Consider the following 72089-nt stretch of genomic DNA (forward strand, 5'->3'; position numbering starts at 1 on the left):
TTAAATGTCCTCAGATCCTGAACAGCCATATCATTGTCTAAAGGGGTGTGGCTGTAACGGGAGCGGGATTATGGTGAAGAAAATGCTGGAATGAGTTGAGTAATTGTTAGGAGGTGGAGGTCGCGGGCTGCGGATGCCGAAGAGTCTGTTCCCGTGCTGTGTCTATCTCGGGCTATAAAACAGTTTATTTCTCACCTCTGCCTCGTTCTCCGGTGACCGTCAGTTCCATAGTAACAAGATGAAAACACTGCGACGGCCTCTGAGAAGACCTTAGATATTCCGTTCATTAATTAGTTGAATAATTGACGTGAGCGGATATTTCGCTGCGCTGAGGAACTGCTCTCTGAACTTGGACTGAGTCACCCCATAAATAAACGTGTTTGTGCAGCAACTTAATATCATCAGCATGAATCCAGAATGTTGAAGTATGTATTCCGAATCGTTGTAATTATTTGGATCCAACCCGGCAATGATGTAATAAAGGAATTCAGCAACACTCACCGACCACAGGATGATGAAGCTTCCGGAGATGGAGAGAAGTAAGATCACAGACCTCCTTCTGCTCTCCAACTCCGGGTCACTGCGTTTCTCCGCCTTCTTCTGACCGCTCAGTCCCTTACGGACGCGACTCGTCACTAAAATGTGTCTGACTGTCAGAGCGTTGAGCGGTAGTATTAATAGGAAAGGCAGTAATGGCGTTAGAACGGTAGAAAGCCACTCATATCCCACCCACCCTGGATCCGTACAGTAGCTCGGCTTCACAATACAGTCCCAGGGTATATTGTCAATCACGTTCACAGGATGAAATGTAAAGAAGATGGGCACATTCTTAAAACAGAACAGAAGACCGGTTGTCGTCAGAAGCACAGCCGCAGTTTTCCCGGTGCAATACTTCGCTTTCCGCTTCTGACAACAGATGGCGACAAACCGATCAAATGTAAACATGACGGTGAACCAGACAGAACAGTCAGTAGCTGCCTGTGCCAGTGCAGCGATCACACTGCACACGGGGGTGATGTCCACGAAAGTCCCGGGGAAGTAATAATAACTGACACGCCACAATATGACCTGAAAGATGATGGTTAGTAGATCCGCCGTTGCCATGGACACCAGGTAGCGAGTGGTGCAGGTGGAGAGACCGCACTTTCCCCGGGACAGGATCGCAATCGCCACTAAATTCACTGGGGGAACAGCAAACAGAATGAGTGAATTACTGTCTCACCTATCAGTGGGTCTCAGGGCAGAGACAAGCTGGAAATTGAGAACAATCAAACTGTGCAGACAACTCATTTCTGGGGGTTTAAAAGGAGTAATGCGGGAATCTCAGATCCCTCTCACGAATGCATGCGGGGTGAACGGAGAAGGTACTCGATACTGGAAAAGGAACAGGGTTTGGGAAGGAGGCGGTATCAACGGATCGCCGAGAGCGCTTGAGAGAAATCAATATAAATCTCCCCCCGTCAGGTTTTGGACTGATGTGTAAAACCTGGGTACCTCGGCAACTTTCTCAGCGATGCTGATTACCGCGTTCCTGTCACCTATGTCCTGGCACTCTCACTGTGCAGCGAAGTCCCGCTCCCTCCACCTCTGACCATCTACAAAGTTCAAAGCAAATTCCTTTAATGCTTATATCATCAAAGACAGTGTTGGTACTCCAAAAGATCAGCCTCGTTTGGGGCCGCTCCGAATTACTTCAGCATAATTCTAAATGTTTCAAAGCATATTGTACAAGCACGGAATATCGCGTGCACCTTACCCCATCTGACCCCTAACGGACACCGCTGAGCTTGCTCTTAACTCCTGCTTCACTTCACGGATAACAGGGCGTGGAAATAAACCCTGGTACAAAACACGCACACAGGCCCTTACTTGACTTATATTCAGAGTCTGACTTACAAATGCAATCGACCACTCTCCCCTGAATCTCAAAGTCCATTCGCTTCCCGCGTTCCCTTCAAATTTGCAGGTATTTCTCTAATCAGAGCGCAATACCTTGAATTTTGAATTTAAAGCACGTTGCTCTAATGAAACGGTATAAAAGCAAATAGCCGTAAAGGTGGCCAGCGCGCTGGATTATCGGGGTTTACTTGACAGCGGCTTTGCATTGATAAATCACAACTGCCTGCTATGAATCTACAACATGAATCCATCTACCCGATCTTCCTCTCTACGGCCGCTTCAGCTGCCGGTTTACTTCCAGCAGAAGCCATGAATTAAAAAGCAAGGAAACTTCTGAACGAACACAGAGATTGGTCGCAATGTGAACACCGCACTCTCTGACACTCCGACATCACAGCGCTGTCGGTCACTGAACGAGTCCACGGACCGCGCACACAAAACTTAAAATGTTAATTTGCTTGTGCTCTTACCAGGAACACCGATCACGGCAATGACCAAGTACCATATCTTCCTCACACGGTAAAAGGTTGCAAGCATGCTGTCTGAGATTCACCCTGTCTTCCAGCTGTCCGCGATCTCGTTGGAGAAACTCTGAGCTGACGGATCTCCACGGTCATTCATTTATACTCGCTCCATCACGCGAACTATTTAATATCACACAAGACTGACGTGTTTTCGAACAGCTGAGGTTAAAATAAACATGATGTCATTCAAGTAAACTCCCAGTTGTGATGAGGTATGAATAGCTTGACACGAAATTGCAAAATCTGGAAGATGAAGAAATGTCGATTGGAGAAGTCAGTGAATGTTGTTGTGAGACAATCTCAGGCTCATCTCTCGATTTCATGATTGTTATTGTTGATCTTGTCCATTCCGAGGATCCATGGACTTTGTCACCATAGACCAATATTATCCTGTCAATGGGCTGTTCTGTTTCACTCTGGTAATTGTCTCGGTTATAGATCTTGCAATAGAAATATAAAATAAAGAATAACATGTTTGTACGTTCCTGTAACGTAGTGAAGAGCCTTAAACTAATATCATATTCAGGCTCACGGAGATATTGAATGCATGTAAACGTTTAATCAGATTTACTGCAACACGCACAAAATGCTGGAGGAACTCAACAGGTTAGGCAGCATCTTTGGAAATGATTAATCTGTCGATATTTCTGGCCAAGACCTTTCTTCAAATTAAATAACACTTCGTCGCACCTCACCTCCATCAACAGAAGCAGGATTTCCCTGTGGCAAACCATTTTCTTTCCGATCCCCGTTCACGGTCCGATATGTCGACCCGTGGCTTCCTCTCGTGCCACAATGAGGCTACTCTCAGGCCGGATGTGCTACACCTCAAATTCCGTCCAGGTAGCCTGCAATCCCATGACGAGAACATCGACTTCCGTTGAGTTCCGGTATTTTCCACTCCTTCCTTTCCCCACTTCGGCCTCGTATCTCTCCGCCTGATCTGCCTATCACCTTCCCATGACGCCCCTCTTCCTTCCCTTTTCCTTGGATCCACTCTCTTCTCCTATCAGTTTCCTTCTTCTGCAGCCCTTTGCCATGTTCACCTGTCATCACACAGACTGTTATTTCGCCAACCTGGCAACATCCATTCCCTTCTAGCTTGTCCTTCCCTCTCCCCAAGAGGTTCTTATTTTGCCATCTTCCTCCTTCCTTTCTACCCCCTGATGAACAGTCTTGGCCCGAAACGTCGTCTGTTCGTTCATTTCCATAGATGCTGCCTGACCTGCGGAGATACCCCCAGCGTTTTATATGTGAATACAATTGATATGCATGCAGTCTTTCGTGTAGTAAACCAACGGCCACCAATGCTCGCACCGGTATGAAGCAAAGTAATTCAACCGCCGTACACATGACCCTCGAATTTGGTGTATATGTTTAAACCGACATAGCATCTGCATTCATTGCATTTGTAACAAGAATTGTTTGGCAGATGCGCTAAATTGCTAGCGTTGTTGATAGTGTTGTAGACAGTGGTATTTGCCTATTTGACACTTCCGTTTTAAAAACAACATTGTATTTATGTTCCAAATATGCCATTTCGATTTACTTATGTATTGAATGGTCTGAACAGAATGGCTCATGAGAACAGCCCTTCGCTCAATGGGTCGTCGGTTGTGGGATTAAATTGTTTATTTTGTCAGCTAGTCAGCGAAGGGCAGACAGGTGTCAATATTGAGGTACGAGTTTACCTTCCATGGGTGAGTATGGCGGGGATATTCACAAAGAGTGACGGGGTTCTCGGGAGTGCTGATGTGGACACGAAGAAAGAAATAGAAGTCCAAACATCAATGAAGGTATGGAAGCAAATTTACAATGGGGCATCCAATATGTTCTGAACAGATGCCGTCACGGACGGGAAAAGTCATGATGCAATAATATATAATAGTAGTCTGATTTTCTGCTCCCCGTGAGCGATGGACGTGATTGCTGTGGAGCCGCTGCACAAGTGTTTCACCAGGAAATTGCCGAACATGGAACATTTCCGATATCAGCGGAGAATCTGTCATTCTCTCCTTGAAGCGGAAGACCAGGGGGTGTTACACACAGAAGCTAAAGCATTATTAGCGACGTACAGTGGCTTGCAAAAGTCTGGGGCACCACTGGTCCAAATTTATGTTACTGTGAATAGTTAAGTGAAGTAACTTTTTTTCATCATTTTAAGCAAGATTAGTATATTATTTTTGTTTTGTTCAATTTTACAGTGAAAAATAGGAAAGGAGCACCATTCAAAAGTTTGGGCACCGCAAGAGATTTGAGCTCTGAGATAACTTTGACCAAGGTCTCAGACCTTAATTAGCTTGTTAGGGCTGTGCCCTGCCGACCGAGCCTACTGCACTTTCAGGGTTCACAATGATGTCTCCACTACATTGGAACATAAAACACAACCTGGATTTGCTCGGACTGCGAGCATGGTTGTTCCTGAGCTCATCACAATTTAATGCTTATTCCACTGATATTCAGACTTCTTTCCTCTGTCTGGGGCCTTTTCCACTGCCATCGTAGGCATAACATAAATGAGGAGAACGGCATCTCATCTTCCGACTAGACACCTCACAACGATAGGGAACACAGTGCTGTTTTTTTCTTATTCCGGCTGAATTACCTTTTGTTGTTACTCCGATGAAGCCCATGACTCCTTCCTGCCCGGTACCATATAATCCTAAATAACGGCCAGTATTTCCCTTAAAGTTCCCTGGTCTAATTGATCTTTCACCGCCCTGTCATCTCCATGTTGAAAATTGGCACACTTGCACCCCTGACTCAAGCCCGTGAGTTAGGGTTAACGGGGATACACTTTCTACAGACTCTGCTACTTTGGAGGTGTTCTAACAATTTTTGCTCTTTCACTCCTTGGAATGATATCGTAGCGATACAGTTTTGGGAAAAATAATGTGGTCTACATTGTCAGATGCCTGAGTCCAAACCAGACCGATCTATGGAAGTGGGTAAAGTGGAGGCATTGGTTGTCGTGCAAACACGAGGAAATCTGTAGATGCTGGAAAGTCAAACAACCACACATACAAAATGCTGGAGGAACACAGCAGGCCAGGCAGCATCTATAGTGAAAAGGGCAGTCGACGTTTCGGGCCGAGACCCTGGCTGACGTGGTGTAATGACAGGTGAATCACATCCAAAAAATCGCGAGAGTTCCTCGAGAATGAAATGCACGTTGTGGAAAGCAACTGTGTTATAAAAGAAGAGTAAATACCTGCGTGTGCGCCGAGTAAGTTTGTACCCACCACAAAGAGTCAACGCATAGGAAAGGTAATACTGGGGGAAAGTAATCCACGCTGGCCGGGCGCTCCTCGTCATCCTGATATAACCTTCAAGATCCTAACTTTGGGTCATTCACTTCCGCGATGGCTGGTCCACAGAGTTGTCGCTGCATGTACTCCTGAAAACCTCTATTCCTCTCTTTCCCTTATCACATTAATCTAATGGCTTTCAGTTTCGTTGACGCAAACTTTATGGCCCTTTCCCCGACATGTGATCGTGGTAACTGATTTTGTCCTTCCCAACTCAGACTGGTTCAAGCCAAACACTCGGCGCAGAGCAACAGGTCACAGGCTGTTCCTTCTCATCTGAAAATGGTTTGCTTTCGACAATCAAAAACAAAACAACTCACTGTGTCCACCTGTAGTTGCTTTGATGAAGCCATCCCTGAGAATGGACCTCCATTCCTGCGATCACATGGCAAGAACAAAAGTATCTTCTTTGTCTATTTCCATTGCCTTTGCCTCGTTTCCGTTAACTGATTTGCAGATATAGTTTTCTGGACAACATATATGTTCGTCTGTCGATATGCGTGTCTGCACATCCACCTATCTATCCATGTATCTCTCTAACTATCTGGCCGTCTGCCGGTGTGCCTGTCCTCTGCCTGCCTGTTTCTCTGTCTCTTTGTCTGTGTAACTATATATCGTTCATCTACTTCTTCCCAGATATTGTGACTTTGATCAAGCGCAATCACAAGAGTGCGGACAATGAGAAGCCGTTTTGAATATTAAATACTTCTTTTCTCAATCTTACCGGATTGATATCCATAAGGTAGATACGCTGTGACATGGCAGTGATGTCATTTCATAATTCAATTGTCACTTCAAGGGTATTTACAAAGGCCGACTGAATTCCATGATCCAGTGGACAGCGAGTCGGCAGAGTGTAATCCCTCACTTGCTGTCCCAGTTTTAACTGTATTGATGATATATGGTTTGTTGGACATGGAGTACAACAATGAAGTGAAGGTTCACGTGAACTGGCTGAGAAAATGAAACACAGTGAGTGGACAATCAGCTCAAATAAAATACAATTTCTCAGCCCTAATGTGGTGTCTGGACATACAACGTAATAATGTAAAAGAATGAATGCCGTTCTCCCTTATCAGACTGCCAATTATTGCTGTCATGTTTATTCATGGAAAGTCCCTGCATGAAGTCCTCGTACTGAGCGCTCAGGGCTCAATCGGAAGAGTTGCATTTTTCGTATTACTGTTTGAGATTTCACCAATGGATTGTGTTTGTATCGTTTTGTTAATTTTGAGTCTGAGTCTGAGCTAATTCCAGACTTTACTTTGCATTTGAGTTCATCCTGATCCAAACCTCTCTCGTTACATTCACAAGATCATACGGCTCCTGTGTCATCCAATCTCAAGATCGCTGTGTCGTTAGTCCCACAACTGATATAAAATTTGACCAGGAAGTGGAGGACTTTTAAGTGGAACCTAATCAACAAACTACTAGTGGCCGCGAACGAAGCAACCTTGAATGGCTCCCCGAAAGTCTTTTGAATTTTGGAGGAAAATAAAATGCCCGTGAGAAACACAGACTACTGCAAGTCGAATACGCTGCACAGTAAAATTCTGAGGTCAAGAAATAATGTGACAGCTGAAACTATATGGTCGTAATTTTGCACGTTGCGACATCCCGTCTCCACTAGCAATGTTTATCCTTGTTAATACACACACACACACACACACACACACACACACACACACACACACACACACACACACACACACACACACGCTGTAGTAGATATTTAATGCATTTTTAGCTTTTTTAATTGTTGGACTTGAATTATTTTTACACATTCACCAACAATAATATGCTAATATTGCCATCAAATGCACGTTTTTGTTTAATCGAATCCATAATCACGAAGACTAAACGCACAGACACGCTAAGATTCACTTTTAATCGGATATAAGATATACAGATTTGTTGCGCTACCCCGATGCAGCTTCATGGGAGTAAATAAATATCCCCGAGTCCAAAAATACGTTAGTCACCTTGTCCAACTGAAATGTAATATTTACATTATTAGCACCATGTTTCAATTTTAAATTTCTTTATTTTTTTACGACGTGCTTTATGGTAGAGTCTATTGGAAGACAGGGCGACGTTTTGCAATCGTCTTCCCTAAATATTATTTAGGGATATTTATAATCTATTATATTTATATTTATTTTGTTTATTATAATATCTTACAATTATAGTATTTATAGTCCCTTAGCTGATTTATTTAAATTACTAACGCTATTTTCTTCATCTCTGAGACTAGTGAATCCCATAAAATCTGCAGGTGGTTGTGAATGACAGTATTATGGACACTTGGTTATGGAAATGTGTTTGACGTATGAGTACGATTGGCATCTCAGGCTTACCGGGTCCGAATGCGCTGCTAAAGAGGAAATTAAGTGAGGGAGAGAGTTGTACCACCGACTGCGGCGAACATGACAGTAGTTGACAGGGAGGATTTCACTTTGAAGGCGACGAACAGCTGGTCCTCTCGGATCAATTTAAAAAGGGATGACCATATTCAGAGTTCAAAGTAAATTTATTACGAAAGTAGCCAGATGTCACCATATAGGTGGAAACGACTGGCCACATTTTCGCGGGCATACTCAAATAAACCCAGTAACCATAACCGAATCAATGAATGTCCGCACCAACAACGCTAAACGAACGAGTGCAAAATACAACAAAATGTGCAAATACAAACATAGTAAATAATAAGAATAATATAGGCCCTCCTTGAGAGCATTGCAATCCTGATAAGAAGTGTACGCTACTAAATTAAAGAGAGAGCACTTCCTAGAAAAGTAAAAAGTTTCAAAGGTTTGAAAAGCAGAGTCTACTTAATGTCGGAGGAATGTGTACAATATACATCCTGAAATTGTTTCTCTTCAGAACCATCCACGAAAACAGTAGAGTGTCCCAAAGAGTGAATGGCAGTTAAATGTTCCAACATTCCCCGCAGCTCCTCCCTCCCACGCGTAAGCAGCAGAAAAGCAAAGATCCCACCCTACACCACCAGCAAAAAAAAAAGATCCCCCCCCCCCCCAGCTAGCATTCAAACGTGCAGCAAAACATCAGTAAAGACACAGACTTGCAGTACCCCAAAGACTATTTGTTCACCCGGTGATTCGACATACCACAGGCTCTCTCTCTCCCTAATAAGGGAAAAAGAGTTGGCCCCGAGACTCAAACACTCGCTGATTTATGGTGTTAATAATCTGTTGCTTCACTTTTTCTGCCCAAAGAACTCGGGTCTCCAGGCAGACAGCCAACAGCCAGATTGCTGCTTTCGATCTGCTGCCTATCAGAGACACCGATTTCCTGTAGAAGCACCAATCTCGAGTGCGCCCGCTTCCAGGGCCACGAACTCCGGAAGCTCCGAAGGCGCCCTAATCTTCTAGGCCGAGTGGAAGAACGGCCAGTCGTGAGACCCCGATGGCGGGTCACATTCCCGCAAATAATCGAAGTCAGCGAGTAACGCCAGGCCAGGATCTTCAAAATAAACCTAAAAGCGAACAAGAGAGATATTAAAGACAGAAATAGAGCTGCTTCCGAAGATGCAAACAAATGAGTCGCGGTAAGACGCCATTTTATCCTAAGCTACAGCCCCGTAATTACCACTATTAAAGAAAAAGTGAACCAATGGAAGAGCATGGTTCTTCATGGAAGACATCCCCACGATCTAAGCAAGCTCGATAAATTTAAAAATTGCCAAGAAAAAAAAACATAGACATTCGAAAGCATTACAGGACCCTGTAACCGCTCAACACAATCTGAATAGTTACACAGCCACAATCAAATGCAAACATCATTCATCTAAATCTGGCTTTAAAATGCAAACCTGGAAATGAAGACACACCTTACATGCATACAATTTGATCCATTTTTAGTCAAAATACCACAAATTATATTACGTCAGATCAACTTATTGCAGATTGGACAATCCATAATAACAGGTCGGTGCAGTAGTACAGGATAAACAAGCAAGGGCAACCTATTTAATAGATCTAGCCATTCCAAACACACATAAAATACAGAAATCAATAAGTGACAAATCCCAAAGAAGAGACCTCGGGGACGCGGATCTCAGTCTAATTTCACAAACAGGCGAGTTTTAACAGTCTCCGAATACCCAGCCTGACACGTGTTATATGTTCCACACACCGGTTAGAAAAGAGCAAACTGTCATCGAGATACCCTCACTATATAGCATGTCATTGCACCGATGGGGCAGCAGTGTGGTTGCCATCTATTTACTAAACACCTCAAGGAAGTCGGAACACTCGGGGGTAGGGACGTATTTGACATCATCAAACGTCACAGACTCGGTAATTTAATGGAAAGTATTCTTAGAGATGGTATATATAATTATCTGGATAGACAGGGTCTGATTAGGAACAGTCAACATAGATTTGTGCGTGGAAGGTCATGTTTGACAAATCTTATTGAGTTTTTGCCACATTTCTTCATAGGCTTTCTATATATTGTGTCAAGAATCCTTCCTGAACACACCTAACGTGGAAGCATGGAAAGGGTAGAGAGGAGATTTACCAGAATGCTGCATAGTTTCAAGAGTATGGATTATGATCAGAGATTAAGGGAGCTAGGGTTTTTCTCTTTGGAGAGAAGGAGGATGAGAGGAGACATGATAGAGGTGTACAGGATATTAAGAGGAATAGACAGAGTGAACAGCCAGCGCCTCTTCCCCAGGGCACCACTGCTCAGTACAAGAGGACATGGCTTTAAGTTAATGGGAGGGAAGTTTAAGGGGGATATTAGAGGAAGGCTTATCACTCAGAGAGTGGTTGGTGCGTGGAATGCACTGCCTGAGTCAGTGGTGGAGGCAGATACACCAGTGAAGTTTAAGAGACTACTAAACAGGTATATGTAGGAATTTAAGGTGAGGGGTTATATGGGAGGCAGGGTTTGAGGGTCGGCACAAAATTGTGGGACGAAGGGCCTGTAATGTCCTGTACGATTCTATGTATGTTCTAACAAACTCCACTCCATCTAAACCCCTAGCTCTAAGGAGATGCCAATCGATATTTGGGATATTAAAATCTGCCTTCACGACAACTGTGTTCTTCTTACACCTTTCCAGGATCGGTTTCCCTATCTGCTCCTCGATATCCCTGTTACTATTGGGCCGCCTATAAAAAAACACCCGGTAAAGTTATTGACCCGGTTCAGTATCTACAGAATGGAGTAACTAGCGGCGTCACGGGGAATGACAAGCTTCATGAAGATTTTCCACATTTCCTTGCACACGCAATCTGGACTGAATCTGTCACTTTAACGTTTATACAGCCTGACGGTGTTGGCACGTTACGTTTTCCGATATTACAGTTACCCGTCTCAGAGTCGGCATATAGTTAATGAACACATCAGTAGCCTTCAAATAGAACACAACGCAGAGGTGTTGCTGTTTATATTGGATGGTTTTGATGAATTCAATGACAAAATTGATTTTGCTGACAGCCGAAGAGACAGAAAACCCAAATACACATGCACAGATCCTGAATTCCGGTGCAAGATGTCTGATATTGTGTACAGTTTAATCCAGGGCAAGCTGCTCCCAGGGTGTTCAGTGCTGGTGACCACTCGTCCCACTGATTTACTGACGACGCTGAACCTGATTGAAAAGAAACTGGGAGATTCTGGATTGAAACTGGTGTCTGCGTCTCTGAGGAACCCGGAGTGTAAAATACAGAAACTGTGGTAAGTACCAGACTTTGGGAGATCGCGTTTACAGTCACTGGGTGTCTGACACTGAATATTAATGTGATCAGTAATTGTGTTACTGATAAACACTGGGGATTTGTACCGTCTCCTCTCTTTCTGTGTCCTTCACCCTCACACTCTCTCATCTCCAGTCTGAACAATGTCGGCTTCACAGATTCTGGTGCCGAGGATCTCGTCTCCGCTCTCAGTACAAAACCATCGCTGACGGTGCTGGATCTGGTATCAAACTGGCTGACAGATCTATCTGTCCCCGCTCTCCACCGCCTCATACTGACCCTCCCAATCGGATGAGTGTTTGTGTTAATAATGTGATAACATTTCAGCTGATCCGTGGGTTTTCCGGCAATATTTGTCAATGAGTGTTATTGAACCATTAACCCACTGTCCTGTTACTGACACTGTTGTGTATTCTGTTTATTTCATCTGTATCCTTCCATCTGTTTCAGTCTGCAGTACAATCAGTTCAGTCAGAAATGGAAGAAGGAACTGAGATCTCTGCAGGAACGCAGACCCGGCTGAGAGTGAGATTGTGAACATCTGACTGTGTGAACCGTGGCTTGGGATTGGGACATTTTGGCCGCTTCCCCGCCGTCCCCTTTAAAGCCATCCTCCCCTTTAACTGCAGCGCTCCGGGTTTCATTCCCAACTGTTCCATCGGACCCGGCTCCAGCCGAACGCTGTGATATTGAGGCAGCCCCGCAGTGAGGCTCATTCCTCATCCTCTTATCACTCATGTGGTCAGACACACAGTGAAGCTCATTCGACCTCGTCTCCTCAGACACTGAGTGAAACTCCCTGCACGTTCCATTCAGCATTCCGGGGATCACAAACACAATGAAAGTTGGTCCGCATCATCCCGTCAAACACGCCTGGGGCTTGACAGAGAGTGAAGCTCCCTCCGCATCATCCCATCCCACACTCCTTCTGTCCGAAACAGAGAGCAGCTCCATCCGCATCATCCATCACACATTCCTCGGGTTCAGACGCAGAGTGAAATTCCGTATACACCGTCTTATCACACAAACCCGGGGTCAAACACGAAGTGACGCTCTTTCCGCATCCTCGCATCACACACTTCCGGTGTCAGACACAGATTGAGGCTCCCTCCCCACAGTCCCACCACACACACCCATGTCAGACACAGAGTTCATCTCACTCCACACTGTCCCATCACACACTCCACATCTCTGAAACAGTGAAGCTACTTCCACAGCGTCGGCATGGATGAAATGACTAACCAATGGATGAACATGATCTTCTATCGACATCACCTAAATCGGAGCAGAGTAGATGTCGACAGGAAGCGTCCAACGCCTGTTTCAGTGTTGGAGACCACCTTCCAGACGCGGAGTGGTTGCTTGTGGTAAAAAGTTGTCAGGTGGTTAGCACAAAAATATCAAAATTACACAATAAATGCCCAACAAATTCAAGACGATGATAGCAGAAAATGCCGAGGAAAACACAGAAGCTATCCAACACATTACAGAGTCCTACAACAGTTTAATTCAGTCTGATTTCTTACACAGGCAGAAAGCAGCGGTGAGAGTTATTCGCCAAAACCGTGCTTTACAATACAAACGCATGATACTGAAAGTACCATACATTAGTATAAATACAGTTTCAGTTACAGCCATATCATTGTCTAAAGTGGTGTGGCTGTAACGGGAGCGGGAGTGTGGTGAAGAAAATGCTGGAATGAGTTGAGTAATTGTTAGGAGGTGGAGGTCGCGGGCTGCGGATGCCGAAGTGTCTGTTCCCGTGCTGTGTCTATCTCAGGCTATAAAACAGTTTATTTCTCACCTCTGCCTCGTTCTCCGGTGACCGTCAGTTCCAAAGTAACAAGATGAAAACACTGCGACGGCCTCTGAGAAGATCTTAGATATTTTGTTCATTAATTAGTTGAATAATTGACTTCAGCGGATATTTCGCTGTGCTGATGAACTGCTCTCTGAACTTGGACTGAGTTACCCCATAAATAAACGTGTTTGTGCAGCAACTTAATATCATAAGCATGTATCCGGTGTGTTGAAATATGTATTCCGAATCGTTGTAATTATTTGAATCCAACCCGGCAATGATGTAATAAAGGAACTCGGCAACATTCATCGACCACAGGATGATGAGGCTCCCGGAGATGGTGAGAAGTAAGATCACAGACCTCCTCCTGCTCTCCATCTCCGGGTCACTGCGGTTCTCCGCATTGTTCTGACCCCTCAGCCCCTTACGTACGCGACTCGTCACCACAATGTGTCGGACTGTCAGAGCGTTGAACAGTAGTATTAACAGGAAAGGGAGTAATGGTGTTAGAACGGCAGAAAACCAGTCATATCCCACCCACCCTGGAACCGTATAGTAGCCGGGCTCTCTAATACAGTCCCAGGGTACATTGTCAATCACTTTCACAGGATGAAATGTAAAGAAGTAGGGCACATTTTTAAAACAGAACAGAACGCCGGTTGTTGTCAGAACCACAGCCGCAGTTTTCCCGGTGCAATACTTCGCTTTCCGCTTCTGACAACAGATGGCGACAAACCGATCAAATGTAAACATGACGGTGAACCAGACAGAACAGTCTGTGGCTGCCCCTGACAGGGCAGCGATCACACTGCACACGGGGGTGATGTCCAGGAATGTCCCGGGGAAGTAATAATAACTGATCCGCCACAATATGACCTGAAAGATGATGGTTAGTAGATCCGCCGTTGCCATGGCCACCAGGTAGCGAGTGGTGCAGGTGGAGAGGCCACACTTTCCCCGGGAGAGGATCGCAATCGCCACTAAATTCACTGGGGGAACAACAACAAGAACGAGTGAATTACTGTCTCGCCTCTCAGTGGGTCTCAGGGCAGAAATAGGCTGGAAATTCAGAACAATCAAATTTTGTAGACAACTCATTTCTGGAGGCTTAAAAGCTGCAAAGCGAGAGTCTCAGCTGCACAACACGTGTGTATGTTGCGTGAACGGTAACGACACTCGGTACTGGGAGCGATTTCAGTGACTGGAATCACCGAGGCGCTTAGATGAAATCAAAGTGAATCTCCCACCATTTGGTTTCGACAGTCGATGGTGATTGCCGCGATCTTGTCACCTACCTTTTGGCACTTTTCCCATGGAGCGAAGTCACGGTCTCCCCCCACCTCTGTCCAGGTAAAAAGTTCAGAGCAAATTTATTTCCCCCGTTCGCATGTCTTAATCTCCTCCTGACCCGTTTGTCACCCGCACTCTGCGGCCCCGCTTATTTCGCTTCTTTTGACTTCTGCAACTACTCTTGGCGGGATTCATTCACTTTATTTATAGGTATACGATCAGAAATGTCCAATTTTTGCTTTTAAATTTTATGACATACCCGCTGAACGTTTCTTATATTTTCCGCCATCGTGATTGAACCATGCGATTTCCAAAGCAAAGACAATGTAGGTACTTCAAAACATCTGCCTCGTTTAAGGGTTGTTCCAAATTACTGCAACATCATTCTAAACACTTTGATTATTATTGTCCCAGAGCATCACCTGTATCTTACCCCGTATGACCTCTAACTGACATTTCACCTCACGGATAATAGCGCGGAAAAAACAAAACCCGGCCGCTAAAACGCATACAGATCCTCATTCGAATTTTCGAAAATCCTGATGGGTCGGAGTCTAATTCAATGGTGATGTCTACCGCTCTCCCCTGAATCTCAACGAGGTTCTGCTTCCTGGGTTACCATCAAACTTGTACAATTTCTAAAATCACAGCGCAATACATATGAATCTGATTTTAAAGCATGTTGCACAATCGATACGGAATAGCGGACCGTTAAGGTGCCAAGCGCACTAGATTACTCAAGTTTATTTTGTCAGCGTCTTTGAATTGATACATCAAAACTGCGTGATGTGAATACAAATAAATAAATCCATCTCCGAGATATTCCATTCTGCGTCTGTTTCAACTGCCAGTTTATTTTCAGACAAGGTCACGGATTAATCCGCAAGGGAACTTCTGAACGAACACTGTGTTTTGTCACAATGTCTGTACCGCACTCACTGATAGACCGGCATCACACACTCACTGATACACCAGCATCACACACTCACTGATACACCAGCATCACACACTCACTGATACACAGGCATCACAACGCCGTCGGACACTGAACGAGTCTACAGTCCGCGCAGACAAACTGTTAGTTCGCCGATGTTCTTACCAGGGGCACCAATAACGGCAATGATCATATAATATATCTTTCTCACAAGGAAAAATGTTTCAAGCATGCTGTGTGAGATTCAGCCTGTCTTCCAGCTGCCCGCGATCTCGCTGAAGAAACTCTGAGCTGATGAATCTCCACGGTCATTCATTTATACTCGCTCCAGCACACTGAATATTCAATACTACACAAGGCTGACGTGTCTTCCAACAGCTGGGTTAAAAACAAACATGATATCATTCAAGCAAAATCCCAATTGTGATGAGGTATGGATAGCTTGACACGAAATTGCAAAATCTGAAAGATGAAGAAATGACGATTGGAGAAGTCAGTGAATGTTGTTGTGAAACACTCTCAGGCTCACCTCTCGGTTTCATGATCGTTATTGTTGATCTTCTCCATTCCGAGACTCCACAGACTCATCACAGCCCAATGATATGCTATCACGGGGCTGCTTTGTTTCACTCTGGGAATTGTCTCGTTCATGGATCTTGCTGCAGAAAGATATAAAATAGAATATGTTGCTGTAACACAACACACGCACAATTCTGGAGGAACTCAGCAGCTCAGGCACCATCTGTGGAAATGCATAAACTGCTGACGTTTCTGGCTGAGACCTTCCATCAAATTAATTATTTTTTTCTCCAAACGCACCAGTCCATCAACGAAAAGCTGAATTTCCCAGTGGCAAATCATTTCATTTCCTAAATCCATTCCCTGGCCGACATGTCGGTTCATGGCCGGCACTTCTTCCACCATGATGAAGCCCCTCTCAGGTTGCAGGAATAACATCTTATGTTCTGTCCAGGTAAACTCCAACCTTATGGCATGAACATGAAAATCTCTATCTTCCGGTATTTTCGCCCTCCCCTCTCCCTTTTCTTTACTCCCCCACTCTGACCTCTTGCTCTTCACCCATCTGCCTGCCACCTCCCTTCGGGGCCTCTCCAATTCCACGTTCTCGCATGATACACTGCCCTGTCAGATTGTTCCTTCTCCAGCTCTTTGCCTTTGCTATTCATCCCTTTCCAGCCACCTTTTCGGCCCACCTTCCCCAAACGCCTGACTTCACTTAGCAGCTTCGAGATTGCCCTCCTCCCCTTCCCCAACTTCCTTATTCTGACATCTTCCTGTTCCTTTCCGTAACTGTTGGAGGGTCGGAACGAAAACTCCTCTGTTTATTAATTTCCATAGAGTCTGCCTGAGCTACTGAGCTCCTCCAGCGTTTAGTATGAGCATCAGCTTGATGCAGTCCTTCACATGATAAACCAGCTCCCGTCGAGGTTCGCCCCAGTATGAAGCAATGTAATTCAATCACCCTACGAATGAACAGCGAATTGGTTCAAAAGCTGAAATGGACATAGCACCCGCTTTAAGTACATTTGCACCAACAATGACAATTGTTTTTGCAGATGTAGTATACTGGTAGCGCTATTGATAGTGAGCTAGAGAGTCGTATTATCATATTTAATAACCTGAACTGCACTTGCACTGTAAATACAACACGAGGTTGTATAATATATTTTGTTTTTATTTACTATCGTGCTACCACGATGAACAGATGCGTTGGATAGTCTGAAATGAATGGCTCATAAGAAGAGATTTCACTGTGTCCGGATACTCGTTGTAGTTGCAAGTCAATCATGCGATGAAATTTATCAGTTTGTCAGATCGTCATCGAAGGGCAGATATGGGTCAATATTGAGGTTTTTGCTCCCAATAAGTAAAGGATGTGGAGCCGCTGCAGACGTGTTTCACCAGGAAGTTGCCGAAGGTGGAACATTTGAGATATATATCTACTCTAGAAGACTTTTATTTTTGAACTCTTTCTTGAGCTTTGATCGTGATTTTTTGAAGAAACGAGCACGGAAATGAGTATGATGCCCACAAAAGCTAAAGGGACAGATTCCAAAAACGGGAAAGATTCTGACGGGAACGGTAAAAAGAGAAGAGCTGAACCCAAGCAAACTGAATTAACTTATGAGACAATGTTAGATCTTTTGAAGGCACAATTTACTGAAGTACACAAAAAATATTAAGCACTCGATCACGAAGTTAAACTACAACAATCTAAAATTACCGAAATACAGGACGACGCTCGGAAGAGAGATCAGAAAATTGACCGTTTGGAACAAATTCTGTCTTCGACAGTTAAACAGTTGGAGAGCTGTAAATCCAAGATCATTGATCTCGAAAACCGATCCAGAAGACAGAATCTACGTATAGTCGGTCTCCCCGAAGATATCGAGAAAGGGGACCCTTTAAAGTTCTTTTCTGAACTTTTAAAGGATGCGTTTATCTCTGAATTTCCAAACGAACGTCCATTACTTGAACGCGCTGATCGCTCTATTCCCCGATATCCGAGCCCTGGGGCCAGACCTCGAGCAGTGATTCTCCGGTTCCATTATGTGCATGTTAAAGAACATTTTATCCGCATCGCTCGTCGGCAAGGTATGATCAAATTTCAAAATTATCAATTCCGTCTCGTGGAGGATTATAGCCCAGAAACGATGAAGGCACGATAGGCTTTTAAATCTTTGATGTCCCAATGTTATGAAAAGGGTCTCAAACCAGCGTTACGTTATCTTGCGCTCCTCAGAATTACTACTTCCGAAGGTCAACGCCATATTTTTCTGTCTACAAGCGCCGCTCGAAGATTTTTTGGATTAACACTATCCACCTGCTTCGGATACACATTTTTAAATAATCTACGGTTCCAATTTATGAACGTTTACCCTTCAAATTGGTTACTGACTATTTTATATACTTCGGGGTTAAAATTACAAAAAAAAACAAGGATTTATTTAAGGCTAACCTTTTACCTTTAGTTGATCAGATTAAACATTTGTTTACTAATTGGTCACCAATGTCTTTGTCATTGATAGGCTGGATCAATGCTATCAAGATAATTATATTACCTATTTTTTTATATTTATTTTAAGCGGTACCAATTTTTCTTCTGAAATCCTTTTTTGATAGTGTTGTTTCTGAAATTTCTTCTTATATTTGACAGAATAAAAATCCGAGGCTAGGCAAAAGATACTTACAGAAGTCTAAAAAAGGAGGGTGGTCTGGCGTTGCCGAATTTTAGATTTTATTATTGGGCAATTAATATCCGTTTTTTTTTGAAATTTTGGCTCTGGGGCTTGGTTATAACTTCAAGCCCTCACTGGGTAAATCTCGAATGTAAATCGGTACAAGGGTTTGCACTGGGTTCTATCTTAGGGAATTCGCTTCCCTTCGTTCTTTCTAAATTGTATAAATAATTCGATAATCCAATAGTTAAATACACTTTACGAATATGGTTTCAATTTCGGAAATTTTTTGGGTTGAATCAATTTATTCTTGCAAGTCCTATTATATCTTGTTTTTTCTATCCCTCTATAATGGACTAAGCCTATTTGACTTGGAAAACTAAAGGTATATCACGATTTTATGATTTATTTTTGGATAACTGTTTCATATTAATTGAACAATTATCTAACAAATATGATTTACCCAGATCCCGTTTCTTTAGATATTTTCAAGTTAGAAACTTTTTTAATACCGTCCTTCCTACTATCCCGAATCTATACTTTATAGTTCGGGAAAAAAATAGATTTAAATCATTTTCAGAAAGGTGCAGTAACAACTATCCACAATATAATTACGAAAATTCGTTTAGATGCATCTAATAAAATTAAAAATGATTGGGAGAGAGAACAAACTTAATTTACCTATCGAAAAATGGGAAAACATTCTTCAATTAGTTAACTCATCATCTATATGTGCTAAACATTCGTTGACAGAGTTCGAAGTCGTGCACAGGGCCCATATGTCCAAGGATAAATTAGCTCGTTATTGTTCTCACATAGGTCCAGTGTGTGATAGATGTCATTCTGAGACAGCCTCTTTAACTCATATGATTTGGTCATGTTCTGCTTTGAAAAAAATATTGGAAATATATCTTTGACATTATTTCAACTGTTTTGAACATTGATTTACAATCTCATCCTGTCATGGTCCTGGCTGGCATTTCCCACCTTTTCCCGTTCCTCCCTAATTGGTCCTTGTTCCCCACACTTGATTCCCAATCTTTCCCAAATCCTCTCAATCACCAGCACCTGGTTTTCATTAGCCACCAGAGGATAAGACTCCGACAGCTCCAGTCAGCCCTTGCCAGATTGTTGGTCGACTCTCAGAGAGAGCGGAACCTTGCTCCAAGTCTTCAACCCCGTATCTCTCCGTAAACCATGTCTCCCAGGTCCTGACTCAGCCTAGCCCCGATTCTACACTCGCTACGGAGATTTTGCCTCCTGATCCTGCCTCCGCGTCGAAGCCCTGCACTTGGATTCGTTTACCGGCCACGTCCCCGTCACACATCCGATTACTGCAAGTTTTGGTTTATCAATGATAGAACCACACTACGTAAACTCTTCAGCGCGTCGGATGATTGCATTTGTTACATTAATGACTAAAAGATCTATTGTGCTGAACTGGAAAGAGATTAATCCTCCCACCACATTTCGTTGTTTCTCTCAAACTATACTATGCTTAAAGTTAGAAAAAATCAGAAGTGTTATATGTGATCCATCTATTAAATTTGAAAAAGAACTCGGAGGCCTTTTATTCAACACTTCCATATGATGTGATTTGACCTCTTTCCAAACCTATTCTTTTTTTTTTGCAAGTCTAACTTTGAGTTAAGTACACAAACATATCATATAGTAGCATGATGACGTATGCAATGCATGTATTTATACATATAATCTGTAATGAATCATTGAAAGAAACAAGAATGCTTAATCAAGCAGAATATTTACAAAATTATTCTAGTATTACTGAAACATTAAACACACAGTGTATGTAACAGTTTCTTGTACATTACGTTTTCTAGGATTGCTTTTATATTTACAGCTTTTTTAAAAAAAATTGTATTCTTTATGCCTATTTTGTTTCTTTTTGCAGCATTGTCATGAAATTTCATTCACGAAAAAAGGGAACTTGAACTCAATGGTCTGAGATAGGGCTTGCTGTGGTATTACAGACAAGCCCACATAGAATATAGAACAATATAGAATAGACCGCATGGGCTACAGTAACTAATTCCAGATGGTTGTACATGATCCTAAGTCTCCATGTGTCTGTCAATATCAATATCGTGGCTGATTCTACCACCACACCTGGCAGCTGCTCCTGGCATCTGTGAGAAAAAATTTACACTAATCATCTGCCTTAACATCTCTTCTCAATAAATGTCTGTTTTTTTTTCAATATTTGATATTTCTGGCCTGGGAAAGAGATTCTGACAATCTATCCATTCAATTGCTCTCATAACTTAATAAACTTCCATCAGGCTTCCAGGGTAATGAACCTGGTCAGGTGTCAGATCTCTCAGTGGGAGAGCATTTTGGAGGTAGTGATCATAATTCCATCTCTTTACCATAGCATTGGAGAGGAATAGGAACAGACAAGTTAGGAAAGCGTTATATTGGAGTAAGGGGAAATATGAAGCTATCAGCCAGGAACTTGTAAGTATAAATTAGGATCAGATGTTCTAAGGGGAATTTATGGTAGAAATGTGGCAAATGTTCAGGGGATATTTGCGTGTCATCCTGCATAGGTACATTCCAATGAGACAGGGAAAGGATGGTAGGGTACAGGAACCGTGCTGTATAAAGGCTGTTAAACATTTAGTCAAGAAGAAAAGAAAGGTTGACGAAAAGTTCAAAAAACTATGTTATGATAGAAGTCTAGAAAATTATAAGGCTAACAGGAAGGAGCTTAAAACTGAAATTAGAAAAGCCAGAAGGGGCCATGAGAAGGCCTTGGCTGACAGGATTATTATTTTGTTTTTAAACTTTGATTTTTAAACCTATTCTTGTGTTAATATATGAAAGGAGGTTCGAAGTTGATAACACTAATGGTCCTTTCTTGATGTTATAAACAGCTCATGTTCTTTTCTGTTCTTAGTTTTTTTTTGGTTAGTATTGTTTAGATTAGTTTTATTTTGGGGGGCGTATATATTTTGCTCTTTTTTTCCCCTTTTTGGATATGTTAATTATATTATATTATATATATATATATATATGTGTGTGTGTGTGTGTGTGTATTCTACATTTTACTCGAATATTTTTCGGACGTTTATTACCTTTGTATTAATTGAATTTATAACTATATATGCTATCCATTAACAATGTAATCTCAGCAATTGTGTTGCAATACTATTATGTTATATCCATTATCTTGATATTAAATTTTAAAAAAAGATATCAGCGGAGAATGTGTCATTCTCTCCTTGAAGCAGAGGATCAACACGGGCTTCACACAGAAGTTTAAAAATCACTGGCGAGGTACATATGTTCAGTAACGAAACCATTTCAACACCTCAGGTGCATCCAATAAGAATGGAATTTGTTTCCAGGATGTGTACGTTTTAGTGCAAGCTACCGTCGGGTGTTTCCAATTAACCCCCCCCCCCCTCCAGTTCCTGCACGATGCTCTCGTAATTTAACCATCTCCACTTTAATACTCTTTTTTTTTCTAAAACTGGATCTGGACCAGCTGGAAAAATGGGCTGAAAATGTCAGATGGGATTTAACGCAGACAGGTGTTAGATGTTGCCTTTTGGGAGGACCAGCCAGGGTTGCTCTGACACAATGAGAAATAGGGCACTGAGGAGTACGATAGAACAAGCGAATCTGGGAATGCAGGTCCATAATTCAATGAAAGTTGCGACACAGTTAGACGGGGTTGTTATAAAAAAGCTTTTCGTACATTGGCCTTCATAGAGCAAAGCACTGAGTACAGCAATTGGGCAGTTATGTTGATGCTGCTTAAGACTTTATTGGGGCTTAATTTGGAATATTGTGTGCCGTTGGGCTCAAGTACGTGCAGGAAAGATGCAAATAAGATTGAAAGAAAGCAGAAAAAAATTAACAGAGCCATTATAGGGACAGAATGTTTTGAATTAAAAGGAAAAAATACATATTTTAGCATTATTCCCGGGGAGGTAGAAGACTGAGGGGAGATTTGATAGAGGAAAACAACATTATGGGGCGTATAGGAGTGCAAATGCAATCAGGATTTCTCCACTGATGTCAGGCGAGAATATAACTGGAGATCATGGGTGAATGGTGAAATGTGAAATGTTTAAGGGAAACATGAGGGGAAACTTCTTCACCCATAGAGTGGTCAGAGTGTAGACAGTGCTGCCAACACAAATGTTAATTGAGATTCCGATTTCAACGTTTAAGGAGTGATTGGATGAGCACACGGATGAGAGGGATATGGATGGCCACGGTCCGGGTGAGGTCGATGGGAGTAGGCAGTTAAAATAATTCCTCACTGACCTGACGGGCTGGAGACCCTGCTTCTGTGCAGTAGTTCTCTGTGGCTGTCTGCCTGTATGACTGGGTTACAACGTCAGTGTCTCACAGCACCGTCCAATCTAGAAAGTCGTTGATACTGTTCGATCCCTCTGTCCTTGCACACACTGAAGCATGGAGACTGAGTGAAATGGATGGTTACAGCATGAGGAGATGGAAACGCAGATGTGAGATGATGAAGGGCGTTTCACACTGCAGGAATATACCTTCACTCCTTCAGTAAGGCGGTAAAGACAGTATTTCCGGGCTGGAGGTGGGTGCGACAGTGGTCCCAGTACAGTGAACAAATCTGTTGCTTCAGCGGTAGTAGTAGGGATCATTCGCAATGATTTTATACAACAAAAGGGTCATTTCATCCGAATCCTATCCTTGGTCAAAAATTGGAGGTGAGAAATCCTGGTAGACGTTGGATGTTTGGAGTTGTGGAGACGTCATATTTTAATTGTGTTGAACATTAACTCGTGGATGATACATTACTTTGGACGACCCTTTGTCTCAGAGTCGAAAGGCTTCATTAAATGTTGTGTGAATGCAATCACAGATGTTTGTTAACTGTTCAGCAAACAAGAGTATGCCTTTTTCTGCGATATTAAAAATTGCGGATTTAAAATATTGCACGAGATGTGGACATTAAAAATTGCATTGCGGATTTAAAATATTGCACGAGATGACCCACGGAGAGATCTCTCACCTGATCCGTTTCCGTTTCTAATATTCGATCAGGTATGGATTGTTCGCAGTCCACGTGTCTTCTGATAGTGACATGAATCTTTCCTGGACACAACTGAGAAATTATGCCATACCTAAACCTTCAACTCTGGGGAAGTGCCAAAAAATATTAGGCAAGCTTCTATTGTCTGTGCCAATAACATGGCACATGTCCAGGTTCCGCTTCCACTTCGATCCTCACTGTACCCATTGCAGTTTTTTTCGGTTAATCTGGTGGGCGTCTGTATAGAATCCTGCAAATGCTGCTCAGGTGCCCTTCATATTTCTGTGTTCGTCTCACAGACTTTTAACAAACGAACGCTCCACGTTGTCCTCCCTTTCTGCAGCTACCATACTATCCCTGGTTTCCCATCGCAATCTCTTTACACTCTGTTACTCGGCGCTGTCCATTTTGATACATCTAAAACCCGGAAAGCCCTGAAGCCATTCCTGTCCCTGTGACAGTCGAGTGTGTGTGTGATAGGTTGGAACATACTTCAACCAGTGTAACAATCACGCCAGCAGCATTGAGCGTTTGTATTGCTACCTACCTGAACTGTATGACGTCGGCAATCTTCCGCCAATTCTGCAATTTCCGGATGACCAGGCATATGAATGTTTGAATTAATGACATATTTGCCAAAGTTGTACATTGTAAAACCGTTTTATTTAAAAACTCCGCTGAAATGACATTAGACGCGCGTGTTATCGAAATAGATGGCCGTTTAATGTAAACACATATGTCATTCCATTCCTCAGCTCTTTTCTGAATTTCCTCTGTGTCAGTGTGTAGAAGCAAGTATTGGTGCACACGCTGAGAACCTGCAACATGAACCCAGATTGCTGTAGGATGTATACCGGAGAACTCAAATATCTGTCCTGATAAAAATAGTTTTGCACTTGCCATTTCAGGGAATGCGCTACACTGGGCATCCAAAATAATATGAAATTAGCTGATATAGAAAACAACAAAATCATCGATTTTCTGCGTTTTTCCACCTCGGCATCTTTCTGATTGTCGCTGCTGTGCCGAAGCCTTCTGCGGACTCTATTTGCAAAAACGATATGTCTTACGGTTAACCCGTTAAACACCAGGATTAATCCGATTGGTAGCAATGGTGTTAAAATACTGTCCAGTAATTCGTATCCTCTCCACGCGGGTGAAGTAGCGTATTCATGTGTGCGTATGCACCGCCACGGCATGTTGTCAATGATGACGTAAGGTTCAAGGACAAAGTAAAACGGGACACATCTCCCGCAGCTCACTATAACCACGGTCACGATGACCACCGTTGCTGTTCTCTCGGTGCAGTATCGCTCCCGCAGCTTTCGGCAACATATTGCGATGAAGCGATCGAAGGTAAAACTGACCGTGAACCAAACAGAACAGTCCCGCGTCACATACTCAACTACAAGTGTCAGAGCGCATACAGGTGTGATGAGCAGGGATCTGGAATAAATGTAGATATTGTTGGTCTGTTCCAATAAAGCAACAACGATAACCACTATCAGATCCGCTGTTGCCATTCCAACCAGGTAACGGGTGATGCATTTGGAGAGTCCGCATTTTCGCCGAGAGAGGATCACAATCGCCGTTAAATTAACTGCAAGAAATAGAAATATAGTCAGCAGCAACTCTCTGAATGCCCCATTCTAAAGATGCTATGCAGGATATGGTTCAGCTGCAACAGATCAGATGCCCCCGAGCCCACATCCCATTTTTCCGATGCAATGTGGGATACGTTCTGTTTAGAAGTGGAAAGCAGGAATTCAGGGTGTAGGGGGCTCAGTCTCTACACTCCGGTTGGAGGACAATGACAAACTGGAATGGCAATGGATTGGCGATCTTCGACAAATTAGAGCGATGCACGGTGAGCAGTAGATCGCTCCTGTAAACAACACCATTTCCATTATTAGAGGTGAAATAGCTGAAGGGATTGTTTGTAGTGGTGACAAAGTGGAATCAAATGATACAAAACACAATTTATCATTTACTGACTTATGTTAAAACAGACCTACGTGTCGAAAATAGAATGGAGCGTCATTTAATTAAGCTGCCACGTTGTTATAAGGTCGAAGTGTCTGCACTGATAGAGACTCGGACCTAGAAAAGCAGAGACCAGCATCACTTCAGAAAGCCTAGCGAGGTGAAATTATGAAACAGTGACGATATCGGCACCAACTTAATTCACAATAGAAGAAGAAAACACTGCGATCGAAGTATGGAAAATGTAAAACCATTAGATGCCTGAAATCTCCATTCCGGAAACACGTTTCAGCCGACGGTAGCATCTGTGCTCAGTAACAGTGCGGATACCGCAGCAGAGTAACGACGGCACCATACATAAAGTAACCAGCTCCGGCATCTTACCGGGGACACCAACCGCTACAAGTGTGGGATAGAAAATGGCCGCGATGTAGTAAATCGTCGAATATCCCATATTCCGTCAGAAGCAGCGTTCAGTTGTACGGAGCGTTTCAGCTGCCCAGATGGACTGGTGATCGGTTTAGCGGACTTTTATTGAGGTGAGAGCAATTCCACTGATGTAATTAGCGTGGGATTCACGTCAGGGACATTAGTGACAACCAACTGCAGAAACACTTAAGTTAAACTATTTTTACTCGCTGTTCCCGTGTAATGAATTTCTCTCCTCAAGGGATATTGCAATCTATTTACTGTAAAACAAAATATGATGTGAATTTTCCATGAAACCTGAATTCACCTATTTAAATAGCATATTTTTATATCATTGTTGCTTTAAAACAGGCATTCATCCTGGAGTCGATTTATTTTGGAACGTTTGTCGGAGCGCATTCGCTTCTGAAATTGAGGAAAGGAGTTTGTTCTGGCGGATGAAATGGAGAACACTTCTTTATTAAAGGGAAACATTCGTTCATTCTTTTCTTTTTTTTGTTCCAGTCATTCCGGGCAGTGTGAGTGAAGGAATAAACAATGACAGCTGACATGTATTACAATAACACTGCAGTTATATTCCTCCACAAACAATTTAAAAGATCCACAGCGATATTCCAGAGATCTGTGATCAAAAATGGAACGTGTCTTCGGGAAATTAGCGAGGGCTGTGGAAAGTTTGAAGAACAATGTTTTCCAGCGCACACATGGGCCGTTTGGCAGGAACCTAACCTCTGCCAGTGAATGACCTGACCACTCCATACCCGTGACGTGAGATGCAGTCTATTTAACTTTAAAGGTACTCTCAAATCTGCCACAATTCTACCACCATTTCTCCATCCATTCTCAGTTTGAACAAATATAGTAAGTAAAATCTATGCACAATCCGCAGGTTCTCAGTCTGTTGTATTATTTGCCACGAAGTTGGGTTATTTTTTTCCTGATTTACTGTCAGGTATATTGCCTTTCGAGCGTCACTATAAGTCTGTGCAGAACACCGGATGTGGTCAAGCTGACCTGTCAATCACACTTCCTTCTGCTCCTGCAGTGCACCGCTCCGTGCCGATTGTGGTTCTCGTACCGATGAGCGGACCTCGGCTTATTGGAGAAAGTCTCATCACTCTTGTTTCCATTGTGGAACTCGTACTAATGTGCGACCCTCTGTTGACTCGAGTAAGGATCACCTCTGCGTTCAAATCCATCCTTCCAAAGTGAATCACTTCGTACCTTTCCGGTTTGAACTCCGTCTGTAACTGTTCAGCACTGCCCTGCGTCCTGTCACTGTCCTGTTGGTAATCTGTGACACACTTCTATACTCTCCGTAACTGCACTAACCTTCAAATCCCTGAAAATACAATAAACCACCCTTCCACCTCCTCATACAAATCATTCATAAAAGCACAACAATTCGGAGGTCTCAGAACAGATCTCTGCAGCATTTCACTGTTCATGGATATCCAGGGAGAATTTTTTCCATCCACAACTATCCTTTGCTTTCTGCAAGTTAACACACGGTCCTTCTACGGAGCATATCCTGAAACTGCTTTTCCTGCCGATTTTTCTGGTTTCTCACTGGGCACAAATCAAACAATTCTTGTAATAATGTACATCTCCGCTCAGATTTGGACACCAACACAGATTCTTCAACTGTTCCATAGATCTATCTGATCCTTGATGCCCACAAATGTCACGGTGCAAGTACATCATCCGGTTTCCTTCACAATCCCGCAACTCAAATTTACCACTCTCAAGTGTAATCCAAATCCATGCCTGTATCCATCGATATTTCCCATAAACATCAGAATCCTCTCCTGTTTGTACCTTTTCTAACTCCTGATCCTGTTGCTGTGTCATGACTAAGTCTATGTGTGTACAGATTGCTGGTTTTTCTGTAATTCCTACCTCTATATCTGGATTCCATTTCACCACCCAACTTGATTCTAGTTTGGATAACTCACCAGCACTCCTGCTCCCTTCCACGGATGTCTTTAAGTGATCCTCCATCTTTTTTAATCCATCAGTGGTTTCTCTTGCCTTCTCAAATATTTACTTCAACAAGGGAGCCGATGACAAAGGTTTGCCTTCTATTGGGATACAACGTCTAGATTCCCATAACGGTAAATATTCAGTCAAAGCACATGAGCATCTAGTGAATGAAGGGAGACGGGTTATGTACAGTCATCAGAGTTTAGTCTCATTCGGAATCGTGTTTAGTGCAGATGTAGTGTGTCACAGGGCTTGTTCCTTTACTCTACTGTTCCGTGAACTCAGCATGTCCAGGTGATGTGTTCACATTGTAATGTCAATTCATTCACCATCTGCTGTCCATTCACCCCCATTCATCTTGGTCTTCTGCAGTGACGGGTGTAATGTAGGACACGATGTCTTGCAACACCGGAACAAGCTCTCCCGCCAGCCATGTCCCTGACGAGCGGGACGTTCCTGGCTGTGCAGTGACGTAGCACTGACAGCAATTTCTCAGAGTTCATCAGTCAACTGCCTGCTGCAATGTGGAACTTTAGATGATTCCAAATGTCAAACCTGAGCTTCCCTCGCAATCCGACTCACAAACTCTCTCAGTGCTGTACAGAATAACGTAGTTACAATTTTCTCAATCAAAAATTCATGGCATATTGCAGACGAGTCCGAAACTGTCATAAGAAAATCGAAATGATTCTTATATTATTTATGAGTGGGAATCAGCAAACGTAAGAGTGCAGAGATACACGGTGAAGGAGCAATTTAGAATTGCTGAGGGGAATGTATTCATATAAATGATGTTGCTACATGAAACAGGCTGCCTTGGTGGGTTTTATATCGATCGATTTATGAAATTAATTACGCACTTATTTATTTAAATTAATTAATATATTTATTTTGTTTATTTTCATTCAACCTTTCAGAAGTTCTGTTGCCAAAACATAGAGGTTTACGGATCAAATGCTGCTCAGTTGGCGCTGTGCGGTTTAGCAACGTATAGCATGCAGAATGGTCTGTTTGCCATATGACCCTTTGGCGCTGAATGTGTTGCCCAGTACAACCGTCATTATTCATCAGTGCACTGTCTCTCTCACAATTTTAACATCATCCAATTGTAGAAGGCTCTTGTTCTAAGAATAGCTCAGTGAATACAGATTCTATTTTAAGAGGATTCACTAGATTGCTGGAACAGGAGAAAAAAAAACAGCGGCTCACACTGAGTCAGATGTTCACAGGTACGGGACTGAGACAACACCCGTAACGCTGGAGCAGACAGATACAGAACGAACCCCAGACTTACACGATAGTAGAGAGTGTCAGATACCGAATGAAATCCACACTCACACACTGTAGCAGAGACTGTCAGATACAGAATGAAGTGCTTACGAAATGTTCAGATAAACAGGTAATGGTAATGAACCAGAAGATTTTAATGCTACCAGGATGGAGATTAGGATCGAATTCACGAGAGCCTGAGGTGCGATGACAAGGCCTTTCCAAGCAGTATGAGTGAAAACCTCAGGGCTGTCTAAAAGTATGTGAAGAACAAGATGATAAGATGTGAGAGAATAGTACCAATCAATGGTGAGGGTGGAAAAGTGTGTACGGAGCCGGAGGAGATAGTAGAGATACTTAATGAATACGTTGCTTCGGTATTCACTACGGAAAAAAAAAGGATCTTGGCGATTGTAGATATGACTTGCAGTGGACTGAAAAGATTAAGTGTGTAGATATTAAGGAAAAGGATGTGCTTGTTACAACGAATGACGCGAACCCAAGTGCAGGAGACAGGCACGGAGAATTGGTTAGGATGCAGACGTGAACGGAAAACAGGAGGGAGAGCAGGTAGGCAGGAGACGTCGGACAGGCTTTATCAAGAGTCGGAGCGTCAAAAAAGAAAGGGCGGATAAAACTCTTCTTAGTACGGAGAGGCAGAGTTACACTGAAGTAAAACATTAGAAGACTTATTTTGATGCGAAGAGGCTGTGTTTCACGGGTAAACCTCTGAACTGGAATTCAACTTGGAAAACTGAACTTGACAAGAAGAAATGGAGTTTCACAGGTAATTCTCGATACTGGAGAAAAAACTTAGAATATACGGTCCTAAGCGGTCGGGAAACGTTAATTACCACACAGGCAAAACCAACGATCAGGCAACTAGTGGGTGCAAATCCGCGGTTCTTATGCTGCAGGTCCTGATGAAAAATAGGTATTCCGTTATCAAAGGGATGTAGCAGCAAATGGGAAATTAGCAGTCGGAATCGTGGCGCAATCAAAGGAAAATAAAAGAAAATACGGAATTGACGATCAGGACCATGATAGTAACACCCCTCCCCCCTCCCCCTCAACGGGAGCTTCCAGGCGAACCATCAGGCTTGTCCGGATTGTCTCGATGGAATCACGGATGAGGGAAGGATCCAGGATGAAGGAACGGGGAATCCAGGAGCGTTCCTCCGGGCCGGATCCCTCACAATCGACCAGGGGGTACTGCCTCGCCGGCGCACATCCAGTATTCACAAGACGGTGTACGCTGGGTGGTCGTCAATGATACGGGTGGGTGGAAGGGGTTTGGCAGAAGGGCACAATTAGCTAAGAGATAGCGGTTTCAATTGGGAGACGTGGAACGTGGGATGAATGTGCCTGGATCTGAGCAGTTTGATTCTGACCGCCGAGGGGTTGATTATACTCTCAATTTCGAATGGTCCCATGTAGCGAGGGGCGAGTTTCTTGGGTTCGTTCTTAAGGGGAATGTCTTTTGACGAGAGTAAAACCTTCTGCCCAGGCCGCTAATTAGGTGTAGAAATTCGATGGCGATCGGCAATCCTCCGGGTTGCTTTCGGCTGAGTGGAGCAGGGCCACGCGTGCATCCTTCCAGACCTTTCCGCACCGGCGGAGATGGGCCTGAACTGAAGGCACATCGATGTCGTCTTCATGTGCAGGAAACAGAGGGGGTTGATAACGGACGGAGAATTCGAAGGGGGACATGCCGGTGGCCGTGCTGACCAGGGAGTTGTGGGCGTACTTTACCGAAGCTAGATGAGTGCTCTGGGATGACGGGTTGCTGGCGGTTATTGCTGCTTACAAATCCTTGTTTGCTCGTTCTGTTTCACTTTTAGCCTGTGGGTGGAAGCCGGAAGACAGACTTACTGAGGCTCCAACGGCTTGACAAAAGGATAACCAGACTTGAGAGATGAATTGCGGACCCCACTCAGATATAATGTCCTAGGGAATTCCATGATAACGGAAGATGTGATGAACAAGGTGGTCGGGTGTTTCACGGGCTGTAGGGAGTTTGGGAAGGGTTAGGAAGTGTACAGCTTTGGAGAAGCGGTCCATCACGGTGAGTGCGGCAGTGATCCCATGTGAAGTGGGTAGTCCCGTAATAACATTCAGCGCAATGTGAGACCAAGAGCGGCTCGGGAAAGGTAGGGGACGAAGCAATCCAGCAGGTTGTCGGTGTGAGGCTTTTACACGGGCACAAACAGAACAGGCAGAGACGAAGGAACGAGGGTCAGCATCCATGGAGGGCCACCAGAAATGTCTCTTCAGAAAGGACAGAGTCCGATCGATCCCGGGATGGCAGGCGAAACGAGAAGTGTGCCCCCACTGGAGAACCTGAGACCGAACAGCGTCGGGCAGGAAGAGACGACTGTCGGGTCTATTCCCTGGGTCAGGTTGAGTCCGCTGGGCCTGGCTGACTATGGATTCCATCTCCCAGGTGAGGGCAGCCACCACACCGGATGGTGGAAGGATGGTCTCCGGGTTGGGAAGTCCTACTCGGAGAAGATTGACGAGAGAGAGCTTCGGGCTTCCCGTTCTTGGACCAGGACGATAGGCGAGTGTGAATCTGAAACGGCCAAAAAATAATGCCCGATGTGCTTGGCGGGAGTTCAGGCGTTTAGCGCTTTGGATATATGCGAGGTTCCGGTGGTCCGTCCAGACGATGAATGGATGTTCAGTGTCTCAACTCCTCCAAAGCGAGTTTGACGGACGCTGACTCCCGGTTCCCTACGTTGTAGTTTCGTTCGGCGGGGTTTAGGCGGCTAGAGAAGGAGGCCCAGGAATGGAGCTTTTGGTCTGGGCTGGAGCGGACCGCTCCCACCCCAGAGTCGGAGGCGTCGAGTTCCACAATGAATTGACTAGAAGGGTCAGGTTGGGCCAGTATGGGAGCGGAAGTGAAAGCATCTTTAGCTCCGAGAAGGCCGAGTCCGCTTCGGGGGTCCAGTTTAAAGGTGTCGCAGGAGAGTTGAATCAAGTAAGGGGCGCTGCCACCCGGCTGTAATCCCTGATGAAGCGACGGTAGAAATTTGCGAACCCCAGAAATCGCTGGAGTTGCTTAAGCGTCGTGGGGTTTGGCCACTCCGCCACCGCCCGGGTCTTTTCGGGATCCGCCCTCAATTCCCCGCTCTCAGTGATGTACTCCAGCAAACTGACGGAACGGGCTTGGAACTTGCAGTTCTCTGCCTTAACGAATAGCTTGTTCTCCAAAAGCCTCTGAAGAACCTGACGGGCATGGTGCGTGTGTTCCTGGAGATTACGGGAGAAGATTGAGATGTCGTCCAAATAAAAGAAAACGAAACGGTTAATAAATTTCGTAAGGACATAGTTTATCAGGGCTTGGAAGACAGCGGGAGCATTGATGAGGCGGAATGGAATAATCAGATATTCAAAATGAGCAAGCGGGGTGTTACCAGCTGTTTTCCCACTCATCTCCCTCCTTTATCCTGACCAGGTGATAGGCACTCCGCAGGTCCAACTTAGAGAAAATTGTGGCTCCGTGAAGGGGCTCGAAGGCAGAGTTGATGAGGGGCAGTGGATACTTACTCTTTATGGTAATGTTACACAGGCCACGGTAGACAATGCAGAGGCTCAGTGAGCTGTCCTTCTTCCCCACAAAGAAGAATCCTGCACCTACAGGGGAAGATGAAGGTCGGATAATGCCCACCGCGAAAAAGTCATTTAGGTAAGCCATTACTTCCCTTTCTGGTCGGGCAGGTTATACAGCCGACAGATGGGTAGAGGGACTCCGGGGAGAAGGTCCCACACTGTAAATTGTCCAGAGTGTCCCATTACTACCATGACTCAGTATGTTTCATCATACTACTTTGCGGCGTTCGTAACAGGATCCAACGGATGTGATCCCAGAAACGGAGAGAGAGGGTGAAGACCGCGAAGACCAGTTTAGGAAAGCGAGATCGAGGATACGGTGTGGGAAGGAGAGTGGTTAAGCAGGCGTGGTGAGAGAGGTCAGCGAGACCACACTGGTTGCTTGTTTCTGAAGGACTTTAGAATGGAAACGCTGTAATCCCAGAATTCCCTCCAGGAAGGAAAGTCCTCTAATCGCACAGTGCATTTATGGACAGTATTCTCTGACTCACACTTTCCGACCTCATCCCAGTATCTCTCTGAACCCGTAGTGTCTATTTCCCTCCCAAGTATTTTAATTTCGCGTCTCTCTGTATCCACCAGTCTCCCCAAACACCCCCCCCCCCCCGCGGCCAATTTCTCTTCCTACCCGCTTTCACTCATATTCACCCCTGTCTTGGGCTTTCCCATTCCGAGTTCTCTTCTAATCTTCCTCTTCACATTGACCTTTCCACATCACAAATATCTGTTCTCACTCCAGATCTCTCTACTTCCCCGGTCACCCTCCCCCTGGTCTTTCTCTAAGCCCTCGGTCTCTCCCTCTACCCCGCCCCACCCGGTCTCGCTCAGTTTCTCTCCCCCACTGCCGTTTCTCCTCTCCTAAAATCTCGGCTGCGTCTCTCTCCCTCCCGTCCTTCTCAGATTCTCGCCGCCGTCTCTTTACATTCCCCAGTCTCTTTCTCCTCAGTGAGGAAGACTAACGGAGCATTAAGCGGGATCTGGACCAATTTGAACAACGGGCTGAAAAACGGCGGGTCGCATGTAACACATCCACAAGTGTCAGATGTTGCACTTGGGGAAGACCAGCCAGGGTTGATCTGACACACTGAGAAACAGGGCACTGAGGAGTACGACAGAACAAATGAATCTGGGAATGCAGGTCCATATTCAATGGAAGTTGTGGCGCAGTTAGAAAGCTTTTCGTACATTGGCCCTCATAGACGAAAGTACTGAGTACAGGAGTTGGGCTGTTATGTCGATGCTGCTTAAAAAATTATTGAGGCCTAATTTGGAATAATGTTGTGTTTTTGCTCAACTACCAACAGGGCAGAAATAAATACGTTTGAACGAATACAGAACAAAGTTACACGGCTATTGCCGGGACTGGATGTTTTGAATTAAAAGGAACGATTAGGTATGTTAGCACTTTATTCCCGAGCCGGTAGAAGACTGAGGGGAGATTAAGATAGAGGTATACAACATTAAGACGCGTATAGAGAGTATAAATGCAAGCGGGCTTTCTCCACTGATGTTGGGTGCGAATACAACTAGAGATCATGGGTGAAGGGTGAAATGTGAAATGTTTAAGGAAAATAGGAGGGGAAGCTTCTTCACCCAGATGCACTCCAAAGTGTAGATAGTGCTGCCTACGCAAATGGTTATTGAGATTCCGATGTGAACGTTTAAGAGATGACTGGATAGGTACTGGTATATGAATGGCCACGGTCCGGGTGAGGTCGATGGCAGTAGGCAGTTTAAATAATTCCTCACTGACCGGACGGGCTGAAGACCCTGTTTCTGTGCAGTGGTTTCCTCTGGGTATCTCACTGGATATCTGGGTTAGAGCTTCAGTGTCTCACAGCACCGACCAATCTAGAAAGTCGTTGATACTGTTCGATTCCTCTGTCCTTGCACATACTGAAGCATGGAGACTGAGTTAATGGATGGTTACAGCATGAGAAGATGGAAGCGCAGATGTGAGATGATGATGGATGGAAGCTTTGGAAGTTGCTTATTCTGTATTCTCCAATAGCCTGCGATGGTTTTGAAGGAAGGCAAGTGTCAGCCCGAATATTTGCTTTGCCTTCGCTGCGTTTTTAGTTTGTGTAGTTTTGTGTGTTTCATTTATTATTGATTTCAGAGGGAGAGACGAATTCCACACCGGCCATGTGGATTCAGGGTTAAATGGATCGAAATATGAGCGTATCTACACTCGATATGATAAAACCACGATTCAGAGGTAAATTAGCATTAGGATAAATTGATGCGTACTTGAACTGGGAATTTGGAATTGGAATTTTGGAAGGCTAGTTATTAAAACCTGCTGAACACTTTGAAATGCTGTTTTTAAGTTGTAGGGCTCCACTGGAAATGATTGCTTTGAAGTCATTGTAGCATCTGCCCTGTAATATGAAAATGACGGATCAGATTAGATAACGTGGCGGTTCAGTCAATAGCTGAGCGATCTGTTTACGTCTTCGGCCTTATTTCCATAAATTAGCATCGTTACTGTAATATGTAAATGACGGGATAGTTAAGATAACGTGCCGGTGCAGTCAATAGTTCAGTGATTTACTTACATCGTCACCCCTAATTCCATTAACTTTCCAGCTGTTGCTGTGTGGTTAGATTAAATCGGTTATTTCCCTCAGCCCAATTTCTCGGAACACTGTAACTGCAGAGTCCAAAATAGAGTTGTAACTTGTACCACAATTTCGACCCTCCGTGCGGAACACGGTTGTCCGCTGTCTTCCAGCAAGAACTCACCCTATCTACTACATGATCTACCTTCTGTTAGGAAGCCAAATCTGAATAAACGCAACCAGGTTTCCTTCTATCCCATGCCTCTGACTTTCTGAGTGAGTCTATTATGGGGAACTGATCAAACGCCTGACCATAATTAATGCACCCACATCGACTGTCCTGATTCATCTGTTGGTTTTATTCTCCTTTTTTTTCAAATAATTCAATCTGACTCATGAAGGGCAACATGTCATGTTGTCTCTCCGTAGCCAGACTACGTTCCCCCAAATATTCATGATTTCCATCTTCAATAATCCTCTCCATTAGTTTACCCACTACTGATGTAAGGCTCCCTTGTCTGTAATTCCAAGAAGTATCCCTATTATCTTTCGTTAAAAAATGAATAATATTTTCCACCCCCTCCCCCCCAAGTCATCCAGTTCTACATTCGTGGCCAGCGAAGACACAAAGATCCTGTCCAAAAGCTCACTAATATCTTCTCTCGCTTTCCCAAATTACCTTGACTATATTCCTTCTGTCACTGAGGAATCATCCATCATAATATTTTCGAAGTCTCCCCTAAATCCTCTTTCTGAGCGTCTGCCGTGTTACGCTGTGTTCACATTCATCAATGTATTCAGTGAGGAGCTGCACTGCCTTTTGGGACTCCAGACACAAGTTGTCCTCTGATCTGCCCAGACTCCTCCAGTCTCCGCCTGTTCTTCACAGTGCAATTCGCCAAGAACTTCTCAAGTCCCCTTCTACCTTTTCTAACTCCATTGTATTTTTTTTTTCCTTTCTACATTCTGACCCGCTATAGCCTTACCTGATTCTTTCTACCTAATTTTTAAGTATCGTTCTTTCTTCCTCTTGAGGAGTTGTTCCAACTTTCTTGTCACCCAGAGTTACTTTACGCTTTCATCCTTTCCCTGCTTCACGGAGACAAGCCTATACAGAACCCTATGTCAGTACTCCCTATACAATCCCCTCATATTTGTTGCGCATTTCCCTGAGTAGATCATTTCCCAATTTACCTTCCCGAGTTCCTGCCAGGTAGCACCATAATTAGCTGATCCCCAGTTAAATAGAATCCATGCTCCCTGGTCAAGGTAAATGGAGGGGAGTTGTGCCCTGTTGTTCTGTAATGCTGAGCGGCTGAAAGATCTGTCACCTGATCCATTTCCTTTTTTAATATTAGATCCGGTACGGACTGTTCGCTAGTCCACCTGTCTTCTTATAGTGACATTAATCCTTCCTGGACACAACTGAGAAATTATGCTATACCGAAACTTTTCACCTTGGGGAGTTGCCAAATAATATTATGGAAGTTTCAGTTACCCATGCCAATAACATGGCAAATGACCATGTCCCGCTTCCCGATCCGTTCCTCACTGTTCCTGTTGCAGGTTTTTTTTAGAGGGACGGCTGTATAGAATAATCCGAATGAGGTGATCACATATCGCTGTTTGTCTCACTGTTGCCCTCCGTATCTGCAGTTGTGATACTATCCCTGGTTTCCCATCGCATTCACTTTCCAGTTTGTTACCCGAATCTGCCCATTTTGAAACATCTAAACCCCGGAAATTCCTGAAGCCATCCCTGCCCGTGTGACAGTCGAGTGTCTGTGATAGTTTGGAACATACTTCAACCAATGTAATAATCAAGCCAGCAGCATTGAGCGTTTGTATTGCTAACGACCTGAACTGTATGAAGTCATCAACTCCGCCAATTCTGCATTTCTCCGATGACCGGGCATATGATTGTTTGAATTAATGACATATTTGCCAAACCGGTTCATTGTAAAACAGCTTTAATTGAAAACTCCGCTGAATTGTCATTAGACGCGGGCGTTATCTACACCGATGGCCAGTTAATGTAAACACATTCTTCATTCCATTCCTCAGCTCTTCTCTGAATTTCCTCTGTGTCAGTGTATAGATACAAGTATTGGTGCACACGCTGAGCATTTGCAATATATACCCAATTTGTTGGAGGATGTATACTGGGGAACTCAGATATCTGTCCTGGTAAAAATAGTTTTCCTTTTGCCATTTCAGGGAATGGGCTACATCGGGCATCCAAAACAGTATGAAATTAGCTGATATAGAAAACAACAAAATCATCGATTTTCTGCGTTTTTCCACCTCGGCATCTTTCTGATGGTCGCTGCTGTGCCGAAGCCTTCTGCGGACTCTATTTGCCACAACGATATGCCTTACGGTTAACCCGTTAAACACCAGGATTAAGCCGATTGGTAACAATGGTGTTAAAATACAGTCCAGTAATGCGTATCCTCTCCACACGGGTAAAGTAGCGTACTCATATGTGAGGGCGCAACGCCACGGCGTGTTGTCAATGATGACGTAAGGTTCAATAGCAAAGTATAACGGGGCACATTTCCCGCAGCTCAGTATAACCACGGTCACGATAACCGCCGTTGCTCTTCTCTCGGTGCAGTATCGCTCCCGCAGCTTTCGGCAACATATTGCGATGAAGCGATCGAAGGTAAAACTGACAGTGAACCATACAGAACAGTCCATCGTTACTAACCGAAATACAAGTGTCAGAGCGCATACAGGAGTGATGAGCAGGGATCTGGTATAAATGTAGATATTGTTGGTCTGTTCCACTAAAGCAACAACGATAACCACCATCAGATCCGCTGTCGCCATTCCAACCAGGTAACGGGTAATGCATTTGGAGAGTCCGCATTTTCCCCGAGAGAGGATCACAATCGCCGTTAAGTTAACTGCAAGAAATTTGGAAACAAAATTGAAATACGGTCAGCTCCGTGAATGCCCCATTCTACCGATGCTATGGTGGGTATGGTCTGTTTGGAAGTCGAAAGCGGGAATACAGTGTGTGCGGTCTCGGTCGCTGCACTCCGGCTGGAGGACAATGACGGATGTGAGTGTCAGTGGATTGGCGACGTTCCCACAGTTTAGAGCGAGGCATCCGAGTTCCACGACTCACGTACCGGTGAGCAGTCGATCGCTCCTGTAAACAACACCATTTCCATTATTAGAGGTGAAACAACAGACGTGATTATTTGTAGCGGTATCAAAGTGGCATTGAGGAGATATAAAGCACGAGTCTTCTTTTACTGTCTTACAGAAGAACAGACCGACGAGTCGCAAATAGACTAGACCGTCATTTAAATAAGCTGCCACGTTGTTATAAGGTCGAAGTGTCGGCACTGATAGAGACTCGGACCGACAAAAGCAGAGACCCGCATCACTTCAGAAAGCCTAGCGAGGTGAAATTATGAAACAATGTCAATATCGGAACGAACATAATTGATAAAAGAAAAATCACTTCGATCAAATTATGAAACGGTGTCAATATTGAAGAAAACACTGCGATCGAAGTATGAAAAATGAAAATGCCTGAATCCTCCATTCCAGAAACACGTTTCAGCATCTGAGCTCAGTAACAGTGCGGATACCGCAGCAGAGTAACGACGGCGCCATACATAAAGTGACCAGCTCCGGCATCTTACCGGGGACACCAACCGCTACAAGTGTGGGATAGAAAATGGCTGCGATGTAGTAAATCGCCGGATATCCCATATTCCGTCAGAAGCAGCGTTCAGTTGTGCGGAACGTTTCAGCTGCTCAGATGGACCGATGATCGGTTTAGCAGACTTTTATTGAGGAGAGAGCAATTCCACTGAGGCAATTAGCGTGGCGATCACGTCAGGGACATTAGTGACAACCAACTGCACAAACAATTGCGTTAAACTATTTTTACTCACTGTTCCCGTGTCATTAATTTGACTCCTCAAGGGATATTGCAATCTATTTACTTTAAATAAAGTATGATGTGAATTTTCCATGTTATTTTCCATGATACCTGGCTTCGGCAATTTAAATAGGATATTTTTATATCTGTGTTGCTTTTAAAGTCGGCATGCATATTGAAGTCGAATTATTTTGTAACATTTGACGAAGCATATTCGCTTCTGAGATTGAGGGAAGGAGTTTGTTCTGTCGGGTGAAATGGAGAACACTTATTTATTAAAGGGGAACATTCGTTCTTTCTTTTCTTTCGTTCATTCCAGTCATTCCGGGCAGTGTGAGTGATGGAATGACATGACAGCTGACATGTACTACAATAAAATACACTGCACTTACTTTCCTCCAAACACTGTAAAAGATCCACAGCGGTATTCCAGAGGCCTGTGATCAAAAATGGAACGTGTCCTCAGGAAATTAGCGAGGGCTGTGGACAGTTTGAAGAACATTGTTTTTTTTTCCAGCGCGCACATGGGCCGTTTGGCAGGAACCTGCCCTCTTCCAGCAAATGGCTTGACCTCCACCTACCCGTGACCTGCCATGCAGCCGATTTAACTTTAAAGATATTCTCAAACCCGCCACAATTCTACCAGTATTTCGCCATCCATTCTATGTTTGAACAGAAGTGACAGGTAAAACCTGTGAACATTCCGCAGGTTTTCAGGTTATTATTTGCCACGAAGTTGTCTGTTTTTCTCCTGATTTGCTTTCAGGTATATTGTCTTTCATACAATCATAGAAACATAGAAAACTTACAGCACAATATAGGCTTTTTGGCCCAATGTTGTGCCGAACATGTCCCTACCTTAGATATTCCTAGCGTTACACATAGCCCTCTATTTTTCTAAGCTCCATGTACCTATCCAAAAGTCTCTCAAAACATCCTATTGTATCCGCCTCCACCACCATTGCTGGCAGCCCATTCCACGCACTCACCACTCTCTGCGTAGAAAACTTACCCCCGACATTTCATCTGTACCTACTCCCAAGCACCCTAACCCTGTATCCTTTTGTGGCAACCATTTCCGCCCTGGGAAATGCCTCTGACTATCCACATGATCAATGACTCTCATCACCCTGTACACCTCTATCAGGTCACCTCACGTCCTCCGTCGCTCCAAGCAGAAGAGCCGAGTTCAACTGCTTTCATAAGACAATCGTCACTATGAGTCTGTGCAGAACAGCGGATGTGGTCAAGCTCACCTGTCAATCACACTTCCTTCTGCTTCTGCTCCTGCAGTGCCGATTGTGGTTCTCGTACCAATGAGCGGCCCTCGGTTTACTGGAGAGAGTCTCATCACTCCGTTTCCATTGTGGAACTCGTACTAATGTGCGACCCTCGGTTGATTCGAGCAAGTAGTAGCTCTGCCTTCAAATCCACTCTCCCAAAGAGAATCACTACGTAACATTCGGATTGAGCTCCATCTGTAACTCCTCAGCGCTGCTCTGCGTCCTGTCACTGTCCTGTTGTAATCGGTGACAACCTTCTAAAATCATTCATAAAACACAAAAGCCGGGGCTCTCAAACTGATCCGCGCAGGACTCCACTGGTCACCGACATCCATGGAGAAAACGCTCCATCCACAACTACAGTCTGCCTTCTGTGGGCGTCAGTCCTGAATCCACCAGCCACCTCTCCCTGGATGCCAACCCTTCTGACGCTATGAACGGTCCTACCATGGTTAACCGTTTCAAATACCTTATTAAGATCTATTTATACCAGATAAACTTTTCTACCTTTACCAATGTGTTTTGTTGCATCCTCACCGAATTGAACCAGGCAGTGAGCTGTGACCTGCCTCGCCCAAAGCCATTCTGATTCTCCGAAATCAAGTTCTCCCAAACCTTGCAAATTCGGTTTCTAAGAAACTTCTCCAATAATTTGCCCGTCACTGAAGTAGGTCCCCTATACTACAAGTGCGGCAGTGATAACGCAAATGTAATCGCCAAGTGTGCAGAAATCTCTTCTTCCGCTTCCCACAGTAACCTGGGGTTTCTCGCAACAACACAAAAGGACTAACCTATCCGAATGTTTTTTAAAAGTTCCTGTACATCCACTTTTTTTAATCCTCGTCCTGTTTTTGCACATCAGCCCGTGTAGAACTGTCCTCCCAAATGTTAGGATCGCTCTTACTGTTGAAAATTGAAGTAAAGTCCACATTAAGGACCTGTCCCACCTCCACCAACTCCAGCCGTATGTTTCATCTCTACCCCTGACCGGTCCTACTCTCACTCTAATCATCCACCTTCACATGCATCTAGAATGCCCTAGGGTTTTCAAGTTCCCTAATTCCGTTCTTCAGCTCGTCCCTGGCTGCCTTGTAACTCTACAGCCGTGTCCGATCCTAGCTTTCTAAACCTGGTCAGCTTCTTTCTTTCTCTTGACTAGATGATCCACATCTCTGTCAAGCATGGCTCCTTCACCTGTCCAGAACCCCGTGCAAGTGCTACCTAAAATACCTTCTGATTTCCGGTGTACATTTCCCAGGGTGCATCCGTTCCCTGTTTTAGCTCTGAGATTCCAGCCTAAAGCATCACAATTACATTTAGCCAATTCATTACTTTGGAAACTTCGGGCCTGTGGGGAGATAGAGAGACATACTTTATTGATCCCGAGGGAAATTGGGTTTCGTTATAGCCGCAACAACCAAGAATAGTGAAGAAATATAGCAATATAAAACCATAAATAATTAAGTAACAATGTTAGTCATGCCGAGTGGATATAGGTCCAGGACCGGCCTATTGGCTCAGGGTTTCTGACACTCCGAGGGAGGAGTTGTAAAGTTTGATGGCCACAGGCAGGAATGACTTCCTATGACGCTCAGTGCTACATCTCGGTGGAATGAGTCTCTGGCTGAATGTACTCCTGTGCCTAACCAGCACATTGTAAAGTGGATGGGAGTCATTGTCCAAGATGGCATGCAACTTGGACAGCATCCTCTTTTCAGACACCACCGTCAGAGAGTCCAGTTCCACTCCCACAACATCACTGGCCTTACGAATGAGTTTGTTGATTCTGTTGGTGTCTGCTACCCTCAGCCCCCTACCCCAGCACACAACAGCAAACATGATAGCACTGGCCACCACAGCCTCGTAGAACATCCTCAGCATCCTCCGGCAGATGTTAAAGGACCTCAGTCTCCTCAGGAAATAGGGACGGCTCTGACCCTTCTTGTAGACTGCCTTACTGTTCTTTGACCAGTCCAGTTTATTGTCCATTCGTGTCCCCAGGTATTTGTAATCCTCCACTATTAGCAGGACAGTATGGTTATTTCGGTGACTGACATAGGTTCGTGGGGAGAGATCGCTGTAACGGGATTCGTTTGGGAACTGACACGAGTGTGTGTGGAGAGAGCGGGGCACGGCGATAGTTTCAGGACTGACACAGGGCTATGGGGAATATGCTGGGACAACGGGGCAGTGAAGTCAGTTTGGGGTGTCACGAGGCTGAGGAGGCATAGCAAGATGGTGGCATTATTTTGGTACTGGCACAGGCCTCTGGGATTAGTGTGTGTCCCGCTTACGAAAGGTGAGTGCCAGTACAGAGTGAAGCACACTAAAATACAAATTTTGCTGTATTTTTTACGTGTCCGTTTCGTGTTGTTCCATAAATAGTTACAATGACAAATCGAGTTTCCCCGCCCCATCCCTCCATCCAGTAGCTCCCCCTAACGGGGGAGCTCCGCATTCCCATGCTTTCACTCTAGCGTTCCATTGACCTGCAGGCTACAGAATCCAAGAGTCCAGGAGCACCGCCAAACACACGAGTGCCGGGACTTCTGATCACCCACCCACCGGGCCGGCTCTCCCCCATGGATCACGGAGGTGAGGTAAATCTCCAACCTTTCCTCACCTTCCCACAGCCTCTTCGGCCTCAGGACCTATGGATCCAAAACGCCTCGCAGTCGAGGCCCCTCTGAACACACACTCAGGATGCTCCCGCGCCTTCAGCACCCTTACCGCCTGGGACAGAGGCAGGAGCTCGGGAGCGTTTTGCGTCCGGATGAGGATAGGCACCGGTGAATCACCGTATTGAATAGGAGCAGAAGGGACCTGGTGGGTGGAGGGGAATCCCGGGTACTCAAGGTACAGGCGGCGGGACACGGGCCAGATTCTCCCTACCCACTTCCAATCCACCCCGGCTCTCGTCTGCACTGAGCTCCGGTTGCGACTCCAAATCCGACTGCAGACTGGGAACAGGGCTGGCTGTATCCCGTCCGCGTACACCACCCGCCCCCCTCTCCGGGGCACTGCACCTCTCTCCGGCAGGTAGGCACGGTCCCGATCGGGAAGGACAAGGGGCGCCAAAGAGGGCAGGGAAGACAATTTCAGTGAAGGTGTCACGGAGATAGTGTGGGTCAGGTCGGAGGAGGGCGTCATACAGAAGAGGGTGGTCGGGAGAGGAAGTGGGAATTGTTGCGAGGGCGGGTCAGAGAAGGGGATCGCGAGATGTGGTGGAGAGGGGATCAGTGTGACAGGGAGGGAAGGGGCAGTACAAGACGGAAAGGGCTGGATGGATGTTTCAGAGGGATTTTACAATGGAAGTTGTGCAATCCTAAAATGACGAGCGCGTATGAAAGCCCTCTAATGAATCACGGTACATGAACGTTTACTCTGACTCACAATGCCCCATCCTCCCTCATCCCAGTCTGTGTCTCATCCCTCAGATTCTCTATAACACTCCACAGTCTCTTGCTCTGCCGGCTCTATCTAACATCTAGTCTCTCGCCTCACTTCTAGCAAGCTTTCTCATCGTCTCTCTCTCTCTCACCTCACAGTCACTCATCTGCGTCACTCTCCAACCCTGAGGTTTCCCTCCGAGCTTCTCACCAACCCCCGACAAATCACTCGCTACTGCCTCCCGTCTCGTTTTCACATAGAGACATAGAAAATAGGGGCAGTCGGCCCTTCGAGCCTGCATCGCCATTCTGTATGATCATGGCTGATCATCCAACTCAGAACCCTGTACCTGCTTTTTCTCCATACCCTCTGATCCCTTTTGCCACAATGGCCATATCTAACCTCCTCTTAAATATAGCCAATAAACCGGCCTCAACTGTTTCCTGCGGCGGAGAATTCCACAGATTCACCACTCTCTGAGAGAAGAAGTTTTTCCTCATCTCGGTCCTAAAAGGCTTCCCCTTTATCCTGAAACTTTGACCCCTCGTTCTGTACTTCCCCAACATCTGAAAAAATCTTCCTAGCCTGTCTAATCCCTTTAGAACTTTAACCGTTTCAATAAGATCCCCCTTCAATCTTCTAAATTCCAGTGAGTATAAGCCTAGTCGATCCAGTCTTTCTTCATATGAAAGTCCTGCCATCCCAGGAATCAATCTGGTGATCCTTCTCTATACTCCCTTTATGGCAGGAATGTCTTTCCTCAGATTAGGGGACCAAAACCGCACACAATACTCTAGGTGCGGTCTCACCAAGGCCTTGTACAACTGCAGTAGCACCTCCCTGCTCCTGTACTGATATCCTTTTGCTATGAATGCCAACATACCATTTGCCTTTTTCACCGCCTGCTGTACCTGCATGCCCACCTTCAATGACTGGTGTACAATCACACCCAGGTCTCGTTGCACCTCCCCTTTTCCTAATCGGCCACCATTCAGATAATAATCTATTTTCCTGTTATTGCAACCAAAGTGGATAACCTCACATTTATCCACATTAAATTGCATCTGCCATGAATTTGAACACTCACCTAACCTATCCAAGTCACCCTGCATCCTCTTAGCATCCTCCTCACAGCTAACACGGCAGCCCAGCTTCGTGTCATCCGCAAACTTGGAGATGCTGCATTTAATTCCCTCGTCTAAATCATTAATATATATTGTAAACAACTGGGGTCCAGCACTGAGCCCTGCGGTACCCCACTAGTCACTGCCTGCCATTCTGAAAAGGTCCTGTTTACTCCCACTCTTTGCTTCCTGTCTGCCAGCCAATTCTCTACCCACATCAATACCATACTCCCAATACCGTGTGCTTTAAGTTTGCACACTAATCTCCTGTGCGGGACCTTGTCAAAAGCCTTTTGAAAATCTAAATATACCACATGCACTGGCTCTCCCCTATCCACTGTACTATTTACATCTTCAAAAAATTCTATAAGATTCGTCAGATATGATTTTCGTTTCACAAATCCACGCTGACTTTGTCTAATGATTTCACCTCTTTCCAAATGTGCTGTTATTACATCTTTGATTACAGACTCCAGCATTTACCCCACCACCGATGTCAGACTAACCGGTCTATAATTTCCCGGTTTCTCTCTACCTCCTTTTTTTAAAAAGTGGGGTTACATTAGCCAGCCTCCAATCCTCAGGAACTAATCCAGAAGTTAAGGAGTTTTGAAAAATTATCACTAATGCATCCACTATTTATTGGGCTACTTCCTTAAGCACTCTGGGATGCAGACCATCTGGCCCAGGGGATTTATCTGCCTTTACTCCCTTCAATTTACCTAACACCACTTCCCTACTAACATGTATTTCCCTCAGTTCCTCCATCTCACTTGACCAACGGTCCCGTAATAATTCGGGAAAATTACTTTTTGTCCTCCTTAGTGAAGACAGAACCAAAGTAGTTATTCAATTGGTCTGCCATGTCCTTGTCCCCTATGATCAATTCACCTGTTTCTGACTGTAAGGGACCTACATTTGTCTTAACCAATCTTCTTTTATTTTCACATATCTATAAAAGCATTTACAGTCAGTTTTTATGTTCCATGCCAGCTTTCTCTCATAATCTTTTTTCCCTTTCCTAATTAAGCCCTTTGTTCTCCTCTGCTGGACTCTGAATTTCTCCCAGTCCTCAGCTTGCCGCTTTTTCGGGCAAATTTATATGTTTCTTCTTTGGACTTGATACTATCCCTAATTTCCCTTGTCAGTCACGTGTGCACTACCATCCCTGGTTTATTCTTTGGCCAAACTGGGATGAACAATTGTTGTAGTTCAACCATGCGATGTTTAAATGCTTGCCATAGCATATCCACAGTCAACCCTTTAAGTATCATTTGCCAGTCTGTCTTAGCTAATTCACTTCTCATACATTCAAAGTTACCCTTCTTTAAGTTCAGAACCTTTGTTTCTGAATTAACTATGTCACTCTCCATCTTAAAGAAGAATTCCACCATATTATGTTCACTCTTACCCAAGGGGCCTCGCACGACAAGATTGCTAACTAAGCCTTCCTCATTGCTCAATACCCAATCTAGAATGGCCTGCTCTCTAGTTGGTTCTCGACATGTTGGTTCAGAAAACCATCCCGCATACATTCCAAGAGATCCTCTTCCTCAGCACCCTTATCAATTTTGTTCACCCAATCTATATGCAGATTGAAGTCACCCATTATAACAACTGTTCCTTTATTGCACGCATTTCTAATTTCCTGTTTAATGCCATCCACAGCCTCACTATTACTGTTAGGTGGCCTGTACAGAACTCCTAACAGTGTTTTCTGCCCGTTAGTGTTATGCAGCTCTACCCATATCGATTCCACATCCTCCAGGCTAATGTCCTTCCTTTCTATTGCGTTAATCTCCTCTCTAATTAGCAATGTTACCCCTCCTCCTTTTCTTTCCTGTCTATCCTTCCTGAATATTGAATATCCCTGGATGTTGAGCTCCTATCCTTGGTCACTCTGGAGCCATGTCTCTGGGATTCCAACGATATCATATTTATTAATAATTATCTGCACATTCAATTCATCCACCTTTTTACGAATGCTCCTTGCATTGACACACAAAGCCTTCAGGCTTGTTTTTAACAACACTTTAGCCCTTATACAATTATGTTGAAAAGTGGCCCTTTTTGCCTTTTGACCTGGATTTGCCTGCTTGCCACTTTTACTTTTTACCTTACTACTTTTTGCTTCTACCCTCATTTTACACCCCTCTGTCTCTCTGCACTTGTTCCCATCCTCTTTGCAAATTAGTCTCACACTCCCTCCCCGCTTTCTCTCTCCTCAGCACTCCAGACTCTCCGTCACCCAGATCCCCTCTCTCTCTCCCAATCTCTTCGTCCAGTCTCTACCCCTCTCGCTCTTTCTCGCTCTCTTCCTTATCACTCCATCTCGTTTCTTCCCAGTGGCCCCTTCTCTTTCGCCGCCAGCGCTCTCACTCTTCACATCTTATCTTCCCCGACCCTTTGTCCCTCGTCTATCTCGCCCGCCTTCTCCCTTGTCTTTGTTGGTCCCCAGTGTCCCTCCACTCGTCTTTCCCGTTCCTCATTCTCTTTCCCAAAGTCTCTTCCTACCCAGTTTGTCTCAAAAAACAATCATCCCCTCTACCCCTTAGTCTCTCTTTCAGCCCAGAAAAGCTGTACCCCTCACTGAACGGGCACACGTATATCGTCTTTCTCCTCCAATCTCTTTCTCCCCAATCTATCTATCCCCAAAATGTCTCTCTCCTTGTCTATTCTCCTAGTATTTCTGCCCCCCGCCCACCTGCTCTGGAGTGTCCCTCGCCCTCTCTCTCCATATCACTCAGCATCTCTCGGAACTCACAGCGTCTCTAACCCCACTCTCTGTATACCCTCAGCCCCCCTCTTATTGTCTCCCTCCCCACTCGCTGTACCCGTTCTCCCTCTCCCCCAGTCTCTCTATCCTCCAGTTTCTCTCTCTACCTTACTATCTCCTCGTCAGTCTATCTCTCTCCGTACTCTCTCTACGTCGCTCTCTCTACCCAGTCTTTCTCACTTCCGTCTCTCGACCCAGTATTTTCTCACTTCCGGTCTCTCTCTCTCTCATAACATTCTCCCACTGCCGTATCTCCACCGTTTCTCCCCCCGCCTCTCTCTAGCCCGTTTTCTCTGCCCCGTCAATCTCTGCCGTTTTTTCTGTCCCTCAGACTATAACACCCCGTGTGTCACCCCACCCATCTGTCCTTCTCTAATCCCCAGTCTCTTCCCCTTCCCACCAGTCTCTAACTCCCTCAGTCACTCTTTCCCGTCTCTCCAACCTCGTGTCTCTCCCGAGCCCGGTCTCTTTCTCGCTCATTTTCAATCGCTACCTATCCCCCCCCATCTCTCTTTCCTCCAGGCTCTCTTTACTCCAGTCGCTTCCCCCTACCCATCTCTCTCCCAGGTTTCAACCTCTCTCTCCGTCTCTCTGTGCCCCGATCTCGCTCCTCATCCTGTTCTCTGCCCAACCCAATTTCCATCCCCACTCCGATCTCTCTTCCCAAACCACATCTACGAGCTTTACCCACCCCGATCTGTTTGTTCACCATGGCCACTCTCCGCATCCAAGGTCCCTCTCAATCTTCGCATGGTTTTGCTCTCTAACCCACCACTCTCTCTCTTGTTGTCACATCCCGCCCCGGTCTCACTCTCCTCAGCAATCCAGTCAGCCAGTCACTCTCTTCCAGGTGTTCTTCATCCTCAAGTCTCTCCCTCTCTCCAGTCTCCCTCCCTCCAGTCTCTCTCTCTCTCCCTGACCACTCCGTCTCTCCCACAATTGTAACGAGTTCTCCCCAGTCTCTCTCTCGCGTCCGAATCTCTGTCCCTGTGTCTTTCCCTTCGGCTCTCTCTCCCAGTTTCCCTTTCCACTAGTATCTCCACCCGCTTCGTCTTACTCTTTCCGAAGTCTCTTCTCACCCTTGTCTCTTCTCTCTTAGTATTTATCATATTCCCCACTATGTCTGCGTCAGTCTCGCTTACCGCAGACTTAATTTCCCCTCCAATTCTCCCCATCCCTCCGTTTTTCTCTCTCCATAGACCCAGTCTCTCAGCCCCTCGTCGAAGGGAGCTGGTAGTGTTCGAGAGGGGAAGTGGGGCTCGAGATTTTCATTACGTGATTGTGTCCTTGTGTGTCCTCACTGTGTGTGTCTGTTGGGTATTATCATCGATTTCTCAAACTTCTGGTTCACCGTTTCACTCTTTGGACATTGTCGGAGTCGGTGGTCGGGAGGGAAACTGCGCCACAAAGCCGCGGTGTCGCCGAGCAGGTGATCGGGGAGCATCAAGAGATGATATCGGTGGGCTGGGATGTCAAGTGTTAAACTATATATGTCCTGCGTTGTTGTATTTTTACTGATGTTCTGTGTGGGTGTGATGACGTATGCATGAAGTCACGGCGTCACTGGAGTGGGGGAGGGGGTGGATTGGGAAGGTGGGTGCCGGGACAGTTATTACGTCATCATGATCTTGTGTGTGCTCACTGTGTGTGAGTGTTGGTGCTGTGTCTTCGCACCTTGACCCCGTAGTAACGCTGTCTTGTCTGTCTGTATTCATGAGTGTTCATATATGGATAAATGACAATTAAATTTAAATTGAATTGAACCGAATTGTGGAGGGTTGTAGGCTGAAAGGGGGCATGGGAAGTGAGAGTAAGGGAAAATGGGTTTGAGAAGTGTGAGACAGGGGTAGGAGGAGGACATCAGGGAGAGGAGAATAAGAGAGGATGGAGGAACGAAGCTGAGAGATAGGAGGGTGTGCTGAGAGGTTGGAGTGGGCTGAGAGAATGCTGAGGGGTAGGATGGAAGGGAGAAACGAAATAGTCGAGAGCACTGTGGAGAGGGGAGGGAAGAGGAATGTGACCGAGTTGCACACATTCAAAAACAGGGTGTGAGTGGAGTTTCCATTCCCTCTGCGGCAATGTAGGATCAGTGTTAACTTAAAAAAAAATAATTTACACAGTTATAGACCAGCAAGATGACAAAAGGAGAAAATGCCAGGAGAATCCAGAAACTATCCAACACATTCAGGGGTCTTGCAACAGTTTAGTTCAATCCGATTACTCACACAGGCAGAACCAAGTGGCAAGCATCATTCACCAAAAACTTGCTTTCAAACACAAACTCATGAAGGATACGGTCCATTACTATCAATACAATCCTCATTCAGTCTGAGAGCCGGAGTACATATTGATACGAGGACCGATCTATTATTACATATCCATAATAACCTTCCCGATAGAATATTACAGGACACACCAGCAAGAACAACTTCCTTCATGGACCGATTCCAAAGATGCACAACATTCTGAAATCCAGAAGTGAAAACAGTAGAAATATTATGACTTCAAGGAGAAAATGGATAGACGATGGTATGAACAGTGTATATATTGTACAACAGTAATATCTACAACCGTTTCCACCTTAAAGTCACTACATAATAATATTAAACAATTAAGCTGACACAACAATATTTATGTAATTGTCCAAAACGCCACAACACTAAACACCACTAGAATAGACGGAAAGCTTTTGGCAATTGAGAAGTCATTACAGGTTTTTGTTACTCTCCCACCCGTGCAGGCGCGTGGTCAGGTGGTTCAGGCCTTGGTCTACTGATCTGAAGCTCACTAGTTCGAGCCTCAGTTGAGGCAGCGTTTTGTGTCTTTGAGCAAGGCGCTTAACCACACGTCACCGGTGCCAATCTGTATCGGCCCCTTGCCCTTCCCTTGGACAACATCGGTGGTGTGGAGAGGGCAGACTTGCAGCTTGGGAAACTGCCGGTCTTCCGTACAATCCTGCCCAGGCCTGCGCCCTGGTAAACTTCCAAAGGCGCAAATCCATGGTCTCACGAGACTAACGGATGCCTATCCCTCCCCCATCCCCGCCAAACATCCAGGGAAATGAGGAGGAAACGTGTTTTTCTCACAAAGTAATATAAGTCAACTTTACTGATAATCGGACCTTCTGCAGACACTCCCTGTGCAGGTGAACACATCAGGAAATTGATACAAACTCGCTGGATTCAGGTTAACTAGACAGTTGATCTTAGGATGCTTGTGCACGTGGACTTTGTCTGCTCAATCCGTGTTGGCGGACGTGCCGATCCGATGCTGGATGCGAACAGTTAAATCTCACTGCGGTGTTGTCTACTCACTGCGAGCACGGAGCCATCCCGAGCTGGTCTCCGGTGCGCTCAGTGTGAATTCCGCCCGTTCTCCTTGTGCCGGCAATGTTTCCGCTCGGTGCTCCATTTCCTCACCGTCAGCGAGAAGCAACGGATATGCCGATCACTTGACCGGTGAGCATTGACACCGGAGGACGGGATTTGTTATCGATAGACGTGTGGCGGTAACGGCAGCGGGAATGTGGTGAAACATACAAACAGAAGGTGGTTTGAGTTTAATGACCGGTGGGAGGTGGAAATACAAACAGAAGGTGGTTTGAGTTTAATGACCGGTGGGAGGTGGAAATACAAATAGAAGGTGGTTTGAGTTTAATGACCGGTGGGAGGTGAAACATACAAACAGAAGGTGGTTTGAGTTTAATGACCGGTGGGAGGTGGAAATACAAGCAGAAGGTGGTTTGAGTTTAAACCGGTGGGAGGTGGAAATACAAACAGAAGGTGATTTGAGTTTAATGACCGGTGGGAGGTGGAAATACAAACAGACGGTGGTTTGAGTTTAATGACCGGTGGGAGGTGGAAATAAAAACAGAAGGTGGTTTGAGTTTAATGACCGGTGGGAGGTGGAAATACAAACAGAAGGTGGTTTGAGTTTAATGACCGGTGGGAGGTGGAAATACAAACAGAAGGTGGTTTGAGTTTAATGACCGGTGGGAGGTGGAAATACAAACAGAAGGTGGTTTGAGTTTAATGAACGGTGGGAGGTGGAAATACAAACAGAAGGTGGTTTGAGTTTAATGACCGGTGGGAGGTGGAAATACAAACAGAAGGTGGTTTGAGTTTAATGACCGGTGGGAGGTGGAAATACAAACAGAAGGTGGTTTGAGTTTAATGAACGGTGGGAGGTGGAAATACAAACAGAAGGTGGTTTGAGTTTAATGACCGGTGGGAGGTGGAAGTCGCCGGCTGCAGTTGCCGAAGAGCCTGTTCCGGATCTGGGTCTCGCTCGGGCTCTCAACCACTCTCGCAGCTGCCACGTTCTCCGATGACCGTCAGTTCTGCCGTGTCGAGATGGAAAACAGAAACTGCGACCGCCTCTGGGAAGAACTTAGATAGTTTGTTTGTTAATTAGTTGAATGATTGACGTGAGGGGATATTTCGCTGCACTGATGAACTGCTCTCTGAACTTGGACTGAGTTACCCCATAAATAAACGTGTTTGTGCAGCAACTTAATATCATCAGCATGTATCCGGTGTGTTGAAATATATATTCCGAATCGTTGTAACTATTCTGATCCAATCCAGCAATGGTGTAATAAAGGAATTCGGCAACTTTTACCGACCACAGGATGATGAAGCTTCCGGAGATGGTGAGGAGTAAGATCACAGACCTCCTCCTGCTTTCCATCTCCGGGTCTCTGCGGTTCTCCGTCTTGCTCTGGCCCCTCAGCCCCTTACGGACGCGACTAGCCACTAAAATGTGTCTGACTGTCAGAGCGTTGAGCAGTAGTATTAAAACAAACGGGAATAATGGCGCTAGAACGGTAGAAAGCCAGCTGTATCCCACCCACCCAGGATCAGTATAGTAGCTCGATTTACGAATGCAGTCCCAGCGTATATTGTCAATTACTTTCAGAGGTCGATACATAAAGAAGTAGGGCACGTTTTTAAAGCAGAAAAGAACGCCGGTTGTTGTCAAAACTACAGCTGCAGTTTTCCCGGTGCAATATTTTGCTTTCAGCTTTTGACAAAAGATGGCGACAAACCGATCAAACGTAAAAGTGACGGTGAACCAGACAGAGCAGTCTGTGGCTGCCCTTGCTGGGACAGAGATGGAACTGCATACGGGGGTCATCTCCAGAAAAGAACCGGGGAAGTAATAATAACTGATCCGCCACAATATGACCTGAAAGATAATGGTTAGTAGATCCGCCGTTGCCATGGCCACCAGGTAGCGAGTGGTGCAGGTGGAGAGGCCGCACTTTCCCCGAGACAGGATCACAATCGCCACTAAATTCACTGGGGGAACAGCAGAAAGAAATAATGAGTGAATTACTGTCACGCCGCACCACGGCTCTCAACACAGAGATGTGCTGAAAATTCAGAACAATCAAAGTTTGCTGATAATGCATTTCCGGAGTTTAAAAAGTGTAAAGCGGGAATCGCAGATTTCTCTTACAACTGCATGCATGCCGGCTGAATGGTAGCAGTATTCGGTCCTGGAAAAGGAGCAGGGTTTGGGAAGGATGCATTGTCAACGAATTGGCGTATATGCTTTGGTTTAGAGAAATAATTCCAAATGTCCAACGATCAAGGTTTTGACATATACAAAGCCTGGATACCTCGGCAATTTCTCGGCGACGATGTTTGCTGCGTTTCCGTCAGATACGTCCTGGAATCGCCCCTCAGAGCGGAGCCCCGATCCCGCCGCTTCTGTCTCCCGTTCGCGTGACTTCACCTCCTCCTCAACTCCTTTTTGCCATCCGCGTACAGGAACCTCCCTTAGTTCGCTTCTTTAAAATTCTGTAACTACGTTTGACCGTGGTCGGTTGCGATCAGGAAGTTCTATTTCCCGATTTTAAAGATTTAGCATGTATTTTGAACGTTAGTGCTTAAACCATCCAATTTCCAAAAGAAAGCCAATGTATGTGTTTTTTTTCAAAATATTTGCATCTTTTAGTGGTTGTTCCAAAATTACTGCCGTATTATTCCAAATTCTGCCAAGCTTATTGTTTCGGAGCGGAGTATCACATGTACCTTACCCCGTCCGATCTCCCACAGACACTGCTGGATTGGCTCTTCACTCCCTCTTCACTACACGTATCGTAGGACATGGAAACAAGCCCTGGTGTACTGAAACTCTAACAGACCCTTACTTGAATTTTGGAATCTCACGATGGTTCGATGTCTTACTCACAAGTGATGTCTACAGTTCTCCCCTGAATCTCAGCGGCGATCCGCTCCCCGCCTTCCCTTCAGACTTGAAGCGATTTCTTAAAACGCAGCGCAGTACGATAAATCTGAATGTAAAGCATCTTACACTATTGACACGGAATCATACCAACTAGCCCGAAAAGGTACCGAGCGCGCTGGATGATCGGAGTTTACTTTGACAGCGGCTTTGCATTGATAAATCAGAACTGCCAGCTCTGAATCCACAAAATGAATCTAACTGTTCGATCTTCCACTCTACATCTGTTTCAACTGCCGCGTAACCGAACCGACCGCGGGCACTAAACTGTAAACTTCACTCCGCCTCTGTTCTTACCAGGAACACCAATAACGGCCATGATCAAGAAGTATATTTTTCTCACACGGTAAAATGTTTCAAGCATGCTGTATGATATCCAGCCTGTCTTCCAGTTGCCTCGCGATCTCGCTAAAGAAACTCTGAGCTGATGAATCTCCTCGGTCATTCATTTATACTCGCGCCAGCACACTGAATATTCAGTATTACACAAGGCTGACGTGCTTTCCAACAGCTGGGGTAGAAATAATCATGATGTCATTAAATTAAAATCCCAATTGCGATGAGATATGGATTGCACACGAAATTACAAAATCTCAGACAAAGAAATGACGATTGGAGAATTCAGTGAATGTTGTGAAACACTCCCAGACTCGCCTCTCGGTTTAATGATTGTTATTGTAGATCCTGTCCATTCCTTGGCCCCATGGGGGTGGACATCATAGACCAATGCTGTATCCTCATCGGCTGCTCTGTTTCACTCTGAGAATTGCTCCGGTGACAGATCTTACAATAGAATTATGTAAAACAGAATAATTTTTTTTGTATGTCCCTTTGTAACATTGTGAAGGGCCTTAAACTAATATCGCTTCCAAACTTACGAAGACAGCCAACTTACCAAACCGTTCATCCAATGAATCGCAACACACACAAAATTCCGGAAGAACTCAACAGGTCAGGCAGCATCTCTGGAAATATGTCGACGCTCTGGCCGGGACCCATTTCCTGATTCATTAGCGCATCGTCGAACACCCCAGCTGCATCGACAAAGTTTTCCAGCGGCCAGCCGTTCCCATTTCTATCCCCATTCCAGGTGCGACATATCTATGGCCTCCTTTTCTGCCACGATTGGCCACTGTCAGATTGGAGGGGTAACTCCTTTCATTCCGTCAAAGTAACCTCCATCTTATGGCATGGACATGGGTATCCCCATCTTCCGGTATTTCCATCTCCCCCTTCCCTCTTCTTTACTTCTCCACTCTGGACTCTTAATCTTCTCCTCGTCTGTCTTTCCTCTCCCCCGGTGCCTCCCCTCCTTCCCTTTCTCCCATGGTCCGCTCTCCTCTCCTATTATATTCCTTCTTCTCAAGCACTGTGCCTATTCCGCTAATTCCCTCCAAGACACTTACTTGTTCACCCTACTCCAATCACGTGACTTCACCTAGCAGCTTCCGGCTTGTTCTCCTCCCGCTACCCAAACATTCTTATTCCGGCATCTTCCTCCATTTGTTCTCCAGCTCTTTCCTGGGTTCGCCCCCGCAACGTCAAACGCTTTTCCATTTCCATAGATGTTGCCTGACCGGCTGTGTCCCTCCAGCACTGGTGCGGCCCGTCACATGTTCGCAGCGGTATGAAGCAAAGTAATTCAATCTCCGTACACACGACCCTCGAACCGGTGAAAATGTTTAAACCGGCAGAGCATCTGCATTCATTACATTAGTACCAACAATGACAACTAATTGGTAGCGTTGTTGATAGTGAGGTAGGTGATCGGGTTTACGTATTTGACGAACTGACCAGCATTTCCATTGGGAATACTACACAGTATTCCATATTCTGTAGTTTGCTCGTGACGAAGTGCTTATGTCTTGAGTGATCTGAACTGAGTGGCACACAAGAAAAGACTTCCACTGTGACTAGATACTCGTGGCAGTAATATATCAATGGGTCGTGGGTTACGGGATTAATTTCATTAGATGGATACTGAACGTCAGGTCGGGATCAATATTGAGGTACGTGGTGATGATCGTCCATGGGCGAGCAGTGCTACGATATTGACAGAGACTGACGGGGTTCTCGTGAGTGCTGATTCAGAATCAGAATCAGGTTTATTATCACCGTCAGGGGACGTGAAATGTGTTAACTTAGCAGCAGCAGTTCAATGCAATACATAATCTAGCAGAGATAATAATAATAATAATAAGAAGAAGAAGAAGAAGAAGAAGAAGAAGAAGAAGAAGAAGAAGAAGAAGAAGAAGAAATAAAACAATAATAGTAAATAAACAAGTAAAACAGTTACGTTTAAGGAATAGATTTTGAAAAACGTGCAAAAACAGAAATACTGTATACTAAAAAATACTGAGGTATTGTCCAAAGATTGGTCATTTAGGAATCGGCTGCTAGAGGGAAATAAGCTGTTCCTGAATCACTGAGTGTGTGCCTTCAGGCTTCTGTACCTCCTCCCTGATGGTAACAATGAGAAAAGGGCATACCCTGTGTGCTGGAGGCCCTGAATAATGGACGCTGCCTTTCTGAGAAGGACATGGTAATGGAATTCCAAATATCAGTGAAGGTAGTGATGTGGATTGATAATGTGGTGTTTAATACTTGACTTCACTGAGGGGAAATGTCATAGTGCAGAAATATATAATATTGGCCCGATTAGCATCGGGTAATTTTCTGCTCCCCATCGGTCAACGATGTGATTACAATGGAGCTGACGCAGTGGTGTGCCATCAGGAGAATGGAACAGTTCAGATATCAGTGTCATTTTGACCCCAATTCTTTTCCACAGCCCCTGTTCACTCATCGAACCAGTTGTTCCGAGCTTTCACCCCCCTGCCTGAAGATGAGCCCGTTGCATGTTGTACTTAGTTTCTGATCTCTCTCGCTTTGTGGCCCTTCGTGGCTCGTTATATTGCCGGTTCTGATTAATTTTATCGATCGCCGCTGAATCTTCTCCGCTGTTCTCCTTTTAGATCAAACTCCTCAGTCTTTCCTGAATCGATGAGTGAAACGTCGATTGAAAAAAGGATATGTTTGAAGAAAGGATATCGTCTGCCGGCATGAACACACGATCCAGAAGCAGCAGAGAGTCATTAACTACGGTCCGCCACTCTCATGCAGCTCTGCGTCTCGGTGGAGCACCTCCTCGCCTGGAATCGTCTTGTCTCTGAACCGCGAGTTCTGCTGCACAAACGGATACGATGAATCTCTAACCCGGCATTGCAACTTCCTGTCCCAGAGCGTCTAACACTTCGAGCTCCAGCGCTCTCTGTATTCTATACACCGTGACAAGATCGTCTTCTTAGTCTGTCTATTCACTGGACGAGATTTGACCTGGGCAACCGCTAATAAAGACAGCATTTGCATAAGTATAAAGATTTCACCGCTGACGAGAGCTGGGCCTTCCGAGATGTGCAGAGGAGGCACCGGATCTGATACTTCTCCTGCGACGTGGAATCCAGGATCATCGCCCCGGGGTTCGGCTAGACTGACGGAACAGACGCTTGTCCATTTCCATCACGGCCTTTGGAGCAATTGAAAGATGAACTGTTTACTTGGGAGTTGCCCACCGACCTCTAACACCTCTTCAGTCTGGCTCTCCGTATTGACAAAGATCTTATGGAATCATGAACCAATGGCTTCAGAATCCACGCAGTTAGGGGAAAATGCTTTAACACCAACGAGCTTCGGCGCGGATAGCAAAAACACGAGTAGCTAATACGGTGGAACCGACCACCAACGCATCAAATATCAACCGAGTCGGCTCTCCCCAGCCCCTCGTTCCATTACCACAGTCCGTCTCACTCCTTCTGTCCTCCTCCACAACCCGTCGGCTCCAAACGCGAAGGAGGCTCCCCATTCCAGCGCAGCAGATTACTTTCTGGATGGGACTGTGTGTGTGCAGCTTGGACGCCGAACCGAAACTTTCTCGCACGCCATCGACATCACGGCCATTGACGAAACTCCCTTGGGATCTGTGACAGGCGGACGCCCACACCGCTTGTGCACCACGAGTCCATTCCATTCCTTTCACTTTGGGTTCCTCTTGGCTCCCGACTCAGGGCAGCTCCTTTGCTTGGTCGTCCGCTGCACTGTGGAGTGGGAGGCCCAGCTGCTGGACCACAAGCCAGCAACCTCAGTTGATTTCACCACATAAACTGTAGAAACGGATCGGACCTTGGCCCTCACCAAACCTGCACGGGATTATCCTGACTGAGCTATCGCCTGCAGTGAGAGAGAAGCAAACATCCTATCATATCACAGACATGACTGTGTAATCGAACTCTTTCGGAGCACCTCCCTATCCCGTGGCACTTTGCCCTCCCTCACTCCGGCAAAAGCTGGAAATTTGTGTTTCAGAATAAACTCTCTGAGTTGCTAGGACGCCGCTCTCTTGTCGCACTCTTGTTTTCCCAATCCTCTAATGACTAAATACAGGCGATTCCTCGTTATCCTGACCGGTGTTTACAACCCGCTAAATGCCGACTTTGATATTGAATGATGTCATCAGCAAACAAGAAACCGTCCAGCCCGACTTCTTCCAAATAATTTTGGTGACTTCAATCAGTCTTTAAAATCATTGACGCAAACTTCAATCAGGCTTGTTTGAAGAAATCTCTGCCCAATTATCTTTACAATGTAACCTGCAGCTCCGAGTGTCACAACGCACTCGGCCATTGCTACACTACCATTAGGGATACCGAATTTTCCAAGACGACATTTCGGGACATCGGATCACTTGGCTGTACATCTCCTCCCAGTGATCAGGAAGAAGCTATAGAGCAGGGCTTCAGAGATTAGACAACAAGAACAAGGTCGTGGGAGGTAGGGGCTGCTATTGGATTGTTGCCAGTCGGCAAACCTAGCCCTGCTAGGGACTCATCAGAAGGTCTGAATGATTGGTTCTTGGTTCTTGATTGTTTACACTGTAATGTTTTATCAGGACGCATATTATGGATTCTCCTACCTATAATAACGGATAGTTCGTAAAATAATTCGTCGGACTCTAAAACTGGATCAGTCTTATATCTGCAGTCGGGGAGTGTGTCTTTTAAGTTTATATCTGAAACCAATATTTTGTTGTCCTTCCCAATATTTTGACGTTTGTCCCTTGATTATGTCTGTGTAAATAATAAATTGTGTTAAACTGCTGCAGGATCCTGTAATGTGTTAAATTGTTTCTGGTTTCTTTTGGCATTTTCTGCATTTACCACCCTGCATTTGTTGGTCTTGTATTATTTATATTTGATAATACTATTGCGTTAACCAGCTGGATCGGCATTGCAACAAGGAGCCTCTCTGTCTCATGGAGGAGCTCGACAACTCTCAGCAATGTGGACGACGCTTCCATGTCGACGCCCAGACTCCTCAGATCGTGGGGTGTCTTCCATGCAGGGTCTTGCTTTTCCTTTGGTTAATTTTTACTCATGTGGTAGTAATTTCTACATTTTCTTGGGTTATACTCTCATTTAAGTTTAGTAGTGTGTACTTTTTATCAGGAATACACATCCTCCCGCTGAGTGCTGAGTCCCGATTTCCTTGATGGAAACATATTATCAGAAGATTTAGCTGACTGATATGTATACTTTTATGCCTATTAATCCTCATCCTCCTCTGTGCGAGTTTCCGACACTCACTATTATGCAATATGTTATTGGGTGCCGATAACAGTTAGGAAAATTTTGTCTCAAAACTCTAATTCATCATCAACATTCTGCGGAGGCTGTGCGTCTATGATGTTACAATTACCGGAAGGTTGTGCAACCGTTGTTGAAGTGAATCTATTTTTAATAGCTCCTCCAGGGTTTGGTTGTCAACTTCAATGTTTTTTTGTACACCATTGTTGTGTTCTTTAGTTTGATTTCTCTCCAGCTCTTGCGCAACTTCATATTGTGTTTGGTTTTACATGTCTGTAGGGATTATATTATATGTTCTTTATTATCGCTATTCGCTGATCTACTATTCCTTGTGCATTTACTTGTATGGAGTGATTTCGCGCTATATACTGCTGAGGAAGTTTATCCTTGTACGCTGTCATGCCAGTCTCAAGTACCATTACTCCATAATGTACGCACTTTATAAGTGTGTGTACTTCAATTGAAATGACGGAAACGACGGACAACAAACGCACTTAAAATGTCCATTTCATGCGTGTTTGTCTTTTCCGAATGAGTCGTGTGTTCTCAGTTGTCAGTGGGCTTCTGTTACGAGAAACACCTGCAGAAGTTGCATTTTGGGGTCTTCACGGTCGAATTTGAATGCAGGCTGTATCATTCCCGGGTGTCCAGGTGACAAGCTGCCCATTCACCAGTACACCACTATCGGCTCGCTGACTGTCACTCCCAGCGCTAGTTCCAGCATGTCCTGGCAATCCCCTCTGCCGCTCTCCTATTGCTGTGTTCGTTACAGTGTAGGGAAGTGCATGGTCATGCACTTCGGTAGAAGAAATGAAAGGGTTATCTATTTTCTAAATAAAGAGAAAATACAGAAAGAATATCCGAGGTACAAATGGAGTTGGGAGTCCTTGTGCAGGATTTCCTAAAGAGGAAGGCAAATACGAGGCTGGCATTCTTTTCAAGGGGACACAAATATAAAAGTAAGGATGTAATATTGAGATTTTATAAACCACATATGAGGCCTAATTTTCACTGTTGTGTGCTGTTTTGGGCCACTTATCTTAGTAAGCATGTACTGAAACTGGACAGGGTTAAATGGAGGTTCATGAAAATGATTGCAGTGTTGAACATATGAAGAGCGCTTGATGCTCTGGGCCTGTATTCACCGGGATTCGGAGGGATGAGGGGCGAACTCAATGCAACCTATCGAGTGTTGCATGACCTTGACAGAGTGGATGTGGAGAGGATGTTTCCTTTGTTGCGAGGGACCAAGAGCAGAGGAAACAACCTCAGAATAGAGGGACATCCTTTTAGAACAGAGAGTTGGAGGAATTTCTTTTTCCAGAGAGTAGAGAATCTGTGGAATTCGTTGACACTGGTAGCTTTGCGTGCCCTTTTTATGCATATTTAAAATCAAGTGTAACAGATTATTCATTGGTCAGAGCATGGATGGATATGAGAGTGGTGTTGGGTGGAAAGGAAGGCAGGAGATTAAAACTGAGGGGCTAAATTGATCATCCATGATGAATTGACGGAACACACTTGCTGGGCCAATTGCCGAAATTCTGCTCCTATATCCTATGGTCTTATGGTCTATTCAGTAGACATGATCTCATTTATAAGGTGAAAGGGTATTGAGTTTTATACTTATAGGCATCTTTTGGCTTTAGACGCCTGTTATATTGAGAATAGATGCTGACCAAAGCCAAAATGATATTTTATTTCCCACCTGACCTTCATATCTGCTGAGCATTTCCAAATCCGGCAAGTGTGTACGCATATTAATATTGCTTTTTCTTCTCTCAGCCCAAGCCGGTGAAACATGAGGTAAGGGAATAGCCAAGTGCAGTCATTTCTCAATTGCTGGGAACTTTCATACTATTCTCTTGGTGGTGCCTATTGCGGCTTTCCGGATGTTTACATCAATATTGCCATGTGGTCCGAATCATTGAATGCCATTGTGAAGTGAAGGTGGAACGATACCAATTGTCAATATTGCTATTGGATCAATGTGCACCCTGTTCATGATCCATAGCCTTTCCGTTTCCTCTTCATTCGGCATATTACTGGTGTTTGTCATTTACTGATTTCTGTATGTTTTGTGCGTTTTGGAATGACTACATCTGCATGTTCCTGCTTGTTGATCCTGTATTGTATCAGTATTTCTTAAACTTTTATTGGATTGACCTGCCTGTAATTACAGATGGGTCGTAATATAATTTATAGGACTCTGACGCTGAAACTGATCAGGGTTTAGTTTATAGCAAGGTATGGTGTCTTATTAAAATGTATTTTAAAGCAGATAAATGATTGTGTCCATGTACATAATCAGATTGAGTTACACAATGCAGCATGATCCTGTAATGTGTTAAATTGTTTCAGATTTCTCTTGGCATTTTCTGCATTTATCACGTTAAATTTGCTGGTCATTGACGCTCTTCTGTGTTAGCCACCTGGTCCAGTATTGCCAAAAGGAACGCATCTGTTTCTGGGAAGAGGTCCCAAACTCTGAGCCAGGCATTGGACACTTCCTTATCTCGTCGGCTCACACCCTGGTGATCTCATCCTTGGAGGGTCACCACCTTCAAATGGCTGCCTTCTATTGAGGTAATTTCTTCAGTTTTCCGAGTTGTGCTTTCGTTTGAGTTCAGTGGTGTGTATCGCTTATCCGAATTGCATATGCTCGGGTGGAATGCGTGTATTTGACTGGCGTGCATTTTATTTTGTGTCTGCTTTTGTCTTCTCCCTTCAGTCCTAGGTCGTGTTAATCTATAATGCACGACTGTCCATATTGTTTTATAAAATCTGTATTTTCAGTTTTTGCTTATATTTGTAAGGATTCCAGACAGGTTTCGAACCAAGTTATTATGCCAGAGGGGTACCTTAATATCGGTTTAGGGGAAATATTCATTGTCTTTGTTATCTTTTTAGCTATGTTCGGCCGATTTTCTTAAACCTTGAAGTAAATTCTGTCAGAAGTTCTTTTTTTTTTCCTTTATTGTACTATGACCTTCTAACTTTGCTTGCTGATATCCCAAATGTTTATCCGTCGGTTGTATTGTATGTAACTGCTCTGTTTTGTATTCTATTAGCTCTATTGCGCCTTTCCTGATATTTAATGATCTGCATTTATCCAGTCCAGGATTCGTGTTTATATCTTTTGAAAACAGTTCTACTATTTGAATTATTTGTTGTAGTTTTACTGATGATGGAACATATAACATTAAATCATGCATGTTTAGAAGGTATGTTAAAGTATAGCTCATTTCTTTGTTTCTGTTTTAATACACAATCTTGGTCCGATTCAGTAAACTAGAGTGCAGATTTAAAGCTGAACAGAACCGCACTGGACAGAGCAACATGAAAGAATTATTTTGTTCTCCGAGGTTGATGTAATATTTTGGAATCTATCAGTTTTCTTTACATCCTTTTTTTACCCTTACGGCATCAATTTTGCTCTTCTGTAAATATATTGTGACGTTTCATGTGACTTCTCCCTTCCGTCCTAGAGAGTGTTAATCTATGATCAACGTGTGTCCAAAGTGTTTTATAAAAATTGTCTTTTCAGTTCATTTTTATCTGTTACAATTTTAAACAGCATACGTTTTTAAACAAGTAATTTCTTACCATTTCTATTTGCACAGTTTGTTATTTTATGTATATATTTATTTATTTATTTTTGCGCAGTGGTTGCCCGCCCTGTCTTACATTGATTACTCTCAACCTTGAACGTGAAGTTGATCGGAGAAGACCAGCTGATCGGTCCCTCCATGGCGATAACTCCCTATGAACTTCAGTGATGCTCTCCACACTAAGTCGTGCAATCTCTTCCTCAGTTAGCTTCATCTTTATCAGCGCTTTTATACCCCGGAACCCCGATATGCCGATCGTACCCATCCATCAGCCATGCTTCCATAACCAAGTACCCATAACATTCGCAATCACTTGTACAATTCAGAGGGTGCACTGTTCAAACTGTCCCAGTGATGAAAAAATAACTTTTGTAATGTTAATAACCCGCTGAATCGCATTAATATTTAGGAGAGACGATCTTGTATTTGGGTGCCGTATCAGCCTGATGATCATGTGGATGTAAGGAGAGAACCCAGAGTAGCAGTGAAACCGTGTAGTGTAAGATCTAGAATTAACTCAAACTCAGACTTCAAATTAACAGGAAGGCACAAACCCAATCTAAAGGTGAAATCACAAGCAGTAGTACTTGAAAGGGAACTCTTTCGATTGGGCACTGAGTGATCAGGACAGGCTAATAAGTACAGACTTTCTATGTAAAGCAATAACTGGCAGCCTGAATCATAAATGGACAGCGGCATCGAACCACACTCCGGGCAACCAGAGTGACGAATCCTCGACACTAGCCACTTTTCAGTCCGGCCAATGATGGTGGAGCTCTACCCTGGTTGTGAACTACCGGAGACTTGATGTTGATCTTCATCCTGTCTTGAATCAGGCTTTTTACGTTATTCCATTGCATGTCGGGACGCCACATTAGGGCTGAGAATTTGTATTTTCAAATGAGTTGATTGCCCACTCATTGTGCTTCATTCTCTCGGCCACTTCACGTGAACCTTCAATAACTTTGGCAGGCTATGTCCACCAAATAATAGATAATCTCTGTACTTAAAACTAGGGCACTTAGTGAGAGATTGCACTCTGGCGACTCGCTGGCTAATGGACCCTGACACGCGCCTTTGTAAATACCCTCGAAGTGACAATGAATGATAAACAGACGTCGTTCCCATGGAGTGCCCATCTGTATATCGATCCAGTGAGGTTGAAAAAGAATCACTTCCGTCTCCAAAACGGCTTCTCATTGTCTCTCTCTCTGTGAAATCCGTTCGATCAAAGTCACAATATCTTGCACTGCAGCAGATTAAAGATAATTAATTTCACAGAGAAACAGCGAGAGAAACAGAGATGCAGACTGATAGGTGATGTATAGATATGTTGTCCAGAAAGACATAACGTGCAAAACAGTAAATAGGGAAAACGAGGTCGTTGTTCTTTCCATGTGGTGGCAGGAATGGAGATTTTTTTCTCGGGATGGCTTCATCAGAGCAAATGCAAGTGGACGTAATGAGTTCAGTTTTGTTTATCTTGTTTTTGCTGATGATTATCTGCGAAACCTAAGACTATTTCCAGATAATAGATCCACAGTTCGACCTGTTTGGGAAATTTATGACCCACGATTGTTTGGAAGCGCGAGTCACGTGACAGATTTTATTTCGAAGTCTGAAACAGAATCTTAGATTTGGAGAACTCATTCAATGAAACAAACTACGTAGGAGGGGAAGCCTGCTAAAACTCATCCATCTCCAACCATCATCCCTTGACATTCAGTGGCACTACGATCACTGAATCCCCTACTATCAACCTCCTGGCGGTTACCATGGACAGGAAACTGTACTGGTGTATCCACGTAAACACCGTGGCTACCAGAACAGGACAAAGGCTAGGGCTCCTGCGGAGACTAACTGAACTTTTGACTCTCCAAAGCCCGTCTACCATCTACAATGCTCAGGTCGGGACTGTGTTGGAATACTTGCCACTCGCCTGGAGGTGTACAGTTCCATCAACACTCAAGAAGCTTGACACCATCCAGTACAAGACAGCCCACCTGATTGGTACCCCTTCCACACGCATGCAATCCCTCCACCACCAATGAACAGTTGCAGCAATATAACTACCCACAACACCGCCCCGCCATCTCCATGTAGATAACTGACACACCTGAACCCCTGACCCAGTTCACTGCAACAACGCGCCATAGTTCCTGAGGCAGCTCCTTCCAGGTCCACAACCAGTAACATCTAGAGGGATGAGAACAGCAGATACCTGGGAACACCACCATGAGGGAATACCCCTTCAGGTCACTCACCATCCTTAAATGGAAACACAACTCCATTCCTTCATTGTCACTGGGTGAAAATAATGGAAATCTCTCCCTAACAACACAGTGTGGATGTCCCTACACCTCAGGGAATGCTGTTCAAGAAGGCAGCTCATCACCACCTTCACAAGGGCAACTATGGATGCGTAATAAATGATGGTTTAGACGGCGAAGCCCACATCCCGTAAATGAATAAACAAAAACTCGCCCTCAGAACTGGGTCAAGGGTGTAGGTGTGTGAATTCTCAACATGGAGGTGGCAGGGCGGGGAAAGATAAATGAGACCATGGAGCTTTATTCAGTCTCTGTGACGAACTGCATGTGTACCAATATCAAGTAAGCAGTGTCTATGCAAATAAATAAGTGGTCGACGTTTCAGCCACGGCCCTTCAAGGGGGCTCGAAAGGGAGAAGGAAGATGTGCGAATAAGAAGGTTGGTGGAGGGGAAGAAGGAAAAGCTGGAAGATGGTAGGTGACGGCAGGTGGGTGGTGCTGTGGGACGAAATAAGTGGAAAATGCAAAGGGCTGGAGAGGAAGGAATCTGATAGGAAAGGAGAGTAAATTATGGGATAAAGGGGAAGAGGAGGTGCTCCAGCGGCAGCGGCAGACGATTTGGAGTCCAGAGTGGGGAATTAATGAAGAGGGAAAGATGAGTGAAAAAGTACCGGAAGATAGAGATACCATTGTTCATGCCACAAGATTGGAGGTTACCCTGGCGGAATATAAGAGGAGGCCGTTGATTGACATGTCGGACCGAGAATGGGGATAGATTTTGAAATGGTTTGTCCACCGGGAAATGACACCTTTAACGGTTGGGGCTGCGTGGCTGGACAAAGCGTTAATCCATTAGATTAACGGTTTGCATTCGTTCCGTATCTCCGTAAGCCTGGTTGCGACATTATTTTAAGGCTCCGGACGATATTACAAGGACCTACAAACAACATGAATTTCCATAACCGAGACAATTTCCAGAGTGAAGCAAAGCAGCTGAATGGCAGTATCGCTTTAGTCTATGATGACAAAGTCCATGCAGTCTAGGAAGGGACAACATCAGCAATAACTATTATTAAACCGAGAGGCGAACCTGAGAGTGTTTCGCAACAATATTCACTGACTTCTCGAATCGTCACTTCTTTGTCTTTAAGATTTTGCAGTTTCGTGTCAGGCTATCCATACCTCATCACAATTGGGATTTTAATTGTATGACATCATGTTTATTTTTACCCCAGCTGTTGAAAGACACGTCAGCCTTGTGTAGTATTGAATATTCAGCGTGCTGGAGAGAGTATAAATGAATGACCGTGGAGATTCGTCAGCTCAGAGTTTCTTCAGGGAGATCGCGGGCAGCTGGAAGCCAGGCTGAATGTCACAGAGCATGCTTGAAACATTTTACCGTGTGAGAAAGATATGGTACATGATCATTGCCATTATCGGTGTTCCTGGTAAGACCCTAGACGAACTACATTCGCAGTTCTGTGTGCGCGGTCTTTGTACTTGTTCAGTCACCGACCGTGTTGTGATGTCGGTGCATTGGTGCAGCCATTGTGACAATACTGTGTTCGGTCAGAAGTTATCTTGCAGTTTTTTTCTTTTTATTTTTCTGTGGTCTAGTCTCAAAATGAACCGGCAGTTCAAACAGGGGTAGAGTGGAAGATCTGGGGGCAGAATTCAGTTTTGTGGACCCATGGCGGCCATTTCTGGTTTATCAATGGAAACTTTTCGTGGAAGTAGACTACGATGATCCAGAGCGCTCGACACACTGATGGTTTACTTGGCGTTATTCTGTAGCTATAACACAAAATGATTTAAATTCAAGTGTAACGGTATTGTGCCGTGTTTTAAGACATTACTGTAAGTCTGAAGGGAACGGAAATTGAGGAGAGAGCGGTAGACATCTTAAACTCTGAATCATCGGGGGTATCAAAAATTCAAATAAGGTGTGTTAGCGTATTAGTTTACCAGAGTTGTTTCTACGCCTGATTATCAGCGAAGTGACGGGGTAGGGTTCAGGAGATCCCCGCTCTGGAACAATGAGCATCGAAATATTTCGAATAATGCTGCAGTAACTTGGAACAATTCCTAAAAGTGGAAGATGTTTTGAAGTGTAAACACGAGGAAATCTGCAGATGCTGGAAATTCAAACAACAACACACACAAAATGTGGCTGGCCTGCTGTGTTCCACCAGCATTTTGTGTATGTTGATGTTTTGAAGTGCTTATGCTGTCTTTCCTTCGGAAATTGTATGGTTTAGGCACTAACGCTCAAAGGAACTGAAATGCTCAGCGGGTCTGGCAAAATATTTGAAAAGCAAAAATTAGACCTTTCCGATTGGATACCTTGACAGAATGTGAAAGAATCCCGGCGCAGACCCTATGGGCGGCTTACAAACGGGAGTAGAAGATTAAGCCAAGACATGCGAACAGGGGAAATAAATTCGCTGTTTAAGTGGACAGTGGCCGAGGGGCGGTGCTTCGCTGTATGAGGAGAGTGCCATAAACAGAGCTAACGGGTTCGCGGCAATAACCATCATTGAGAATCGTGCAAGAGTATCCACGCTTTTATACATCAGCCGAACACCTTGAGGTTTGTATTGGTCTTTCGAAAGTGCCCCCCACCCCCCCCGCAATCAGTTGAAAAGCATCCTTTCCGAACGTGCACTTCTAATGGTGACGAGCACCGTACCCTTTCACCCAGCATGTACCAACATGGGGCAACTGCTTTACACTTTTCAAATCTACAGGAATGTGCTAGAAAACACAAAGTCTGACTTATGATAATTCCGAGCTTGTCTCTGCTCTAAAAAAGAACGGAGAGGCGAGACAGTAATTCACTCGCTCCTTTTGCTGTTCCCCCAGTGAATTTGCTGGCGATTGTGATCCTGTCCCGGGGAAAGTGCGGCCTCTCCACCTGCACCACTCGCTACCTGGTGGCCATGGCAACGGCGGATCTTCTTACCATCACCTTTGACGTCATAATGTGGCGGATCAGTTATTACTACTTCCCCGGTAATTTCCTGGACATCACCCCGGTATGCAGTGCGGTAGCTGTCCTGGGATTTGCAGCCACAGACTCTTCTGTCTGGTTCACTGTCACGTTTACATTTGATCGGTTTGTCGCCATCTGTTGCCAGAAGCTGAAAGCAAAGTATTGCACCGGGAAAACTGCGGCTGCGGTTCTGACAACAACCGGCGTTCTGTTCTTTTTTAAAAATATGCCTGAATTCTTTACATTTAATCCTGCGAAAGTGATTGACAATATACTCTGGGATTGTATTCGAAAGCCGGCCTACTATACGGATCCCGGGTGGATGGGGTATGACTGGCTTTCTACTGTTTTGAGGCCTTTACTCCCCTTCGTGTTGATCCTACTGTTCAATGCTCTGACAGTCAGACACATTTTAGTGGCTAGTCGCGTCCGTAAGGGGCTGAGGGGTCAGAGCAAGGCGGAGAACCGCAATGACCCGGAGATGGAGAGCAGGAGGAGGTCTGTGATCTTACTACTCTCCATCTCCGGGAGCTTCATCATCCTGTGGTCCGTTAAAGTTGTCGAATTCCTTTATTACATCATTGCGGGTCTGGATCAAAATAATTACAATGATTCCGAAATCATACTTCAACATTCCGGATACATGCTGATGATATTAAGTTGCTGCACAAACACGTTTATTTATGGGGTAACTCAGTCCAAGTTCAGAGAGCAGTTCATCAGCGCAGCGAAATATCCGCTCACGCCAATTATTCAACTAATTAATAAACAAAATATCTAAGTTGTTCTCAGGGGCCGTCGCTGTTTGTCATCATGACTCTACAGATCTGACGGTCATCGAAGAACGTGGCAGCGGGGAGAATAAACATGGTTCAGAGCCCGAGAGAGGCACAGCAGGGGAACAGACCTCTGGGCCCTAGCAATTATTAAACTCACCCTACCTTTTGCTATTTCCGTTTCACCATATTCCCGCTCACATCGCCACCACATCCCTTTTCATAATGATAGAGCGGGCCGGGATCTGAGGACAGTTCAGACCAACTCGGCAAAAAGGCAACTCATTCCTTCCATTAACCTTTTGCCTGTGAATGAAAAGTCTACGTGAACTTTGTTAAGTAGAAACGCTTAAGGGTACAGAACACATGTATTCTGACCATCATTGTGCGAATATCTATGAAAAACACAGATGCCCACCCTGCTCCAGAAAAGTAAGTTCCCCAAACATGACCAGTTTTTGCTAAAAGGATGTTGCGTCTGCCTGATGGATCCATTTCTCTCCAGATACCTCGTTATTTCTTCTTTAATGGTATCTTCAAGCATTTTCCCGGCTACAGATGTTAAACTAATTGGCCAATAGTTACCTGCCTTTTACCTGCGTCCTTTTCTGAGCAGTGGCGTGACAGTCGCCATCTTCCAATCCGCCGGGACCTGTCCAGAGTGCAGAGAATTTTGGTAAATTGTCACCAGAGCCTCGTCTATAACTTCTGCCATTTCATTCAGTCCCCTGGGATGCATTCCATCGGGACCAGACCATCATCAGAATCTATCTTGAGGCCCACACGTTTGCTCAGCACTACCTCTTTCGTGATAGCTATTGCATCCAGGTCCTCACATCCCATCGCTTGACATCTCACTTAGACGTGTCTTCCACCGTGAAGACCGACCCCACAAAATAGACATTCAATGACTCGGCTATTTCCCCATTTTGTCGTTGCTCGGTCATTTAGTCGAGTCCGACTCTCCGTGACCTCATGGACATGGGGTCCACAGGTTTTTTCATTGCGAGATACGGGGATAGATTGCCAGGCCTTTCTTCCGCGCAGATACTGCTGCTGCCCAGGATGGGACTCAGCTGGTAGTTTCATAAACTACCTTCTCTTTCTTTCTCGCACCCTTTGTGGTTCTTTTATTGTGTTTTAATGTCTTGCTAATTTTCCAATTTCGCACAGCTCTTGGTGACTTTACACACACGAGCGTTTAGTTTTTAGATGACTTCCTTTATTTCCTTCGTTGCCTAAGGCCGGCTCTCCCCACCCTCACTCTCGTTGCTTTTAACTGGAATATGCTTCTGTTGAGCACCGTGAAAAAGCTCTCTGAAAGTCGTCCACTGTTCCTGAACCGTCCCACCATACAGCCTGTGCTCCCAGACTACACGAGACAAATCCTCCCTCAACCCATTGTTTAGGAATAACACTTCGTGTTCGGATCGAACTATTGCACCCTCCGTTTGTATGAGACCGTTGGGATGCCTTTCATAAAAGGTCATGTTCATCCATTGGTTAACTTTTTCTTCTGTAGTGAGCTTCTATTTCAGTTCAGTGGTATGTAGCTCGTAGCAGAATAACACATGCTCGCACCTAGTGCTGAATCCTGGTTCCGTTGACGAAAGTATTTCCTTACTTAGATGCCTCGGCTCCATAACCTTCCTGTCTCTCACCACAGTACGCTTATCTTCTAGTTTCCACTTACCTTCACAACCCTCTATCCACGGCAGACCCTGCTCTCTCAGTCACTCCTCCATCTCTTACTCTCCCTTCCCTACACTTCTTCTTCGATGTCCTCTCAACCAAATACTCACCATTCGTCTTCATCGTCTTCTCTGGCCCGGGCACTCTTCTCCCCTTTCTGTCTATAACCCCCACACAGAATTTCTACCCGTGTTCATAACAGGATATTGGGGAGTAGGGGGAGAGAGAGAGAGAGAGAGAGAGAGAGAGAGAGAGAGAGAGAGAGAGAGAGAGAGAGAGAGAGAGAGAGAGAGAGAGAGAGAGAGAGAGAGAGAGAGAGAGAGAGAGGTGTCGACAGAGTGAAGAACATAGGAAGGATAGACTTGCCAGTGATACGAGATGAGAGACTGGGGGAAATAGAGAATTGGGGAGTGATGCATATACCGGGGTTGAGCGACAGTCGAGGAATACAAAGAGAGTGTGTGGAGAAGGTCAGACTGGGTCGTGGCAGGAATAGAGTGGGGGAGAGAGACGACAGGAGAGAGACGGGAGGGAAAATGGGGCAGGGGAGAGAAATGTCAGGAAAGGAACAGGGAAGGAAGAGACTGCGGGAAACTCAAACTGAGAGAGACGGGGAAAGAGACAGTGGAGCAAATCAGACGGCGGAAAAGACGGTGGGGTTGGGGGACGTGAAGAAGAGCGGAATTGGAGATAAGAGGGAGTCTAGGTAGAAGGAGATCGAATAGGGGGATGAGAGAATAACAGGAGGAGAAAGGCTGTGGGAGAGGGAGAGAGAGTCAGGCATACAGACGGAGGAGTGAGAGTGGAGAACGAGAGA

The sequence above is a fragment of the Hemitrygon akajei genome, unplaced genomic scaffold (genome assembly GCF_048418815.1).
Source record: "Hemitrygon akajei unplaced genomic scaffold, sHemAka1.3 Scf000041, whole genome shotgun sequence".
In the NCBI taxonomy this organism is placed as follows: Eukaryota; Metazoa; Chordata; class Chondrichthyes; order Myliobatiformes; family Dasyatidae; genus Hemitrygon; species Hemitrygon akajei.